Genomic DNA, 72089 nt, shown 5'->3' on the forward strand with positions numbered 1-72089 from the left:
ATCGCATTTCTTTATATATTCTGAATATAAGATTTTTCTTGATTATACATATTGTAAACTTCTTATTCAACTCTGAGGCTTGGTTTTTTACTCTTTTAATGGTGTAATTTGATGAAAGCAAATCTTAATGTAAGCAAGTTTATTCATTTTTTTGTCACAGTGCTTTTTGAATTAGCTTCAAAAAATTGTCCTCTACTTTTGAAGTCATAGATACATGCTTCCATATTATTTTTAAAAACAATAAAACAAAGCTTTGTTTTTGCCTTTCAAATTTGTCTATTATCTACCTGGAATTGATTTTTGTGTATAATGTGAAGAGTCCAATTTCATTTTATTTCTGATGTAGAACTATTTTTCCCCAATTAGTTATTAAAAATTGTTCTTTAGGCATTGCTCTCCATTGCCACTATGACAGTAAATCAAATCCCCATGTATGGGTGGGATTGTCTGGGTTCTCTATTCTGTCCCATTGGTATGTTCCCTTCCTTTCCATTTATATGTATATTTCAAGCCTATCAAGTTGCTGGGATTACAGGTGTGTGCCACAGTGCCCAGACTCATCCATTAAAATTTAAAATCCATTAACTTCGTTTAATTAATTTATTACTAAACATAATAAATTGGGGGGGGGCGGGGTTCCGACGATTTAACCCGAGAGCGTTTTATCACTGAGCTCCAGTCCTTTTTATTTTTTGAGACAGGGCCTCGCTAAGTCCCTGATGCTGGTCTGGAATTTAACAATCCTGCTTCAGCCTCCGCAGTCGCTGGGATTACAGGCTTGTGACACCACGCCTGACTTAACTGTAATAATTTATCTGCATATTCTTTTTGGATTGTCATACACATAATTCTATCCGTGAAAAGAGTAATTTTGTTTCTTCCTATTTAATCTTTCGTCCTCGCATTCTTTTTGTCTGGCTAAAGACCTTCGGTGGCAATAATGCGCACACTGGCACACTTATTCACTAGTAAGCCCGCCGGCCTCAAGTCAACAGCATCAGGAGAGAAGGTTGGTCGGGTAAGGGAAGGTCTGGAGACGACGGGCCCTCCTTCCTGCGCCGGCAACGAGTTGGGGCAGAGGGTATGCCCCTCACAAGCTACTCTTCCAATCCCGAAGAAGCAGCCAGCCGCCCCTCTCCCGTTGCCGCGCAACCGCGTCGCCCTGACCCAGAGCAGCTGCAGGGCTGCTAGGAGCACGTGCCGCCCGTTCCTAGGGCAGGGACTACATCCCCCATAAGGCCGCGCGCCGGGGGCGGCTGGTCGGGGAGTCGGGGAAGGGTTGGGCCCGGCCGGGAGGCGGAGCGGAAGCGGAGTGCTAGGGGAGAGGAGTAAAATCTCCACACGCCGGGAACCAACCTCGTCCTGACTTCCAACCCCCAGCCTCTCTCCATCCCGACGTGGAGGCTGCTCCTCCAGTGCGAGACGCAGCTGACGCCCGCTAATCCGCTTTGGCTGCGCCGCTCCGGCTCGGGAGCCCAGTGGCGGCGACGACCGTGACGAGAAGCCCACGGGCAAGGTAATGGGGAGGGGCGAGAGGGAAGCGCGGGGAGGTGGCGTCTCCGCAGACCCGCCCGGGCCGCCCCTCCCCCGCCGCGCCCCCGGCGGGGATCCAGCCCCCCGGGGCCTCTGCAGCGGCTACGGCGTCGGGACGGGCCGGCAGCCCCGCCGCGCCCGGGAAGGCTCTTTGTCCCTTCCTTCGGGCAGCGACCCTGCCCCCGGGATGTCACCGCCGCGACCCCGTCGGCCCGGGGCGGAGAAGCGAGAGTGGCTCTGGCTGCGTGAGCGGAGCGGGGCGGGCTCAGTCCCGAGCTGCGGGGATGGAGAGCCGGGGCAGCAGCCGCTCTCACTTCTTGTTCTGTTTTTGACAGCTCAGTTCTGTTCTACTTTGGGAGAGAGAGAGGAAGTCAGATGCCCTTTTTAAACTCGCTCTTCAAAACTCATCTCCTGGGTTACTGGTAAGGATGAACTTAAACGGCTGTGATATTGTTGAGCGTGGCATGAGAGGCTGGACCAGGGTTCGAACCCTGATTGTCTCGCTGCCTGCCTTTGTGATCTTGGTTAATTAGAAGGTTCCAAGCCCGAGTTTTCTCATCCAGCAGTCGGAGATAACACCTACCTTTAAGTTGTTAATATTAGGAAATGATATGCCTATTATACTACTGTTCTTCATTGGATGAAAAGAGCTTTTGAATCTAGTCCTTCAATTAACTACGACTGAGGTGGCCTCTGGACTTGTGAGTTTTGTGCTTTCTTTTGTTTAATCATTAGCATCCTAGGTGGTGTGTTTTTCACTTTATACTTTGTTCACCTTAAACCTAAGCAAAACAAAACAAAACAAAACAAAAAACAAACAAAACCTTAAAATATGCCGTCTTCTTAATTTCCGTCGTTTTAAAATGGCTGAGAATGTTCTTAGGAAATTGATGACTCTGCTTTTCTGGGGATCTGCTGTAGAGATTCTGTACAAGGACTTATTCACCTCCCCATCCTCCCCAGCTGCGTCCTGTGGAGATCCTTAGAAGAGCTTAAGTGTCCGTTTTGTCAGAGTCAGCATCTAGGTGTTCTGCAAACCTGCCAGGGGGGCTTTGCCGGTTTTACCCACTTGTCAACTTTTTTTCTACCTTCCTCTACACTTCTCACTGATTTCGTAATTTTAACCCCTTTTGGAATTGTGTTTCTAAGCTGTAGTTTTTGTTTTCAAGACCTGACCAATGCAATCTATTTGATAAGCAATGACCTGGAAAATTTCATGTTAATCCCTCTTCAGTTTCATTTGTTCTTGCATTGTTTTCTCCTTAATTTTTACTAAAATTGGTGGTGGGTTTTTGAAAGAAAAAATACTTGTGGTCCTTAATTGAAATTTTTCATTTAAATGCCTGCTCTGTATTAGTCTGAGTTCAGACACTTATTTTGCAATATGTGAAATAACATGTCTTAAGAAAATGTAGAATGGTAGGGGGGTGGGGAAAAGCAGTGATCTAGATGAATTGTCTGTAATGTCTTTAGTGACAGGTGATTTTTAAAGCAGTTTACATGAGGAAAAAAAATCTAATGAAGATGTTTTAGAGGGGTAACCAGAGAGCCAGAGTAAATAAGTGGAAAACTTATTTAAACTGGAAGAAGGCATATGGACATAAAAATTTCTGGTTCAGTTGAAAATGTTTGACAAAAATACTCACTTTGAGGAAAATGTTTCTATGTCGATGTTAATTTAGTGCAAAGTAGGATGAAGAGTAAGGACGGAAATAGGAGACCTTGGTTTTTGTCCTTAACTCAGTCACTATCTTTGTAACGTTAGGGTATTGTGTGTTCCTCCATTTCTTTATCTCTAATATACTGAACTGATAGGTTAGGTTTTCATTGCTAAGTGTTTTTAAAGGCTTTTTTTTTTTTTTTTTTTTTTTTTTTTTTTTGCGGTGCTGGGGGTCGAACCCAGGGCCTTGTGCATGCAAGGCAAGCACTCTACCGACTGAGCTATCTCCCCAGGCCTAAAGTTTCTTTTTAACATGAAAAACAATTAATATAGCTGGGCACAGTGGCTCTTGACTGTAATTTCAGGTGTTTGGGAGGCTGAGGCAGGAGGATCATGAATGCAAGGCCAAGGCCTGCCTCTGCATTTTAGGGAGACCTTGTCTCAAAATAAAAAGGGCTGGGGATGGGATGTGGCTCAGTAGTAGAGTACTCCCAAGATTAATCCCCAGTTAAAAACAAAAAAACTGCCAGAAATCAGAATCAATCTACCAGCCAGCTCATTCTTCTCTCTCATGAGCTGCATGTTTTTCTCTACATCCCCCCTTCCCGACACCCCTCCCCAGCTCTGTCACTGAGCTACATCCCCAGCCCTTATTTTTTTTTTTATTTTGAGTCAGGGTCTCACTAAATTGCCAAGGCTGACCTCTAACTTGTAGCCTTCTGCCTCAGCCTCCTAATTACTGGCATTACAAGTGTGTGCCACCTTGTTGTATTTATTGATGTATTTTAGATGAAACTTTTACCATATCACAGTATTAAGTAGTTTTCCTTTTGCTACATTATTTTCTGTTTTTCCCTTCCTTGCTTTTTTTACCCTATTTCCTCTATTTTTGTAATTTTCAGTACTATTCTCCCTTTCCCAAAGATGCCATCTAATATTGATCTAATATCTTGATACTGTATTTCTGTATCTTAGCTGGAGTTCTAGTGTAGCTTCTCTCGAGGCAGTGCATTTTGTTCTTTATTTTTACTTATTGTTTCTGGGAATTGAACCAAGCAACTATACCCTTAGCCCCAAGGCAGTTCATTTTAAATCTTAGACCTAATTATGGAGTGCATGGCTATGTCCTGTGTTAAAATTTCCCCCCTAGGTATTAGCTTCAGGGAATAGTTTGTAGACAAAATATTTCAGGAATGGACCTTTTCCCCAGAAATGACATTCCAGGGTCAAGTCTGCAGAGGGGTCATTTCTGGATCTTTGAAGAGAACTATCTGCACCTCTGAGCTCTGTTGAACATACCATGTCTTTTTGTAATAATGTATGCCTCTCTGGCTGTAATTCCTTTGAAGATTAATAAGCAGTGATTCTTCTAGCACCTTTGACTGAGTGAAAGCTGCTCTGCTTATTAGTTGCTGCTATTGTTGTTAGTAGTTACTTTTAGCTATAAGTCATAATATTACGAAAATCAGAGCACTGAATAAGTGCAAAGATGGGATTTGAATGAGATTTTAAGGTAGGATTAACCATTTGTTAATGTTTTAATGTAGTTGCAATGTTTGCATAAAAATGCAGGGAAGTACTTCATGCCAAGCAGTGTGAAATGAAGTGTTTTCAAAAACTTTTCAACTGCAGCTAATACCAAGCGATCTTTTTAATTCGAGACTTCATAGGTATATTACTGTGTGCACGTGTGTCTGGGCTTTTAAAAATAAATTGAGAAAAGTTTTATAAAATTGTAGCGTGTACAGTCAACTCTGATGGTTTCTATTTTATAATTTTTTTTAAAGTGATAGTTGCAAATTGTTAAGGTGATTTTTGTTCCCTGCTTTTGAAAAACAATGGAGTAGGCCTGGAGATGCTGGAGATGTAGCTCAGTGATAGTACAGTAGCTTGTGCCAGAGACCCTGGGTTTGATCCCCAGCACCAAAAAAAAAAAAAAGTAGTAGTTGGGTCCTGGGTTCAGAATTTGGATGCTTAATTTCTCCCCATTCGTTGGCATTGGATAATTATTAATCCTTTTTAAATTTTACTTTTCTTATCTTTGAAATTTTTTTTTTTTGTGTGTGTGGTGCTGGGGATTGAACCCAGGGCCTTGTCTCTATGAGGCAAGCGCTCTATCAACTGAGCTACATACACAGCCCCTTTCCTTATCTTTGTAAGGAAGGTTTTCTGGTTTAAGTGTCTGATGATTCTTTGCCTTTCCTTTTCTCTAGTAATGAAGTTGGACTAATGTATTTATCTTTAGGTTTCTGGCCAGACAGAAGCCACTGAAAAATTGCCTAAATATATGGTTGTTTACAAGGTGTACTATTTGGCAAGTGGCATAGTAGACTTTGAATACTACTTTTCTCCAAAGATCTTGTAAATTGGAGTGGAGACATAAAGGCTTGTAATAAATATAAAAATTTAGAAAGACATTTACTTGTGACTTGTTCCACTTTTGTGTTCTAAACAAAGAATATTTTAGAGTTTGAGAAGTTGTATGTAAAATGCTTAGTAACAATTTTAAGTTTATATGCCCGCAGATTGCTGCCCAGCCTTCCTTCCATGTCTCCCCTTGCCGCTGCCCGCTTCATTTTAGAACACCCTGAAGAATCTGTTTTTTCTATGTAGAGGCCCCCACATCAAATCATTACTGTTCCTTGTATATTACCAGACAATGAAACTGCTACTTTCCTAAGAAAGGGAAACTCAAGGCTTTATTTGCTTATGGTTTCCTTCTGTTCACTTTGGATGATTTCTCTAGCCCAGACTATTCCATTCTAGGGATTGAGAGTCCTTTCATTCTTATTTGTTTATACTGCAGATGATTAGGAATAAGGAATTTACTGCCTGCTCCCAAGATTCTGGTCAGAAAAGAATGCTAACGGTTTTAGTTGGAAGGAAATTGGAACCACATTTTTACTGCCTCAGATCAAATAATACCTTTTTAGAAGACCTTCCTTGACCCCATATCTCGTTTAGACTTCCCTGGATTTATCACCCAGTTTAGATATTCTTCAGAGCAATTTATCATAAGCTCAAATTAGGTTTCTTTTTACTTTATTAGTTGTCCCACTCCTTCTAAAGCTTAGAATCTAGGAGAATGGAATTCTGTCTATCTTATTTCACCTTTTTACTTCTCCAGTTCCCGGTACAGAGTAGGTGATTTAATAAGTATTTTGAATGAATGGATGAACAAATGAATGAATAAAACAAGTTCTTTCATGCTTTAAACAAAACTCTGTGTAGTAAGGCCTGGGCCTTTATGCATTTTCCTCCAAATTCTTATTTTGGGAATTAAAGAATAGTGTGTTTTTAGTGATCCTGGTGAAGGTCTCTCCCTCTAGAAGATTTTGTATTTATTTTTGTGTTACTTTATAATTTTTCCAATTCTAGTTTTTTACCTGTGTGAAAAATAATATAAAACTTACTTCTAAATCCTTTTCGTAGCTACTTTGTAATGCACTGATTTATGTGAATAAAGGGTATTTGAAACTTGATAAATTAATGAATATTCTAAGTTACACATCTTCAGGATTTTAGGATCACTGCCCTAAACTGCCTTTACTGTTTTTTATAGTCTTTTAAAGCTAAAAAGAACAAAATTTGGGGCTGGGGTTGTGGCTCATTGGTAGAGTACTTGCTAGCTTGTGTCAGGCACTGGGTTCAATCTTCAGCACTACATATAAATAAATGAATAAAATAAAGGTATTGTGTCCATTTACAACTAAAAAAATTTTTTTAAAAAGAACAAAGATTCATTTAATATTACAGTTCATTCAGTATTTAAACACAGCCTTTCTAGTGTAGGTAAAGAAGTCAGTGTGGTGAAGAATTGAGATAGTGAGTTAAGACCTATGTTCTGGACCAGTATGCTTTGTGCCACTTTGTTAGTCAACTTTTGTTGCTGACCAGAATACCCAACAGGAGCAACTTAGAGGAGATCAAGTTTATTTTGGCTCACAGTTCCAGAGGTTTAGTCCATGGTCGACTGAGTTCATTGCTCTGGGCCCAAGATGAGGCAGAACATCATGGTGGAAGGAGGTGTTGGAGGAGCACTGCGCCATTCATGGCAGCCAGGAAGCAAGGGCCACAGGAAAGATGAACCTTTCCAGGCCATGTTCTCAGTGACCCTCTTATAATCATGCCCCACCTGCCTATAATTACCACTAGTTATTCCATTTAAACTAGAATGAACTGATTAGGGTACAACTCTCAATCCAGTTATTTCACTTCCAAACATGTCTGCATTAGCATAGGAGCTTATCCAAATTATAACAGCCACTAACTGGTTATCTCATTTTAGATACTTCACATCTCTGTACTTCACTTCCTTTATCTGAAACGTGAGGGGATTAAATTGATTTCCTCTTGGGTACTTCCCGCTCAGAAATGGATAGTTGTAGATACTTTAATTTTACTTCCACATTTCCATCCTCTGTTGCTCTGCTCCCAAAAGAAATTGCAGTGAGGTCACATTGCTGCTTGAGAGAAGGTAGGGTTAGACTCAGGGACATGTTTAAAATAAAGTAAGGTGTTTCTTAATGATTACTGATTATTCACTAGGCTCTCTGGGAGATGTGGCAGCAGTCTTAAGGCTTTCTATCTTTCTTTTTTCTTTCTCCAAATTGAACCTAGGACCTTGTGCATGCTATGTAAACACTACCAGTGAGCTACACCCTCAGACCTTCACCCGCTGGCCCCTGACCCATGTTTTTGAGACAGGACTTAGTAAATTGCCAAGGCTGGCCTAGAACTTGTAATCCTTATGCCTTACCCTCTCCAGTAGCTGGGGTTATAGGTATGTGCCACTTCACCTGGCTTAATGCATTTTATTCTCTTAAGGAGCTGGGATTTAATCAAGGAGAGAAGACTGAGGCACATGAGTAGCAATACGATGTATAAAATTGATTGGTAAAAAGTGTGAGTTAGAAGAAGGTTAGTGTGGGCCAAAATAAAGTACTGAGGTTTTAAAATCCTCTAGCAGAAGTAGTATTGAAAAGAACTTTCTTACATGTTTTTGGGCTATTTGGAAGGTGAACTGTTGTGATCAACAATATGCTGTTATGTCATCTTTTAGAACTAGGTAATTTTTCAATAACTTAATGAAACATTCTCTGTCATCCACAAATTATGAGTAGAAACAGTCCATGAGTGCTAATCAGGAAATGTTAAAGTTTTTCTTCTGTTACCCAAGTTGCTCAGATTATCAAGAATTAGCATTGTTGCATAAGTGTCTGATGTTAATAACAGAGGTTAATATTTATTGAGTAATATGAGGTACCATTTAATCTTCACCAATATTAGGTAGGTACTGTTGTCCCCATTACATAAGTGAGGAAATCAGTGTTTAGTGATATAAAATATAGGGCATAGTTCAGTGGCAGACTGCTTACCTGACATGCATGAGGCCATGGGTTCCATCCCTAGCACTGAAAAAAAATTAAAGATAGAATATGTAATTTCATATGGAGAATGATAAAGAGTACCTTGTGGCAGGAGGTGGGACAGAAATGAGAATGCTCCTTTCTAAAGAGCTGACATTTGAGCCTAGTATTGAAGAATGAAAAGGAACAAGCCACAGGAAGAGCATTCCAAGCTGGGGATTAGCAATTGTAGAGAGCCTGGGGTCAGAGAATTTAGTTTTTTCTTGTGTAGCTACAGCACAGTGAGTAAGAAGGAAGTGGTACAAGTTGAGACACAGAGAGATGGGTGGAAGTTAGATTGTGTAGGACCTTGTTGACCTTTGTGGAGTTTGAATGTTCTAGGATCAGCAGGAAACTATTGAAGGGTTTTTAAACAGGGGAATGATACATTTGTGTGTGTGTGTGTGTGTGTGTGTGTGTGTGTGCAGTAAAAAAAATACATAACAAAATTTACCATTTGGACCATTTATAAATGACACAGTCACAGTAACATTAAGTAATACTCATTGTTATGCAACCATCACCACCATCCATTTCTAGAACATTTTTATCTTCCCAAACTGAAACTGTACCCTTTAAATCATAATTATCCCTTCTCTTTCCTTGGCCCCTGACAACTACCGTTCTACTTTCTGTCTTTATGAATTTGCTATTCTAGATCTTTTATATAAATAGAATAATAAAATAGTTGTCCTTTTGTGCCTGGCTTATTTAACTTTGCATGATATCTTTAAGGTTCATCTAAGTTGTAGCATGGTTCAGAGCACCTTTTCATTTTATGGCTGAATAATATTCCATTGTGTATATATACCACATTTTGTTTATCCATTCATCTGTTGATGAATATTTGGGTTATTTCCACCTTTGGGCTGTGAATAGGGCTGCAGTGAGCATTGACACACAAATATATTACTTCAGTCCCTCTTTTCAGTTCTTTGGTGTGTGTATGTGTGTATATATTCCACCCAGAAGTGGAATTTTTTTTTTTTTTCTTTTTAGGTACCGGGGATTGAACCCAGGGGTGCTCTACCACTAAGCCACACCCCCAGCCCTTTTTTCTTTTCACATTTTGAGACAGATTCTCACTAAGGTGTCCAGGATGCCCTATTTAGAAGGCTGCCCTCAACCTTTTAAATAGCTGGAATTAAACGGGTATGCTACTCACCATTCCTGTCTAGATACTTCATTTTACTTTTTTCTTTTTTTTTAGACATTTCATTTTGAATGTGTCTCCTCTCCTTAATTTTTCTACCTTGTGCCATAAAGACTTCATACCTTTTGTAATTTCTTCAATTGGAAATTCTAAAAATATTCAGGAGTTTATCGTAGGTCAAAATAATAATGATGGTGAAAGTGATGATTTTATCTTACTTTAAAATCTCTCTAGTCAGGGTGAATTTGGGATTTTTTTTTTTTTTTAAGTCATCAGCAGAAAATTGATATAGAGGCTTATAAGTTAAAGTTTAAAAGATTTTAGATTGTAGATCATTTTGGTGGAGGAGGGCTTTATAATCAAGAGTATGCTAGTTGGTAGTGATAAGCCCCCAGTAACAGTGTTGCCCTTTCAGCTTTCTAAGTAGTGACTCTTTCATGATCTAGTGGTCTTCAGGGGTGGGATCAGAACTTGAAACATGAAGAAAAATGGGGAGATTCAGAGTGCAAGTTCCTCTTTCATTTGCATCTTTGAATATTGCACGGAAAGAAGAGACATTGAATCTTCCCTTTTCTTTATTTTTCTTTCCTGAAGATTGAGGCTAAGAATTTTTTCCCTCTCTAATCCCTAATGTAAAAGTACACTAATAAATTACATTCAGTTGCTAAAGATTTAAACTTCTTGCCTCCCCCTCTCCTACTGTATGAAACCATTGGCATAACTCTCAGAGAACGGAACAGTGTATTCATATTGATTTTGGGGATTAAAGTAGTACCAGTGGAAATTACTTTCTCCTTACTTCACCTTCACAGTTGCCTCATCCACCTTGGCAGTAATGATTTCAGTTCCAGAAAAGACCACCTCTTTTCTACCTTACTACTTTCAAAGGTTGTTGTGGGTAGGTCCAAGTGGCAGGATTCCTGTTACACTGATGAAATGAATTATAGATTTGAATTTAGACACTCTTCCTGCAGCTGTTATTGTTGCTTTATAAGAAGTTTGAGGTTTGGTCAGTGATTCTCTAACTTTACTGCATAAAGAACTAGTGTTCTTTAAAAATACTGATGCCTGGCTCCCGTCTCCAGGCACATTAATGTAGCTGGGACTGGCTCTAGGTTTAAAAAAAAATCTAGGTGATTTTAATGTGAAGCATTTCCTTGGAAGAGACCAAAGACAGAATTGTATCCTTTAGAAAACTTACCTCTACTAGCTTTGTCTGGAATTTCTTGTGGAAATGAACCCTTAGAAAAAATAGTTTTCAGGCAGCCTTGGGTTGCTTTAGGGAAACCTCAAGGGCCTTTATTTCCTTTTTCTGAGGCATAAACAGACATCTTTTTTTTTTTTTTTTTTTTTTTTTTAACCCCCCTTCTGTACTGGGGATAGAACCCAGGACTCCCAGGTCCTGGACCTAGGCAAGGTCTCTACCACTGAACTACATCCCCAGCTCCCAGGCCATCTTTTCAACTTGGAGGCAGCTCTATGATATTCTTTCTTCCTGGAGGTCCTTTTGGAATTCCTTAGTGAGTGAGAGTAAGTGTTCCCAACTTCTCACATCTTTGCTAGTCCCAAAGATGAAACCTTTTCATGTTGAATATTTTACTTCTTATCACTATAGAAATCATGTAACAAACTTAACAAGTTGCAAAACATAAATTTCTTACTGTGATAGTTCCTGTAAAAATTCCTCACTTTCCCTAAGATGGGCATTTGCACTGCTTTCATTTTGTTCAGGGCAGTGCTGAGCGGACACAATCCATATGGAGTCCAGATTGGGAAGACCTTTCAGTTATGAAAGCCTCTTTTCTGAGTGTGATTGTACAGTCAGACTGTACAGTCATATGGAGCAATAGGAATCTCTATCTAAATTTTGTACCTGAGATCTTTGACCCCTTACATTGAGAATCACTAGGTTTAAATTAAACTAGTTTCCAGAGACTCTTCCCTTGGATTTATTTTTTGGGGATCATATGTTCACCAGCTGTTCCTGTGTCCTGTCTAGCACCTGTGTCTGGTGTTGGTTCTACTGTTTACTCTTTAAGACAGTGGTTAGAAGCTTGACATTAAGTTTGTTCCTCCTTGAAAGGATTTGCCTTATAGATGAGGCTCCCTGTGTTTGACTGTCCCATTACCTCCAACCTTGGCCTAGCAAATGTTCTTTTCTCTTCCCAATGCAATGTAGTCTTGGAATTTTCTACTTTAATGAGGCTTTGGAAAAACTATGAGTTCTAATAGGGCTAGTCTTAAGAAGTTTCTCTAAAGGAAAGGACAGAACCTGAATGGATATATAGATTCTATACTTTTGGACTTTTAGCTCTTACCAAGTTTAGGTAACTAAAGTCAGCCCAGACAAAAATCTTAGGCAGGTTAGTCTCTCTAAGCCTTAATTTGATCATCTTTAAGGGGAGAATAATAACAATAACATACTTCAAGACATAGAAGAGCCAATAAAGATTTATGAAGGAAGAATAATGTAAATATATAAAACATACATTCATTTGATTTTGCTAATAAAGCAAAGTTTAGTAACCCAATATTGATTTAATGGTATTGTTTTTATAAGATATAAAGGAATTTATTCTGTGTATGGTAACTAAAGAAAAAGAAGAAAATTTGAAAAGGAATTAATTCCTAATTTTTAATGCAGTTGTTGTTTTACTACAGCAATTATTATTATACCCATTAGTGGTATCATGTTTGTAGTGAGGTTTGGCAGGATACTATACTTCAACAAAAACAATGGGTGGTGTTCAAACTTGGAGCCCCAGAGTTTAGTGAAGGTATATTGGAGACTGTGGGGAGGCCAAGTGGACTGACTGGGAGTTTTCTGAGCAGGACAGGTGAATCCTCGGGGCAGAAAATGCCCCCTTTTACACATGCTTTAGCACACATATCTAATAGTGAGGTTGTTATTATTTTTGTACTGGGAATTGAACTAAGGATTACTCTACCACTGAGCTACATCCCCAGCCCTTTTAAAATTTTTTTTATTTTAAGACAGGGTCTTGCTAAGTTGCCAAGTTCTCCCATTGTTGCACAGGCTGGCCTCCACCTTGCAATCCTCCTGCCTCAGAATCTCAAATTGCTGGGATTACAGTGTGCCACTGTGCCCAACTGAGAAGTTTTGACTGTGTATTTTTTTTTGTGTGTGTGTATTTTGATATTTTGTATAAGATTTTAAAATATCTTCTTATTTTAAAAAGCATGTGTTCTAGGAAGCAAATTTCTAGAGTAGAACTATAGCATCCCTGATCCCCAGCCTGTGTGCTGTTCAGTAAATATTTGCTGAATAAAAGGGATAGAATGCTCTATAAGGTTTGTTACCTTTATATTGCATAGTGCTTATTTTTAGTCTCATCCTCAAACTAGGTTTTATTCAATTATGTGATAATTCCCTAGTAAGTGGATTAAAATTGAGATGTTTTGTTACATGAAGTTAAAAGGTTCTTAAAGATTATTTTTAGTAAGTTGTGAAATACCCTTGTAAAATGCACTGTTTTGACTCCAACCATTTCTGCTTAAAACATTTTGTTCCATTTGTTGTAATGAAAGCATTTTCTTCACTGGACATTTTGGTGATTCACATATGTTATTATTCTCCAGTTCTTTCTAGATTTAGCGATTGTTACAACCTTACCCTTTAAAAAAAAGAAAAATTGAAGTATAGTGCGTGGCATGTAGATCAGTGACAGAGCACTTACCTTGTACTTACCTGACTTCAATTCCTAGCAACACACACACACAAACACAAATAAAAAATTGATGTATAATCTTCTAGTTTTTCCTTAAATTATACAAATACCTACACAAATTCATACCTTTGTCATTTAAGTTGTGGAATTGTAAGGGTGAGGCACGAGGCTCTCAAGTTGGAGACCAGGCTAGAAAATGAGGAAGACCCTTAAAAGGGTCTGTGGATGTAGCTTGGTGGTAGAGTGCTTACCTAGCATGTGCAAGGCCCTGAGTTCAATCCCCAGGACTGCACCATAAGTAAATAAGTAAATAAATAAAAGACATTGTGAACTCTGAAATATGGGGAAATATTTTAAGAAATTTTAACAGCTTTCACCTTGGGTTGGATGCTTCCTAGGGTTATTTCCTTCCCATTAGTAATATCTTCTAGTAACATTTTTAAATGTTGGCATGCTTATATTGTGGAAATTTCTTATTAGATGGGCATTTTGATTTTATAATCTCTTTTACCTTATTTATAATTTTTACTTTGGCATTCATTTGTGTTTTCAATTTATTACTTTTTTAAAAGTATTGAGAAATAGCTTTTAGGTATTAGGTTGGTGACATGTATTTAAACAGATTTAGATCTCTTATGAGTCTTATTGTATATCCATGGTTTTAGTTACAAATGAGAGGAAACCATTCAAAGAGTTTTGTAATCATGGTGGCATTTTTTTCAGATATTTTCACTGAATTGACATTTATTTTTATTTAAATTTTGATAAGGTATGAAATGAAACTGATAAAATACCAGAAAGCTTACTTGGTGGGGAGAAAGTCGTCAAGGAAAATGGTATACTTCCAAATCAAAACTAGAGCATCTCTTTATCATTGTTTATTTTGTTACTTATATGACTAAGACTAATTGCCTTTCTTCTCAGTTTTACAGAGTGTATATGAGTGGAGGCAACCTTGCTGAAGATGAAGATTATACAATATTAGAAGAGTTTTTTTTCTTTAAAAAGTCTTGATTGGCGGCTTGTCTCCAGTTACTGCTTTTCAATCAAGTCTGTTTGCTTCATCAGAAATGTTTTTTACAATCTCAAGAAAAAATATGTCCCAGAAATTGAGTTTACTATTGCTTGTATTTGGACTCATTTGGGGATTGATGTTACTGCATTATACTTTTCAACAACCACGACATCAAAGCAGTGTCAAGTTACGTGAACAGATACTAGATTTAAGCAAAAGATATGTTAAAGCTCTAGCAGAGGAAAATAAGAACACAGTGGATGTTGAGAATGGTGCTTCCATGGCAGGATATGGTAAGATAACTCCCGAATATTTCTGGTTTTTTCCTCTTCAGTCTTTCCCCATTTAAAGATAGTCATGGAAATTGAACTCATATTTCATGTATAAGTCTTTACAAAGTAATTTTTTCTTGACTTTTTATTATAATTGTTTTCAAACATACTGAAAAGTAGAAATATACTCATATATTCATCACCCAAATTTAAGTTATTACAGTTTACAAAATTTGTTTTGAAGAATATTAAAAGTATTTATAGGACTGGGGCTGTAGCTCAGTGGTAGAGCACTGTCCTCGAACATGTGAGGCCCTGGGTTCCATCCTCAGCATCACATAAAAATAAATAAAGATGTAAGAAAAAGTACATTATAGAAATTGTGACATTTTACCACTAGGTTTTTATCTCTTTAAAAATATATATGTGGACTGGAGATATAGCTCAGTTGGTAGAGTGCTTGTCTTGGAAGTACAAGGCCCTGGGTTCCACCCCCAGCTCCGCAAATAAATAAATAAATAAATAAATAAATAAATAAATAAATACTATGTGTGTCAAAATGTTAGTGTGTATATGTAAAAGTATGTAATTATTTATTTATTTATTGCCATACTTGAGATTGAACCCAGGGACTTTGTTCCACCGCACTATGTCCCTAACCATTTTATTTATTTATTTATTTATTTATTTATTTTTTTCACATAAGGGAGATTATTAAGCACACACAGTGTCTCCCTGCAGGGTAAGAGAGAAAATGAGAGGAAAAGAGAAAGGGCGCATGCTAGAGAGAGTGGAAAAGCGAGGAGGAGAGAGAAAGTAAGTGAGTAGGAGAGAGAAAGCAAGAGAAAAGATGGTGGGGTGCTATCCCTAAGCAGTTGAATTCTGCCCAGGCTAACAGGGGACCAATAACGGAGAAGGATACTTGCAAGCTGACTGATGAACCAGTAGCTAGCTAGGATGTTCACAGACTGAAAAGTAGTTGGGAGGTGGGGAAATGGCTGCAGCGAAAGGGCGAGGAGAGCAGCTTTCAGACTGACAACTAGGTTATGATGCAGCATAAAGGGCAGGGGAGCAGCTTTGTATTACATTCCCCTGTTTCTGTTTTTATAAGAAAATCTTTGTTCTCCAGTTCTTTCCCACCTTATCTCTCCTTCCTGCCTAAGTACCTAGGGCTGGTGTTGCAGGTGAGATGTAAAAAGTCCATTCTCCCAGGGGCAATCTTCAACTTCCAGACTTCCAGAGGCAGATGGTTTTCATGGACTTCATTTACCATTTTATTTTTTTTTATATTGAGGCAGGGTCTCACTAAGTTGCACAGGTTGACCTGAAACTTGTGATCCTGCTAGCTCAGGATCCTGAGTAACTGGGATTACACGTGTGTTCCATCCCCGGCTTGTGTGTGTGTGTGTGTGTGTGTGTATGAAAAGGGCAGTTTTTCCCACTCCCAGCAGTCCTCAGATTTCCTCGTCCTTGGAGCCACCCATTTAAAATTCTTTCATTTATTTGGGGATTACCTATATATTTAAATAACACAATGTATGAGCCACCTGATTTTTTTTTTCAGTTATTGGCATTGTTTGCTAACTTTCTACTATGTGGGGTGAAGATTTACCTTTCTTTTTCATCCCAAAATAAATTCTACCCATCCCCGGGTTGCCTTCTCTGACACATGTCCTTTTTCTCCTGATACTTTACCTTGTAAATTTTGGTTAGGATAATACTCAACTGTTTGTACTCTATTAGTGGTATTCATTACTCAGCCATGTGGTACATTGTTTCCTTTCATGTACAACTTAATTTTCCCCTTAGAATTAATAACTATAGATTTTTGTTTCTTTGCCTATTTTTGTATTCCATCTCCCCAAAGTTACTTAAATATCTTCCTGATATGTTGAGACCCATTAGGTATTTTATTGCTTCCTTTATTTTGAAGGAATCTTTTCTGGCCAGGTTTGGTGGTAGTCCCAGCTACTCAGGAGGCAGACTGAGGAGGATTCCCAAGTTTGAGGCCAGCCTGAATAACTTAGACCCTGTCTCAAAATAAAAAATAAAATAAGGATTGGGGATATAACTCAGTGGTTTAGTGCCCCCTAATTCAATCTCCAGTATCGCCAGAACAAAATAAAGTCTTTCCTGGAATTTTCGGATCAGCTCAGCTTTGGTCTGAACTGCTTGCTCTCTAGGCTTACAGCATGATTTGTTCTAGGATCTCACTCTGCCATCATCATGGATATTCTCTTTACTCCTCTCTTAATTTATCTCCTATTTCCTAAAATTTTATAGCTTCTTCTTGATTTTAGGTTATTCCCTTTCTTGAGGAAAGCACAGGAAAGATAAAGTTTTGGGTTCCTTGTATATCTGGAAAGGTTGTTCCCCCTACAACCCTCATGCTTAATTGAAAATTTGGCTGGGTATAGATACTAGGTTGAAAATAATTTTCCTTGAGATTTTAAAGATTATTCTGTGTTCCACTCCATCTTCCATTTTTGAGAATCTAATCCTATTCTTATTCTTCAGTCTTTATATATAATGTATTTTTTGAAGCTTACTTATATATATATATTTTTTTTTTTTTTTTTTTTTTAGATGTTGGTGTACCTTTATTTTATTCATTTATTTATAGGCAGTGCTGAGAATTGATCCCAGTGTCTCACATATGCAAGGCAAGTGCTCTACCACTGATCCACAACCCCAGCCCATGAAGCTTACTTTTTCTAAAGTACGATCTTCGTTGTATATTGTTCTGAAATATCTCAATGATGTGTCTGGGTGGGGGTATCTTTGTATGTATCCTGGGACCTCAGTGTATATTTTAAAATCTGCAATTGATGTCATTCAATTCCAAGATATTTTCTTAGATTACTTATTTGATTTTTTCCTTTTTAAAAAATTTTTATTCTCTTTCTAGAGTTTTGTTACTTAGCATTTGGGTTCCCTGAACTTATCCTTTAATTTTCCAGGTTTTTATTTTGTTTGTTTGTTTGTTTTTTGTTTTTTTTTTGTTTTTTTTTTTGGTGCCGTACTGGGGATTTAACCCAGGGATGCTCTAGCACTGAGCTACACCATCTCAGCCCTTTTTAATTTCTATTTTTATTTTATTTTTGGGGTGTGATAGGGATCAAACCCAGGGCCTTGTACCTGCTAGGCAAGTGTTCTGCCATTGAGTTACATCCCCAGCAGCTCTTCTCTTTATCCTTTTTCTTTCTTTCTTCCTTCTTTCCTTTCCTTCTTTCCTTCCTTTCCTTTCTTCTTTCCTTCCTTTCCTTCCTTCCTTCCTTCCCTTCTTTCCTTCCTTCCCTTCTTTCCTTCCTTCCCTTCTTTCCCTTCCTTTCCTTCCCTTTCTTTCCCTTTCCTTCCCTTTCTTTCCCTTTCCTTCCCTTTCCTTCCTTTTCTCCCTCCCTCTCTCCCTCCTTCCCCCTCCTCCCCTGAAGATTGAACCCAGGGTGTTTAACCACTGAGCAACATCCCTACCCCTTTTTTATATTTTACTTAGAGATAGAACCTTGCCAAGTTGCTGAGACTGACTTTGAATTCAAAATCCTCCTGCCTTAGCTTCCTGAGCTGCTGGGATTATAGGTGTGCACCACTGTGCCCAGCCCTTTTGCTTTATTTTTGAGAGATTTATTTTCTAGCTCTTTATGGAGCTTTATTTTCAATTTATAAGAGCTCTGACTGTTTTTTAAATCTGAGATTATCAGTGGCAGCTTTTCTGGAGTGCTTTTGTGTTTCTTCCAGATGTGTCTGATGATCCCTAGCCTTTTGTCAATAATTAACCCCTTAAGTCCAAAGTTTTCAATTCTGTGCATATTTCAGCAAAATTGACACAAATGCATTAACATAGGTTAGAAATCATAATCTAGAGTTTATATATATATAGTTAATGTTATACTATAATTTTTAATAGTAAAATTATATAATTTTATAGTACATATTTATGAATTAAAGTTTTGCAGGGCGTGTGTAATGGTGCTGGGGGTTGAACCCAGGGCTTCACGCATGCTAGGCAAGCACTTTGCCACTGAGCTACACCCCCAGTCCTATTTAAATTTTTATAGGTGTTCCATTTCTGGAACAATGGGACAAAATTGGTTAAGAATGAGACATTAAGATTGATGGAAGTACTGAGTTGTTGGGTGGTATTTACTTCAGGATGATCTGGCAGGCACCTATCTTTGCTATAGCTTTAATGTTTAAATGACTTCTGATACCTGGAGTTAGCCAAACTTCACAGGTTAAGGGCATAGTCCTCCATATGACTGCCCTCACTTTAGACACCAGCCACTTTGCTGAATATCCCCAAGCCACCCTTACTCTAGACTATCTGACTACAAATTCAGGCTTTACCATTCCCTCATGTTTGATAGTTTGCTGGAACCACTCATAGAATTCAGTGAAGGTGCTATGCTGCTTTTTACAGTGTTATTAAGCAAAAGGGGACAACTCAGAACCAGCCAAAGGGAGATACACATAGGGTGAGATTTGGGAGGGTTCCAAATATGGTTTCTTTTGTCTTATCTTCGTGGAGTCAGTACACACAACCCTCCTGGCACATCAAGGCATATTAGGGTATGATAACATGCATAGTATTATTCAGCTGTAATCCTAGCTCCTTGGAAGACTGAAGCAGGAGGATCGTAAGTTCTGGGCCAATCCTGGCAACTTAGTGAGACCCTGTCTCAAAAACTAGAGGGCTGGGGATTTAGTTCAATATGGAGTGTCCATGGGTTCAGTACCTAGTCCTGGGAGAAGAATTAGAGTATTGCTGACTAAGGAAGCTTGCTCAAACTTCTCAGTGCAGGGGTTTATAGGGGTTTTATTGTATAGGCATGATTTATTGAATCATTGGCCACATGGCTGAACTCAGTCTCTAACCTTCCTCCCTTCCTGGAGGTCACCTGAAACCCCCAATTCTTCAATCACATTCTTGATTTTTCAGGAATGGCCAGCCACCATCCTGAGTTATCTCATTAGCACAAAAGATCTGGGGGCCTACTTTGAGTCATCTCATTAATATAAACTAACAGATGTTGTCCCAGGGACCTACCTTGACTAGCAAAGATGTTCATCATTCAGGAAATTCCAGGTACTTGGTGGCTACATCCAGGAACCAGATACAAGGACAAACTAAATTCTTTATTACATAACATTGTAATCTACCCTTTTCCATGTTTTCACTCTATGTAGTTTTAGTTACCTGTGGTCAAACATAGTTCAAAAATATTAAATGGAAAATTCCAGAAATACATCTTAAATTTTCAATTGCACATCATTCTGAGTAGCATGATGAAATCTCATGCCATCCCATTCCTTTCTTCCCAGGATGTGAATCATCCCTTTGTCCTGTGTATCCACTTTGTGTACACTACCTGCTTGTTATATAGCCATCTTGGTTATCAGTTGGACTGTTGCATTAACATTGTGCTTCTTTTGTTCAAGTAATGCTACTTTTTGTGAAGGTTTTTTGGTGTGTGAATGTGCTGTGCTGGGGATGAAACCCTGGGCCTTGTGTTCACTAGGCAAGTGCTCCACCGCTGAACTACATTCCCAGACCCAATTGGCTTCTATTCTTTTTAATAATAACTCCAAAGTGCAAGAGTAGTGATGCTGGCAATCCAGATTTGCCAAAGAGAAGTCATAAAGTGCTTCCTTTTAGTGAAAGGGTGAAAGATCTAGACTTCAGAAAAAAAAAAAAATCACATGCTGAGATTGCTAAGATCTGTGGTATGTTATTATCATTAAACTCTTACCTTACCTAATTTTTTTTTTTTTGCAGTGGTGGGGATCAAACCCAGGGCCTTATGCTTGCAAGGCATAAGGCCTTGCAACTGAGCTATATCCCCAGCCTACCTTACCTAATTTTAAATTAAACTTTATTGTATGTATAGGAAACTATATCGTATATGTACTGTTCAGTAGTTTCTGTAGTTTTAGGCATCCACTGGGGGTTTTGGAATATATTCCCTCAGAATAAGGGGAGCTATTATATCAGTAAATTTTTTAAAAATTTGGGATTATATCTAATATCAGTATATTTAAGTCTTTCCTTTTGAGCTAATCAGAAATCCCAGAGATTTCTTGCTGGGGAATTATAGGCCTATGAGTGCTCTGGGATCTGAGTAGAGAAAAAAGGCAGGATAAAGAAGATGGGTTCAGCACTTACTATGTAGACTTCCAGTTCTCCCCCAGTTTTCACTGTGGCACCCAGACCCTCAGCTGCTCTGCCCACATGAGAAAATGTACATCAGATCATCTTCAGCTGGGGAGGTTTGGGAGTGATGTAGAGAATTGAGGAAAATCAAATTGCTTTAACAAACAGATTTCACACTCCTTTTTTAAGTCTCTTCTTTACCCCTTTTCAGTAATACATGGTGTAAAATTCCTGAGCATTTTGGGGATGTGGTTCTGTGGGGAAAATTGGATTGCTTCTTGGCTTTTTCTGCTTTTTATTTAATTCATCCATTTCAGGTAAGCACTTTAGTATTTGGTGAGGCATCAGGAATTAGTGTAGGTTAAATGCATGTGTTTAGTTTATCATCTTTACCTGGAAATGTACTGGACATTCTCTATATATTCTTCTTTCCTTTATGATGATTTTCTTGAAGTGATGAGTATTGGTTTGTATATGCTTTTAAGAATCAAATATAGGGCTGGAGTTGTGACTCAGTGGTAGAGCACTTGCATAGCACTTGTGAGGAACTGGGTTTGATCCTCAGCACCACATAAAAATAAATAAATAAATAAAGGTATTTTGTCCATCTATAATTAAAAATACATTTAAAAAATAAGAATGAAACTTAGATGACTAGAGATGAAGGTGGGTGTAAACTGAGATGGAAGTCCTTGTCACATATACAGATACAGACATTGTTTTGCATTCTGTTTAGTTCAAGGACACAGATAGAAACAATGAATAAGCAGATTCTCACAGAACAGGAGAAATATTTGAAAGAAAATTCCTTCTAGTTGAGCACAATAATAGTTGTATTTTAAAAATCAGCCATCTATAGCTGGGTGAGGTAGAAAATGCCTGTAATCCCAGTGACTCAGGAGGCTGAGACAGGAGGATAGCAAGTTCAAGGCCAACTTCAGCAACTTAGTGAGATTCTTAGCAAATATTGAGACTTTGTCTCAAAAATAAAACAATCCTGGGTTCATTCCTCAGGATCACAAAAACAAAAACAAATCTCCCTCCCACAAACCAGCTATTTGTGCTGTGCTATCCAGCCGTGTATAATGGTCAGGTATCTTATGGATACCTCTATGGAGAAAAAAAAAAGTACCAAAAAGCAAAGAGATAAAACCTTTAAAAAAGCCTCCAGAACCGCTGCTCAAATCTTATCCCATTTTGTTTCTCTTTATTGGACTACTTATACATTCAGATCCATCTAGAATTCATTAAATTTTGCTTGTAGTAATGCTAGCTCCTCAAGAAAAGATGCTGATTGTACCTTGGTTTAAGGACATAGAGAAGTATATAGTCACAAAAAGTTTGTTTTGTAGTACTGGACATTGAACCCAGTGATGCTGTGCCACCGAGCTACATCTCCACATCCACAGGTTTTTTTTTTTTTTTTTTTTTTTTTTTTTTTTTTTTTTTTAAACAGGGTCTTGCTAAGTTACCAAGGTTGACCCAGAATTTGAAATTCTCTCTGCCTCAGTCTCTGTCACTGGGTTATAAGTGTGTATACTATGCCTGGCTATTTACAAAAAAAATTCTAACATTCATTTGTATTTTATAATTAATGAACTAATACATTTTATGTTCAAAAAAATTGACAGGTCAAAAATAAGCTGAATATCATTTGTAGTCCTACATAAGTATCATCACTGTTAATATACTTTGTGTGTAATTGTGCACATAAACTTGGTTTTAAAAGCAAAGATAAGACCATCTATGCATGGTAGTTATTTATTTATTGTTTGTTCTATTTAGTTATACATGATAGCAGAATGCATTTTGATTCATCGTACACAAATGGAGTACAGCTTTTTATTTCTCTGGTTGTATGTGACAGTCACACCATTCATGTAATTGAACATAGGGTAATGTTTGTCTCTTTCCACCATCTTCCCCCTCCCCATTTCCCTCTACACAATCCAACGTTCCTTCATTTTTCCCTTATCCCCACCCCCTACCCCATTATGTATCAGCATCCACTTATCAGAGAAAATATTTGGCCTTTGGTTTTTTTGGATTGGTTTATTTCACTTAGCATGATATTCTCCAGCTCCATCCATTTACCAACAAATGCCATAATTTTATCATTCTTTATGGCGGAGTAATATTCCATTGTATATATATACCACAATTTCTTTATCCATTCATCAACTGAAGGGCATCTAGGTTGGTTCCACAATCTGGCTATGGTGAATTGAGCAGCAATGAACATTGATGTGGCTGTATCTCTATAGTATGCTGATTTTAAGTCCTTTGGGTATAGGCCAAGGAGTAGGATAGCTGGGTCAAATGGTGGGTCCATTCCAAGCTTTCTGAGGAATCTCCATACTGCTTTCCAGAGTGGCTGCACCAATTTGCAATCCCACTACCAATGTATGAGTGTACCTTTTTCCCCATATTCTTGCCAACATCTATTTTTGCTTGTATTCTTGATAATAGCCATTCTAATTGGAGTGAGATGAAATCTTAGGGTAATTTTGATTTGTATTTCTCTAATTACTAGAGATGTTGAACATTTTTCCATGTATCTGTTGATCACTTGTCTATGTTCTATGAAGTGTCTACCCAGTTCCTTAATCCATTTATTGATTGGGTTATTTGTATTTTTGGTGTTAAGTTTTTTGAGTTCTTTATAAATTCTGGAGATTAGTGCATGTGGTAAAGATTTTCCCCCACTCTGTAGGCTCTCTTTTCACATTATTGATTGTTTCCTTTGCTGAGAAGTTTTTTAGTTTACATCTATTCCATTAATTGATTGTTGCTTTTATTTCTTGTGTTTTGGGAGTCATGTTAAGGAAGTCTGGTCCTAAGACAACATGATGAAGATTTGGGCCTACTTTTTCTTCTGTTTGCTGCAGGGTCTTGGTCTAATTCCTAGGTCCTTGATCCATTTTGAGTTGAGTTTTGTATGTATGGGTATTTAAAAACAGTATATGGTAGAGATATTTCTGTGTCAGTTAATATATTCCTACATCATTTAATAGTCACATATTTAAGCAATTCCACAAAGAATTTTAATCATATTTGTTTATAAAAATATTATTGTAAGTATTCAAATATTGTATAAATATATATTTATAATAGGGGAGCAGAAAGAATCTAAGTTAATTTGGCATAAGTTAATCTAAGTTGATTAGCATACTTTTTATTAAGGGTAAATAGTAACTTCAGCTTTGTTGGTCATATAGTGTCTGTTGCAATAAATGAGCATGACTGTGTTCTAAAATTTTATTTACAAAGATAGGCAGCCAGCCAGCCATAGTTGGCTAAAATATGGTGTATATGCATAATTCTCTAATCCATTGCTTTATTTTGAACCAATGGATTGTACTGTGCATACTGGTTTGTAACTTCCTTGTTTTGATTTAATTACTATGGCTATGTTTCCATGTTATTATATATAGGTCATGTTTTTTAATGACAATATCGTTTCATTTTATAAATGTACCTTTCATTTAGTCTCTAATGATGAGTAATTTGGTTATGGTCACCCCCCCTTTTTGAGTGTTTTAATCAGTTCTGTAGCTATTAGGGAAATTGAATATATAATTAACACCCCCCCCCCCCGCCCCCAAAGAATCTCTAGGCCTAGACGGTTTTGCTGGAGAATTCTGTCTGTACTTTAAAGAATAATTGACATAATTCTATATAGTCCCTCCAGAAAATAGAAGGAGGAAGCTTCCCAGTTTGTTTTATGAAACTGGTATTACTCTTAAACCAAAACCAAATTCAATATAATAAAAACTACAGATCAATGTCTTTTCTGAATATAGGTGAGAAACTCATTAAGAAAATATTAACAGTTCAACGTTGTATCTCTTTCATCCTACCTTTTCCTTTAATTGCTATCTGTAACCTTTATTCTTAATCAATGATTAGACCATACCTTCATAATTCATGTTAAAACTCAGCTTGGTGCCAAAACTCTTAGGTATTTAGCTTCGTTTTATGTTAATTTTCTAGGAGTCCTCTACCACCACTCCATGATTCTCTTTACACCACTTTGTCCTAGGTTGCTATTTCAAATGTTATTAAAAAGGTGACTGCCTGAGAAACCAGAGATCCAGTATTTATCTTTTAGTCTTATTGCTGAAGGGTTTAAAAATACATGTAATTATCTCTTTATTTGCCAGATCCTATTATATTTTTAAAATAATTTTTATTGGTGCATAATTATATATAATAGTGGGATCCATTGTGACATGCTCATATGTGCACATAATATAACCTTTTCAGTTTCATTTCCCAGTACCACCTCTTTCCCTTCCCACTGCTGCAATTCCTGATTGAAAGGTCTTTTAAAAAGGAAAAAAAAAAAAAGCTGTCTTTTTTTATTTTGAAAAATTTTAAATCTTCAGAAAAAAATTAAAATTTTCTGGTAAGGGCTGGGGTTGTGGCTCAGTGGCAGAGCACTTGTCTAGCACGTGTGAGGCACTAGGTTTTATCTTCAGCCCCACATAAAAAAATAAAGTTTTAAAAAAATTGTATAGTAAAGACTAGGAGTATAGCTCATTGGTAGTGAGCTTAGCATGTACAAGACCCAGGTTCAATCTCCACTCCCATCCCCAAACTGTATATATACTTTATCTGGTCTCACCATTACCTTACAGTTTTTTCTGTATAGGTTGAGTATCTCTTAACTGAAATTTTTGGAACCAGAAATTTTTAAATTTCAGATTTTTTTAGATTTTGGAATATTCCTATGTATATAATGAGATTACTTAGGGATGGAACCCAAGTCTAAACAGGAAATTCATTAGTGTTTCATATACACCTTATATACATAGCCTGAAGGTAATTTTATATAGTATTTTTAGCTTACTTAAATTTTGACAGGAACCTGTTACATGAAGTCAGGTGTGAGGCTTTCCATTTGTGGCATCCAGAAACTTTTGGATTTTTTGGATTTGCTTTTTTTGTGGTGCTGGGGATTAAGCCCAGGGCCTTGTGCATTCGAGGAAAGCACTCTACCAATTGAGTTATATCCCCAGCCTTGCTTTTCCTTTCTATAGGTGAATATATATGCTGTTGTTTTGGTCCATTTGAAAGAAGTTGTGTATATTATGATATTTCATCCCTAAATACTTTTTGCCAGAGGATTTTCCCTATACAATTTTTTCTTGTACATTCCCCACTGAACTAGAATATTTAGGTGCTCCTGATGAATGATGACAAAGATGCACTGTTTGGAAAGTCTCATTCTTCTATAACTAGGCTTCCTCCACATAAATTTCTCACTCAATTCATATTACATTGTTTTTTTTTATTGTTTGCTAAAAATTTTCTGATCATCCTCTACTATCATCCACCAACATTACTCTCCCTCCTCCTTTCTGATATCTCTTATTTATTCATTTTAAAATTTTCTGGTAAAATACTTAAAACATTTGTCATTTAACTGTTGTGTATTTGTGTATTTGTGTATGTGGGTTGTCCTGGGGATTGAACCCAGATACTCTACCACTAACTGTATCCCCAGCCCTTTTTATTTTAAAATTTGAGACAGGGTCTCTAAGTTGCTGAGGCTGATCTTGAACTAGTGATCCTCCTGCATCAGCCTCCTAAGTACTTGGTATTACAGGTGTGCATCACTGTGCCTGGTGCCACTTAACCATTTTTAAGTGTACAATTCATTGGTACTCTATTCACAGTGTTGTACAACTATCACCATGCTTTTTAAAAACTTTTAAAACTTGCACTACTGCAAACAAGAAACTCTGTAATTAGTAAGCAGTAAATTTTTTTGGCATCCCTGGTTGGACCGAAACAGTAATAACTTTTTATTCCTTCCCTTCCCTTGGCCCTGGGTAATGTGTATTTTCTGACTCTCTGGATTTGCCTGTTTGGGATATTCCATGTAAGTGGAATCATAAAATGTTTGACCTTTTGTCTCTGGCTAATTTCACTTTGCATAATACCTGCAAGGTTTATTCATGTTGTAACATGGATCAGAACATCATTCTTTTATGACTGAATAAATATTCCTTTGTGTGTGTTTCACCACATTTTGTTTATCCATTCATCCGTTGATAGATACTTGGGTTGTTTCCACCTTTTGGCTGTTGTGAATAAAGCTGCAGTGAACCTTGGTATACAGCATCTCTTTGAGTCCTTGCTTTTAATTCATGGGGATTTATACCTAGGAGTGGAATTCCTGGGTCATGTGCCAATTTTATGTTTAACTTTTCAAGTAACTGATAAAGTGTTTTTCATGCAGTCGCACCACATTTCATATTCCCACTAATGTGAAATTTTCAATTCCCCTGCATCTGACCAGCTCCTCTTCCCTTCTCTTTGAGGAGAGCCATCCTAGTAGAAGTGGTATCTCATTGTGTGTGTGTGTGTGTGTGTGTGTAATATATTTTTTAGTTGTTGGTGGACACAATACCTTTTATTTTTATGTGGTGCAGAGGATCGAACCCAGGGCCTCATGCATGCTGGAGGGTGCTCTGCCACTGAGCCACAACTCCAGCCCCAATGATGTGGTTTTGATTTGCATTTCCCTAATAGATGTTGGACATCCGTATTTTCTTTGAAGAAATGCCTCTTCAAGTCCTTACTCATTTTTTTTTAAAGAAAATATAATTTCCCCTCGCAAGTACAAGACCCTGAGTTCAATCCCCAGCACTGCAAAAAAAAAAAAAAAAAAAAAAAAAAAAAAGGTATAATTTCCACTTCATTTTTTTCTCACAGAGGGTAGTTTTTCTAAAGTCCTTAAGGAAGGACTTAGCTTCTTATATGGGCTTTGTTGGAGCTTGTGGGGCCATACCAGCAAGTCTAAATTAGGGTGGGGTATTGTGTCCTGGTCTTCATGTGATCAAGATTAAGTGACCATCTTGCTGCAAATGGCATAGCTCATGTAATAATAGAGCTTCACATGCAGTTTGGGAAGCACATAGGCATTGAGGACACTTAAGACATGCCCCTGATGGCTGCTGCATCTGCTGTGTTTCAGACTTCTTAAAGCTTTGTTCAGGCTGGGGATATAGCTCAGTTGGTAGAGTGCTTGCCTTGTGTGCACAAGGCCCTGGGTTCAATCCCCAGCGCCACAAAAAAAAGAAAAGAAAAAAAAAAAACTTAAAGGAATGGTTCTTGGTCACAAGATCTAGTGCAGTTCTCTGAATAGTCTGCACTTGGCTGTGGCTCTTTGGTACAACCTTGTTCCTTCTGTTTATTTGTTTATTGAAAGTGAGAACCTAAGACCTTTGCTCATATTTTAAATTGGGTTATCTTTTAAAAAATTACATAGATATATATTAGATGTTGATAGACCTTTATTTTATTCATTTATTTATATGTGGTGCTGAGAATCGAACCCAGTGCCTCACATATGCTAAGCAATTGCTGTACTGCTGAGCCACAACCCCAGTCCTATCTTTTTGTTCTTAAGTTGCAGAACACATGTATATGTTCTGCATAGTAGATGTTTATCAGCTATATGGTTTACAGATATTTTCTTACATTCTGTAGCTTGTCTTTTTGCTTTCTTGATAATGCCCTTTGATGCCACAAAGTTTTAAATTTTGATGAAATCTGATTTATCTCTTTCTTTTTTGGCTTCTTCTTTTTTTTCTTTTTCTTTTTTTCTTTTTATTTTTTGCAGTACTGGGGATTGAATCCAGGGCCTCAGCTCAGCCTTTGGCTCATGCTCTTTCTATCTTTGTAACAGAACCATCTGCAAATATCTGCTCTATTGCCCTAGAAAAGTGAGAGTTTCTCTCATGTTTATAACTCTGACACTGCTTTTGGAAACTCTATGTGATGCTATTGATTGAAATAATTAGGCTTTCTCTATTTGTGGTATGAATGCATTCTTTCTGGTATATTTTCTCTTAGATACCCTAATCATTGTTCACCCTTTTCTCTTAAACTATGAAAACACAAATATCAAGTGCTCTATCAATGTTTAATATGGTTTATTCTGATTTTTCCTCCTAGCGGATCTGAAAAGAACAATTGCTGTCCTTTTGGATGATATTTTGCAACGCTTGGTGAAGCTGGAGAACAAAGTCGACTATATTGTTGTGAATGGCTCTGCCACCAACGCAACCAATGGTACTAGTGGGAATTTGGTGCCAGTAACCACAAATAAAAGGATAAATGCATCAGGCAGCATTAGATAGCAGTTGAAGATCACCCTGTGCTGCTTCATCCACTGTGGATTATATCCTGTTGCAGAAAAGCTTTTTAATTCTGGCTAGGACAAAATAATACTTTATAAAAACTCCATGTATTTTCAAGGAGTGTGCTAGATTCATGAAACTCTTAATTCTGTATATAAAATTTTAAAATGTTATTAGTTTGCTGTCAAGCAAGTCTCTTCAATGCTGTATTATATCCTTAAAGGGAATTCGATAACATGGTTAATGTAGTAATAAGCAGGTAGGTGATCTTGTATAAATCTTTTGTGTTTGAGATCAAGCTGAAACAAAAACACTAAAGACATATTCATTTCTATAAAATATTTAAGTATATAACGTTTTTTCAGACAAGTGGAGAATATTGTTGTTGAATCATTCTGTCACTTGTTCTCAGTAGATGTAACTGTTGGACTAAGGCTATTAGAAAATGTGCTTTACTTCCAGTACTATATTTTGTAACTAAGCTTGTGAGCAGAGAAAGGAAGTATAATGTTGAAAATAATGTTTTGAAATCATGACCCAAAGAATGTCTTCATTTGCACTATCCTTCAAAATAACTGAAGGTTAATTATTGTATATTTTAAAAATTACATTTGTAAGAATATAATCTTGAAATGGGTAGCAGTCACTGTCCATAAGCTATTCTTAACATTGGGGGCAATTTAATAATAACATTAAAATAGTATTCTTTAATCTCATACTTAAAATTTTCTTACATATAGTTTAAAGAATAAGAGATATTTTTATGATGAAATTAAAAATAACTATTCATGATATTTCACATATTTGAGTGTTGCTTTAAAAGTTCAACCCCTTAGCTGGGTGCAGTGTCCCTTAACTGTAGTCCCAGCTGCTTAGGAGGCTCTGGAGGATCAAGAGTATAAGGCCAGCCTGGGCAACATAGTGAGACCCTGTCTACACAAAACAAACAAACAAAAAGCATTTAACCCCTTGAGTATTTATGTGATCCAGAATGCACATTATTTCCACATTTGGGTGATTTTTGCTTTTGTTATGTTGGTGGGGAGAAGGGGACTCTTGAGGATTTTTAACCAGATATGTATAATAAAGGTGTTTGTGCTGCATAAAATTGCTTAGAAAATGTTAATATTACTTGATGTTATATAAGAGTATTGTGCTTTATGAAACTTTTTAATTAGGTTTTCATTTTATATAATGACCACTTAAAATAATTAAGAACATTTAATTTAAATTATAAAGATTGGCTATCCTTTCAGTGAAACAGCTACTGTATACAGCACAAGAAATCTCAATCTTGGGTAATTCTAGTATAGAATGAAGTACACCTTTATTTAAATTTCCCTTGTAGCAAATCTAATTGCTATATGGTGCCCTATATGTCATAGTATTTATTCTCTGTAAAACCTGCTAAAGTGCAGCTAGCTTCTAGATTTAGGCTATATGGAATTTAGTTTTAGATATTGTATTCATTATTATAATATGCTACCACAAATAGTAACAATAATTATAATATTTTGTTAAAATAAATGTGAGAAAGTATTGTTTCAAAGATGATTTCCAGACTGTCTTTTCCGTACCTTTTTATGAAGAGATTAATTATATACCATCGCCAGGTGAAGTTTGGAATAATTCTCTCTCTGATGAGATGTGGACATTTTTGTTTCTTGTTTTTTTTTCAGGGATGAAATAAAATATATTGTTTGTACTTAAAAGTGTTATACATTTTTAAAGTAGTGGTTATGCACTTAATAAGTAGTAAAAAATAATTAAATTTTAACATAACTTTGGGTTTGTTTCATCAACTCTGCATAATTTTTCAGAAGAGAAAAATCGAAGGTTATCCAGTAGTACCTCTCATTTGATGCCTAGATGGAACATCGGGGAACAAGTCTGGATTGAGATTGGGGGTAGATTCTAAGTTTGTACCCTTAAGTTGAAATTTACTGTTGATTTTTTTTAAGAGTCAAGCCTTCATATTTATACTTTTGGTTAATTGTGCCAGGCCAGGCACTGTTGAGATGCCCATGACTCCATCAGAGAAAACCAGATATACTATTTAATGTTGGGTGTATCAAAACTATGAAGAGAGTAAAAAGGATAAGAGAGCTAGAGGAATACTATTTAGGAAAGTTGTCAGAGGTGACTTCCCTTACACAGTAACATTTGAGTTAACTCACCTGAATTATGTTTGGTACACAACTATGAAACTATCTGGGGATGTGAGAATCCCAGAGGACTATCAGATTCAAATTTGCTGAGGCAAAACCCAGATTGATATGGCCACAAAGATTCAGGTAAGAAATGCAGCGTGGGGCAATTCAGAATTGAGTTTAAAGTTCACTTGAGAACTTCAAATTTTAAGTGGAAATGAGAAGTCAGTAGAGAATGGAGCCATGAGACATTAGATTAACTTGTGTTTGTTCTCTTCTCGGTGTTGACACCCAGGGCCTTGCATATGCTACGCAGTTGTTCTCCCACTGAGCTACATCTCCAGCCCAGAGATTCCCATTTGTATACTAAAATGTCAATAGTATATCTCCCTGAGCAGAGATATTTCAGATTTTCTTCCCATTTTGCTTCTCTGGTTTTTTAAAAAATTTATTCTCATCTCAATGAGTCCTTTCATTCTCTTAACTAAAGTTCTTAACAAAGTTGATCTTTTATGTACAACATAAATTCCTTTCCGAGTCAGTAAGTATAATGGTTAATCAGTTATCTGGCTAATATTACATTATATATCTTTTACTCAGTTTTTAAGCATTTTGGTTGTAGATGAAATATTTAGCTCTATATGTGGGACACACCTAAAACCCGATCACTTTCCATGCTGTTATTATTTTAGATGCTGGAGGGTAACATAATGAAATGTGATAGATTACCCATTTGGGGGAGACAAAGTGACAAAATGTCACCACTTGTATAGAAAAGAAGGGCAGGCCTGGCATGTGGCACTTACCTGTAATCCCAGCATTTTAGGAGGCTGAGGTAGGAGGATTTTAAGTTCGAGGACAATCTCAGCACTTTAGTAAGACCCTGTCTCAAGATGAGATGAATAAATAAAAAGATTTGTATGTTGCAGTTTTTATTTTTTTGGTCATTCTCAGTATTTTTCAGACTTTTTTTTTTTTTTTTTTTGTGGTGCTAGGGATTGAACCCAGGCCCTATACATATGAGGCAAGCACTCTACCAACTGAGCTATATCTCCAACCCCTTTAAACACCTGTTGAGAGTGAGTTTAGCACCTTCATTAAATCCTAGGTAGGTCAAGTGTAACTTCACAGTGCTTTTAAATGTGTATTAGCAGCATCCATTCATTTTAATAAATCACTTTTTTTTTTTTATTCCTTTCTGTACTGCTTTTTTTTCTTTTGCAGTATTAGGAAGTGAACCTGGGGGTGCTCTACTACTAAGCTATGTTCCCAGCCCTTTTTTATTTTGAGAGTGGGTCTCACTAAGTTGTTTAGGCTGGCCTAGAACTCATGATTCTCCTGCTTCAGCCTTCCAGATAACTGGAATTACAGATGTGCACCACCATGCCTGGCTCTAGTGCTTAATTTTATCTACCCACCCTTTCTTTAATATCTAATTTTTCAGGCAAAGAAATGGGATGTGTCTGAGGACTGTTAGGGAAGTAGGAGAATTATTGATATCAAGGCTTGGGGGGAAAAGAAACATTTTGAATCACTGGTATGAGAATTTACACATAAATTATATTCAGTTTTGAGACATTTTTGTTTGTCTTCAAATGACATTTAATGAATATTTGGAACTATCATGATAAATGGGAATTGAACATTCCTCAAAGGCTCAGGTATTGAAGGCTTGGTCCCCAGTACAGCAGTATTCAGAGGTGGGGCTTTTGGGAAGTGATTGGATCATGAGGAATCTGATCTCATCAGTGGATTAATCTATTGAGGAATTAATAATTTGATGGCATTATTGGTAGCTGGTAGAGACCATAGGAGATGGGGCCTATTTGGAGGAAGTGGGTCCTGGGGCATGCCCTGGATAGGATATTTTGTCCCTAGCCCCTTGCTTGCCCACTCCTTGCTCGGCTTCTTGTCTGCATCATGAGCTGAGCAGTTTTTTTCCACCATACCCTTCTGCCATGATGTTTTGCCTCACCTCAGGCCCAAAGCAATGGAGCCAACCAACTAGTGACCTCTGAAATCTTCAACCAACCTAAGTCTTTCCTCCTTTAAGTTGTTTTTCTCAGGTGTGTGTCAGCAGTGAGAAGTTGACTAACATATAACTTTATTAAACTTTTTAACTTTTCTATGCAAAATGTAGAAAAATATTAAAATGATACAGAAAATAAAGTTGATTGTTTTGAAAAACTTTAGATTTTAGAGTTAGCTTGGGTTTTAAAGTTTCATGCTGTTATCAGTATGACTTTGAGCAAATATGTTTTCTAATTCAGGACTTCCAATTCCAAAGCATTGATAATGCTTATCCTATGGGACTCCATTTTTTTTTTTTTTTAAGTTGTAGATGGACACAATACCTTTATTTTATTTACTTTTATGTGGTGCTGAGGATCGAACCCAGTGCCTGCCATGTACTAATAAGCAAGTGCTCTGCCACTGATCTACAACCCCAGTCTTCCATGGGGTTTTTGAAAAATTAAGCATGATATGTCTAAAACCCTTTGAGGTCTTAAGAAGAAAATATGTAAAAGAAGAACTATCAGATTATTGTCTGAAGTTTCTAACAAGGCTTTGCTGAAAGAATGTGTTCAATACATACTTGTTAATTTAACATGGAAAAAGGAGTCTGTGTAGTAGCATATATAAAACAAAAGTGTTTCTTAGTTCCACAATTCTCAGACTGTTATCACCTTACAATCTATATAACCATAAGTACCACACAGTATACTGTTTCAAATGGTGAGTTATGATCCATTGGATGTAAAGTCTGACAGCCATTTAAATGTTGCCATATTCTATTGATAAAAGCAAGTCACACAGGGATGGTTTTGGTTTTAAAGAAAAAGAAGTGGGACTTTGGGATCGTCTTAAGGGCTGTTTACCACAACCACATGCATCTGCTACCAGTTACTTCTTGTCCTCCATTTCACTCTTGAAGTTCATTATAAATATCACCAGTCTACTGCCACAACTCTTGTCAAGATTGCCAGTGACTTCATATTGCCAAATCCAACGGCCAATACTCAGTCTACTCTCTTGAACTATTTGTATTATAGCACAGCTGCTATTTTTTTAATTCATGAAAATTTCCAAACATAAAAGTAGGAAGCGTACTTTAACAAACTCCCATGTGTCCATCATCACCTACTTTCAACAGTTGTCAATACTTTACTATATTCAGTTCTAAGTGTGGGCTGCTTTGATTGCTGAAAAAAATCAACGAGCCAGGTGCAGTGATGCACACCTGTAATCCCATCTACTGGGAAGCAGGAGAATCATAAATTTGAAGCCAGTCTGCAATTAAGCAAGACCCTAGCTCAAAATTTTAAAAAGGGCTGGGCATGGGGATAAAGCTCAGTGGTAGAGCATCCTGGATTCAATCCTCAGAACCTCCTAAATAAATAAACAAAAAAACAAACAAATAAATAAATAAATAAATACACTTGTGCCTCTTACATCCTGAAATTCTTTTCTTGGTGAACATCAAGAACCTGGTTGTTCTGAGTTGAGATCCCCTCCCTCTGGGGACCTCCTTGGATCTCTTTCCCAAGGACAATTTGGTTATATGGCAATATTAGTTTTTTGTTTTTGTTTTTTCCTGGTACCAGGGATTGAACTCAGAGGTGCATAACCACTGAGCAACATCCCCAGTCCTATCTTTTTGTTCTTAAGTTGCAGAACACATGTATCTGTTCTCGATAGTAGATGTTTATCAGATAACATGGTTTACAGATATATTTGAGGCAGGTCCTCACTAAGTTGTTTAGGCTGGCTTTGAACTTGCTATCCTGAGCCACTAGGATTACTAGCATGCACCATCAAGCCCAGCTCTTTGTCTTTCTAGTACTAGCCAATCTAACAGGTCTGAGGTGATATTGTGGTTTTAATTGGGCAATATTAGTTTTTGATTGCTGCTTTGCTTTTTTTGGCACAATAAGATGTCCCAAGTACAACTGGTACATTTGCTGGAATTGGTTGTTTATCCAAAAAGTCTTTAGTCCTTTTAGTCTGAAATGGTGTTTAAAGATCACAGAACAGAATTCTGGTTGCTATTGGACTATCATTACTTCTTGACCTCCATGGACAGAGGTAATAAATACACAGCTATTAGAAATGAGCTGTGTGTGGTGGTGCACACCTGTAATCCCAGCAGTTCGGGAGGCTGAGGCAGGAGAGTGGAAAGTTCAAAGCAAGCCTCAGCAATTTAGTGGGTCTTGGGCAACTTAGCAAGACACATTTTTTTTTTTTTTTTTTTTTTTTTTTTTTTGGTGCTGGGGATCGAACCCAGAGCCTTGTGCTTACAAGGTAAGCACTCTACCAACTGAGCTATCTCCCTAGCCCCGCAAGACACATTTTTATGTCTCAAAATGAAACACAAAAAAGGCTAGGGTTGTGGCTCAGTGATTAAATGCTCCTGGGTTCAATCCCTGCCAAACAAACAAATAAAACTAGAAAATTATGATTTTATACTGGGATTTATAACTACAGTTTATAAATATATTTTTCTTCAGTGCTTGTGGATTGAACCTAGGGCCTTATGCATGCTAGGCAAGCATTTTACCACTCAGCTACATCTTCAGCTCCATTCTAAGGTTTTTTTGTTTTGTTTTTGTTTTTAACTGATCTTTTTTATACTGAACATCATGACTTTAACAGTGTCTTAGTTGTATTATAATATGCATGTTTCAAAATAATAACAATATCGTTATTAACAATAAGACCACTAAATGAAACTAGGTAATTTGAGATATCTGCCCTTTATTTTTTGTTCCGAGTATTCCACTAAGAAATGTACAGTTAAAATATTTTGTTACAAGGTGAGTTGGAATAATTCTTTTTTTTTTTTTTTTTTTTTTTGGGTGCTGGGGATTGAACCCAGGGCCTTGTGCTTACAAGGCAAGCACTCTACCGACTGAGCTATCTCCCCAGCCCCGGAATAATTCTTTTCTCTCTGGGATTTCATCAACAAACTGATACTCCATCATATTGATTTGTTTCCATTCTAGGCATTAGTTTTTCCTTTCTTTTTGTAAAATTTTTTTAGTTGTAGATGGGTACATATCTTTATTTATTTTTATGTGTGCAGAGGATCAAACCAAGTACCCCATACATGCAAGGCAAGCGCTCTACCATTGAGACCCAGCCCCAGTCCTGGTTTTTCCTTTCTTAACTTAGTTTTTTGCTTTGCTTGCTATCTCCTCCTTGAAATACTTTTTTCTTGTCTTCTATGACATTACTTTTTCTTGTGTTGTATTTTAATTTTTTTGACTGGGAGCTCCTCAGTTGTACTCTTACCACCACCACCACCCCGGACTCCCCCTACAGCCCGGTTGTACCAGGGATTGAATACAGGGCACTTCACCACTTGGCTACATCTCCAACCCTTTTTAAAAAATTTAAGACACAATCTGACTCAGTTTCCCAGGCTGGCCTTGATCCTCCTACCTCTACCTCCACAGTGTATGGGATTATAGGATTATGTGTGCCATCCAGCCTCCTTTCCTGGTTCTTCCTGGTTCTTCTTGCTCTAATTTTAGGAATATCCAGGGATGTCTATTCTCCCTTATGTGCATTCATTCCCTTCCTAATAAACTCATCTTGTCCGGTAGTATTAATACCACTTGTTTTCTGACTACTCTCAAACATATGTCTCCTTTACCTGTACTTCATCCCTGAATTGCAGATCTAGGTATCCAACTATTTATTCACTATCTCCACTTGGGTATTTTATTGGTAGTTTAAACTTATCAAGAGAAGAATCAAGGTCTGAGTAAAAGAATAAAGTTGCTATTTGCTGAACCAATCCCTCAGTGTCTTGTCAGCTTTTACCTTTGAACTATGCCAGGGAACCAACGACTCTGGTCCACTTGTCTCCAACTCCACTGCCATCACTCCAGATGAAGGTGCTGTCAGTTTGACTGGATCGTTGAAACAGGTCTTTTTTTTTTTTTTTTTTTGGGGGGGGGGTGCTGGGGATTGAACCCAGGGCCTTGTGCTTACAGGGCAAGCACTCTACCAACTGAGCTATCTCCCCAGCCGAAACAGGTCTTTCTGTTTCCATCCATGCTTCTTCACAAGTTATTCTCCACTTGGCAGAGTGAGCTCTTAAAAGCACTCCTTTGTTTAAAATTTGCCAATATGTTTCTTCAAAATAATCTTGGTTTTGGGAGAGTGGGTGGAGGTATAGATGAATCAAGATTTGCCATGTAGGGCTGGGGCTGTAGCTCAGTAGTAGCATGTGTGAGGCGCTGGGTTGGATCCTCAGCACCACATTAAAAAAAATAAAGGTATTGTGTCTATAACTAAAAATAAAAATCTTTAAAGAGATTCGCTTTGTATTGCTAATTGTTGAAACTGGGCGATGACAACACTGAGTTTATTATACTGTTCTTTTTGGTTTTATATTTTTGAAAAATGAACCAAAACCAAAACCTTTCAAAAACTTTATAGTTTTTTGTTACTTCTAGTTGAATATGGTGGCTACTAGCTATATGTGGCTGTTGCATACTTGAAATGTGGCTAGTCTGAATTTAGATGTGTTATGAGTATAAAATATATGCTGGACTTTAAAAATTTAGTAAAAAAGAAAAAATATCTTGCATTTTGTTATATTGGTTACATGTTGAAATAATTCTATTTTGGTTATATAGAGTAAAATAAAATATATCATTAAAATTTCACTTTTTACCAAGAGAAAATTATACGTATGATTCATGTCATCTTTCTATTGGATTTATCAGGCCCTGTGTGAAATGGATCCTTCTTGCCCTCTGACCTCATCTCCTATTGTTCTCCTCTTTGTTCATAACATTCCAACCACTCTAATCTCTTTGCTGAGAACCAGCAAAATACATTTCTGCTTCAGGACCATGCACTTGCTAATCTATCTGCCTAAAGCTCTCTTTCTTAGTGTCTGTAGCTCATTCTCTTGTTTCCTTCAGGATTGCACTCAAACCACTATCTTGTCAGATATATCTGATTTATATAAATTCAGCATTTTCACTCTTATTCCCTTAATTTGTTCTTTTTCTTCTTTATAACACTTATTACTGTATTAATCCATTTTCCATTGCTATAACAAAATACTGAAGTCTGGACTCTTTATAAAGAAAAGAAGCTGGGTATGGTGGCACACACCTGTAATCCCAACAACTTGGAGGCTGAGGCAGGAGGATCGAAAGTTCAAAGCCAGCCTCAGCAAAAGTGAGGTGCTAAGCAATTCAGTGAGACCCTGTCTCTAAATAAAATACAAAATAGGACTGGGGATGTGTCTCAGTGGTTGAGTGCCCCTGAGTTCAATCCCTGATACCCAACCCCTTCCCCACATACACACACACACAAAGAAGTTTATTTAGTTCAAAGTTTTGGAAGTTCAAGAGCATGGTGCTGACATCTGTTTGATGAGTGTTCCCTAGGTCTATATCACATCATGACAGGTAACATCATACAACAGTGTGTGCAAGAGGAAGAGATCACATGGCAAGACAGGAAGCTAGTGAGGGGGCAGGAGTCAGGCTTGCTATTTTATAACAACTCACTCTCTCAGGGTCCCATGAGAACTACTTTAATCTCTTCTGAGGGCAACACTCCCAATGGTCTAATTACCTACCACTAGGTTCTCCTCTTAAGGATTCTACCACCTCTGTGCTGTCACACGGAGGGCACATGAACCCCTCAGAGGGCATACTCAAACCAAAGCAACCACTGACATTTCTGTTTTGTTTATCTTTCTATATCCTGAGAACCTAGTGTAATACTTGATGTGGAATAGGTAGATGGTACTATTTGTAGGATGAATGGCATTATGTTGTAGAAATAATGATCTCAAGTTAAGTGTTGACTACATCTGCAATAAGGTTCTGGTTCCCTAAATGTATAAAGTGTAAGAAAACCACCTGGACTTGGGAAATCACATAAGGGAGTTTATTAAGCAAACAGAGTGTCTCCCTGCAGGGTACGATAGAAAATGAGAGGAAAAGAAAGGGAAAGAGAAAGGGTAGGTGCTAGAGAGAGTGGAAAAGCGAGGAGGAGAGAGAAAGCAAGTGAGTAGGAGAGAAAAGCAAGCAAAAAAGATGGTGGGGTGGCTCCCCCTAAGCAGTTGAATTCTGCTGGGTTAACAGGGAACCAATAACGGAGAAGGATACTTGCAAGCTGACTGATTAACCAACAACTAGCTAGGATGTTCACAGACTGACAAGTAGTTGGGAGGCGGGGATATGGGTGCAGCGGAAAGGGCGGGAGAGCAGCTTTCAGACTGACAAGCCAGGTTGTGATCCAGTGGAAAGGCGGGGAGCAGCTTTGTATTACATAAAGAGTAAAAATTGCTAGAGTAAAATAGTATAACCCCTGCTGTGGTTTATATATGAGGCACCCCCCAAAAGTTCATATGTGAGATAATAATACAAGAATGTTTAGAGATGAAATGATTAGGTTATGAGAGCCTTGACCTAATCAGTGGGTTAATCTGATATGGTTTAACTGGGTGGTAAGTATAGGCAGGTAGTGACTGGAGGAAGTAGGTCATGGGGGCACAACTTTAGGGTTTATATTTTGTCGCTGGTGAGTGGAACTTTCTGTTTTCTAGTTGTCATGTCCTGAGCTGCTTTCCTCCACCACACCTATCTGCCTTGGTGTTCTGCCTCACCTTGGGCCCAGTACAATGGAGTTGGCTATCTCAGGACTGAGACCTCTGAAACCATGAGCCCAAATGAACTTTTCCTCCTCTATGTTGTTCTTGTTAGGTACTTTGGTCACAGAGATGAAAAAGTTGACCAAAACAACCCCATGCTAATCAACTTTTACGTATTTGTTTGATTAGTAAGACAGGGAGTTTGAGAGAGACTTATGAGGAATTCAAGAAAGTAAATTAAAATACAGATCAAGACTCACTTTAAGAGTCGGAAATGTCTTTTATCTAATAAATAAAATTCCATTTCTCAAAGGAATTTTGCACATTCTTTTGTTGTTCTATCATTTGTATTGTATTGATAGTAATCCAGTTAATTGGGCCATGGTAAGGAGCTTAGAAATTTTTTGGATACACTAAAATTTTTGTCATGTGGGTAATTACAACAAAACCCACCAGATCTGTTTATGAAATAAGTTTGAAAGCAGTCATTATTCTTTTTTTAGATAACTAAAACTATTAAGCAAGGAAAGGAACCCAAAAACAAAAGGGAAAAAGGATTATTTTTAATTTATTGTCTTAATTTTAAAATGTAAGATGATGAAAACATACTAATGAAATAAAACCAAGGAGATCTTTTCTGCATCTGAATGTATTTACTTTTCTATTTTAATTTTAAAATCTCAAATGCAGGGTTTCCCTTCAAATTTAAAATGACACCAACCTGGTATATGACAATTTGAACCATGAAATTTCAATAGACAATATTGACAAATCAGGGTTAACACTGTATTAAAGACCTTTAATACTTTTAAAGTCTATCCCCAGTAGGATTTTTTCCCAATAACTTTATTTATTTATTTATTTATTTAATGTGTTGCTGAGAATCGAACCCAGTGCCTCACATATGCTAGACAAATGCTCTACCACTGAACTACAAACCCAGCAACCCAGTAGGTTTTTTTTGGATATTATTTTGTACTCATTTAACAAACTTTTATTAAATGTCTATTGTATCTCAACACTGTGGCAATACCCAAGGTTATGCAATTATACTTTTATTGTAGCTGTCCTTTACTGAGAGCTGACTAAATATGGAGCAAGTGCTTTACAGGAATTATCTCAGTTAATTCTCATGGGAGAGATGCTTTTATTATTTTCAACATACAAATGGGGGCAGAAGCTTTCCAGAGTTCTGCTTTCAAAAAATTCCCCTGGAGGGATGAGAATAACAGCAAACAAAGTACTAAGTGCTCCAGCAGAGAATGCCTAAGAAGAATTGTCTTTAGCCAGTGGCAATGAGGGAAATTCTTCCAGAGGACAAGATGCTGGCCTGAATTTGAAAGGCAGAGAGGAATTTGCAGAGTAGAGTGGAAAATATAGCATATCCAAAGACACTGAATTATGACATGATTTGAGCATTAGTGAGACCTTTTCTATAAGCATTTGACTTATTCATCACATACCACGCATTGTATATTTCTTTGTTTAAATAAAGGTCTGACTTGGGCCAGGAGGGAACAACTGTTTGAGTTGCCATGGAGTAGGGGAGGGGAATTGGAGTGCTGTAGAGATTGTAGGATCAGCATATTGGCTAGAACTTTGTCATTCATTTGTCTGACTATTGAACACTTTTTGGCCTTTAAAAGTCTCTATAAAATGTATAAATGTCCAGGAGACTTCATAACATTAGTTTATGGCTGAGTAATTACATTTTGGTTAATAAAAAGTAGGAAGTCAGGAGAGGGAATGGGACCTGCCTGAACAGAAGGATGACTTCATAAAGGGACAAAGGGTGCTGATAAGGGAGGGGGCCACCCAAACAAGTTGTCTACATAATATTTTACTTGTTGGATGTGAAAAATGTAAGAAAGTATTTTTTAAATCAAGCATTGTAGTTCGATTTTTTTTTATTATTTACCTATTCTTTCTGTCAGATAACTTGAACAGGCATACCTTGGAGATATGGTGGATTTGGTTCAAGACCATTGCAATAAAGTAAGCATTGCAATAAAGGGAGTCACATGAATTTTTTGGGGGGGTGGTTTCCAGGACACAAAAAAGTTGTTTCTATTATACTTGTATCTATTAAGTGTACAAGAGCATCATGTTTTAAAAAGTGTAAATTTTAATTCAAAACACTTTATTGCTAAAATAATGCTATCAATCATCTGAACCTTCAGAGAATGGTAATCTTTTTGCTGTTTGAGTGTCTTGTCTTGATGTTGATGGTTGTTGACTGATCAAGATGATAGTTCCTAAAAATTGGGGTGACTAACAATTTCTTTGTTTCTTTTTTTTTGAAGTTTGCTGCATTGGTCAACTCTTCCTTTCATGGAAGATTTCTCTGTAGCATACAATACTATTTCATAGCATTTTATCCGCAGTAGAGCTGCTTTTGCATTTGGAATCAATTATTTTAAAACCTGCCACTACTGTATCAGTTATATTTATGTAATATTTTACATCCTTTCTGGTCATTTCTATAGAGGTCACAGCATCTTCACCAGGAGTAGATTCCATGTCAGGAAACCACTTTCTTTGCATATTCACGAGAAGCAACTCCTCAGCCATTACGATTTTATCATGAATTAGCAGGAATTCTGTGACATCTCCAGGTTCTACTTCTAATTTTAGTTCTTTTGCTGTTTTTTAACCATATCACATTACCTCCTCCATTGAAGTCTAGAGCCACTCAATGTCATCCATGAGGGTTGGAACCAACTTCTTCCAAAATCCCGTTAATATTATTTTGATCTCCTATGAAGCATTAATGTTCTTAATAATGTTAAAAGACAAAATTTCAACAAATCTAGTTTTGCAGATCTTAATTAGCTTCATTTGTTGTTCTAGAATCAGGCATCAATCTGGACCAGAAATAATTCAGAATGCCCTCTTCTACCAAATGGACAGGGTTATATTTATATCCAGAGAATAGAAATGATGTACGGAAAATGAAAGCGAGGCACAGAAATAGCTCAACTGATTATAGCTCACATCTGTGTTATTTCAAAATGGTCGAACACTAGGCACTTGTGATTGGCTGAGATCAGCTGCTTGTTATAAGTGTAGTTACCAAAAAAAAAAAAAAAAAAAAAAGAATAGGTTATAGTCTGTTTATGTATCAAATTAGGTAATATTTCACTATGTACAGAGAAACCTTCAAGTCTTTTGGTTAAAAATGTACAGAGAGGGCTGAGGTTGGTAGAGCACTTGCCTTGCATGTGTGAGGCACTGGGTTCAATCCTAAGCACCGCGTACAAAGAAATGTATAAAATAAAGGTCCCCCAACAACTAAAAATAAAGCATATATTAAAAAAAAAGTCCATTGCAGTTAAAAAAAAAATGTACGGAGACAGATTTAGCTAAACTTAATGGCAACTAGAATGGTGAAACCTTTCCAGAAGGCTTCAATTACTTTGCCCAGCTCCATCAGAGAAATCACTATCTGTAGTAGCTATAGCTTTTCTAAAGTATTTCTAAAATAGTAAGACTTGAAGGTTGAAATGACTTCTTACTTCATGGGCTGCAAAATGAATATCATGTTAGCAGGTGTTATGGTTTGGGTGTGAGGTGTCCCCCAAAAGCTCACATGTGAGACATTGCAAGAAGGTTCAGAGGAGAAATGACCGGGTTATAAAAATCTTAACCAGGGCTCAGCTGGTAGAGTGCTTGCCTCACAAGGCCCTGGGTTTAATCCCCAGTACCGCAAAAAAAAAAAAAAAAAAAAATCTTAACCCAATCAGTATTTAATCCCCTGATAGGGATTAACCCAGTGGTAACTGAAGTGGTAGGGTGTGGCTGGAGGAGACAGGAATTGGCTTTGGGGTATATATTTGTGTCTGGTCAGTGGAGCCTCTCTCTTTGCTTTCTGATCACAATGTGAACTGCTTCCCTCCACCATACTCTTCTGCCATGATATTCAGCCTCACCTCCTGCGCAGACTAATTGAGCCGGTCTTCTATGGACTAAGACTTCTGAAACGGTGAACCCTCAAATAAACTTTTCCATCCCTAAAATTGTTCTGATTAGATCCTTTAGTCACAGCAGCAAAAAAGTTGACTAAAACAGCAGGCATGAAATCAACATTAATTTCATTCCTTTTTCTCTTAATTTCATTCTCTATTAACCTCTGTCAGAGCTCTTGGGTGACCAGGTGCATTGTCAATGACAGAAATGTTTCAAAAGAAATATATATATTTTTTCCTCCTGAGCAATGGGTCTCAACAGTAAGCTCAAAACAGTAAACTATGCAGTTGCCCAGGCTTTGTTGTTCCATTTGGAGAGTGCAGGCAGAGTAGATTTAGTGTAATTCTTAATGGCCTTAGGATTTTTGGAATGATAAATAATCACTGGCTTATTTTAAAGTCACTAACTGCATTAGCTCCTAATAACTGAGTCAGTTTGTCCTTTGAAGCTTTGAAGCCAAGTACTGACTTCTCTCCATCTGACAGTCCTAGATGACATCTTCATCGAGTACAAGACTGTTTTATCTGCATTAAAGATCTGGTTTTTAGTGTAATCACCCTCTTCAATTATTTTAGCTAGAACTTCTGGATAACTTGCCGTAGCTTCTACATCAGCACTTCTTGCTTTGCTTTGCATTTTTATGTTATGAAGATGGCCTTTTCCTTAAATCTCATGAACCAACCCCTCCAACTAGATTTTTCTTCAGCTTCTTCACCTCTCTCAGCCTTCCCTGAGTTGAAGAAAGTTAGGGTCTTGTTCTGAATAAGGCTTTGGTTTAAAATGTTTGGGACTGATTTGACTTTTCATGCATATCACTAAAATTTTCTTCACAAAACCTTTTGTCTTGTCCCAGATTTCTCATTAAACCTAAACATTTCTAGCTCTGGATTTATTATTATTATTTTTTAAATATTTCTTTTAGTTCTCAATGGACCTTTATTTTATTTATTTATAAGAAAATTGAACTCAGTACCTCACACATGCTAGGCAAATGCTCTACCACTGACCCCAGCCCTCTAGTTTTGAATTTAAAGTGAGAGATTTGAGACTCTTCCTTTCACTTGAACTCTTAGAGGCCATGGTCAGGACATTGCCTAATTTTGATGATCAGGGAATAGGGAGGCCTGAGGAAGTGGAAACAGATGTGGGAATGGCAGGTGGGTGGAACAGTCAGAACACCACAAACATTTATTGGTCAAGTTTATTGTTTTAGAACTGGGGTTTTGACTGAGTAGTACAGCATCTGCCTAGCATGGACAAAGCTATTGGTTGGAACCTCAGCACTACCAAAACCAAAAAACAGTTTATTGTCTTATATGCTGTAGTTCGTGGTGCTCTCAAAACAATTACAATAGTAACATCAAAGATCTTTGATCACAGAAGATATAATAATAATAAAAGCTTTAAAACATCATGGTTGCCACAGACCTTCAATTTGTAAAAACAAAACAAAAAAATTAATGACATCTAAAAAGCACAATAAAGTGATGGGCAATAAAACTGAGTTATGCCTATAATTTACAGAGGTGCTACTGGCGGAGAAACAGGAGGTTTCAGAGTTTAAGGATTCCTACCTCCTGAATAATAGTGGATTTCCTATTCCTCTGACATGGTAATTCAACTTAAGGCACATTTTGTGAAAGTATTTCCAAAGGTTACAAAAACATGGGGCTGGGGAGGTAGTTCACTGGCAGAACACTTGTCTACCATGTGCAAGGCCCTGGGGTCCATTTCCAGCACCACAAAATATAAAACAAAACAAAAAACGAAAAAACAACAAAAAATAGACTCCCAAACAAAACAAATCACCAAATGCTTCAATTATTTTCCCTTAAACTTATTTCCTTTCTTTGAGGAACATGTTTTCTTGTCAAATACGTTTTCGTGCGGACACACATGGCTATTTTATATCAATTGTGTAAAATTTTTTATTTTTTAGTGGTGCTGAGGATGGAACCCAGGGCCTCTTGCTTGCTGAACACATGCTCTACCACTGACACCTTCAGTCCCTGTTAACAGTGTTGTAAACAACAATATGGAAAACAGGGCTGCCGATTGTGGTGAGGCCGACTTCACACCAACAAGGACCTTCGCAAATCACTTGTTTCAAGAGTCGGACTAAGTGAACAGAGCTATTTTCTGTGAATCCAGTACATACAGGGCATTGTACTCCCTACTTTACAAGGACACTGGCGGGAAAGGAGTGAGGACAGGGGAAACGTTGATGGCGGGCTACACACTGCCGCGCGCGGCCCGGGCCTGTGCCAGAGCACAGAGGTTCACCCGACTCCGCGTGGGCGACCAGGTACAGCGCGCGCCACCTGCGCGGGTTCCGCGCCCGCCCGCCCGCGGGGATGGAGCGCCCGGCCAATCGGCAGGGCGTCCCGCGGCTCCGCAGGGTGCTCGCGCGCAGGCGAGCCGGGCCGCGCGGCGCAGGCTCCTTTTGCCTCCCCTCTGGCCATGGAGCGGCTGACGTTGCCTCCTGGCGGCGCGGCGGCGGTGGACGAGTACCTGGAGTACCGGAGGTGAGGCGGCGGCAGCCCGGGGCTCACGTCCCGCCCCTCCTCGGGGCGAGAACTCCTGGGGGCCGGCTCGAGGGGGAGGACTGGTGGCGCTGGCCGAGAGCTGCCTGCCGGGCGAGCGCTGGGGATCGGGAATCTGCTCCCAGGCTGTTGAGGGAGGCCTAGATTAATTTCAAGTTTCATCTTTCTGTAATTGAATATGCGGACACGCAGTTCTATTCGGTAATGAGTGTCTTCCGTGGCAATTTTGACTCCCCTTCCAAGAGGGATAGTTAACCGTATTTACGCCAGAGTCCTGTTGTAGGGCCTTCGAAGAATTATTACACATGAGCACACGTTGAGTTAGCAGACCTCAAGCTTGCACATTATTTCAGTGTTAGGGCAAGTCGTGAACTTCGAACGTGCTCCCAACCCCGAGGTGTTGGTGTTAGGACAAACACCCCAACGGGTGTAGTTTTGGAGAGTCTTCTATCCCAAACAGGAAACACAGCCTCTCCTTTGGCTTGAAGATGTAATTCAATGTCAAGGCTCTGACAAAGGCTGATGCACTTGTATCGAAATATTTTTACCCATCCCCCATCTTCTAACAAAAATGTTTGACAGTTGAGAGACTAGGCGAGGACTGGGCTGGCAGGAGGATGAGAAGTCGAGGGGGAAAGGCTGTGGGTGTACCGATGATAGGTGACACAATCCTGGCTCGATTTAGGAGACCTTAAGCAGAGAGGCTGCTCCAAATCATGATGCAGGGTTGGGGGTAACGGGAGGGGCTCCTGGGCAGATGCGTTCCCCAGCTGACTGCCCAGCTAGTTTAGTTTTGCGCAATGCTTAAACGTGTCTGAAAAGTCCGAGTCGGAATAGTGAGATTGAGGAAGGAACTTGATGGGTCAGTCTCCATGTCATCCTGTTTTGGTGGTTCTAAGTAAGGCAGGAAATATAAATGACACCCAGGCCTTACCCAGGGCAAAACGGCTCCTTTTAACCTTCTTGTTTTTTTGTGGTTTTTCCCTCAGAGCAAGTTGCTGAGCCCTGGTGTTGACTGATGTTAGAAATACAGAAGGGCAAGCACACTTGGGGGTTGGGGGGAATCGACCTGCTTTTATCCCTAAGGCAGAACTGTTTCTTGTCCTGATAGGAGGAGCTCAGGGTTATAATCTACGTGATTGGCTAACTTTAAAAACAAAATTTTTTTTATAGGTGGACACATACCTTAATTTATTTATTTATACGTGGTGCTGAGGATCCAATCCAATGCCTCACACATGCTAAGCAAGCACTGCATTGCTGAGCCACAACCCCAGCCTCATGATAGGCTAATTTTAAAATTAGGGTGGGCAAAGGGAAGGGCTATAATTAAAATGGTTATAATTGGACTTACATCCCAATTAAGGCTAAAGAGTGTGTTTTGAAAATGGACCACTGAACTTTGTATTTCTCACACGTGAGAATTTAGGTATTTAGATGTGCGGATTGTGGGCCCCCATTTGTCTTTTGCCCAGAAGATGCCAGGGGTAGACCTGGTGGGAAATTATTTTTGCAAGCATAAATAGCATGGAACATTTCTCTTTAAAAGGGATTATCAGGTCCCTTATTTAACATCAAGGACTTGAGGAAGGTGGGGAAGACTAGACTTGGGTGCCTAGATATGAAAGGGGATCCGTGGGAAGGGTCAAAAAGATGAGTCTCCATCAGAAATAAACTTCTCTTCCTCAGTTTTCCATGGTTTGGTCTTGCCTACTGCTTTGGTGGGAGGCAGTTTGAGAGGGGAAAGTGTAGAATCTTGCTACTCAAAGTGCTGGAAGCAGGGAACAGTGACATAGGTGTCACTTGGGAGCTTGCTGGAAAAGTAGAATCTCAGGCCCACTCTCAGATCTAAGAATTTTAATCTACATTTGAACAAGATCTCCTGGGATCTGGAAACAAAATAAAATTTGAGAGGTACTCCTTTAAAATTTGAAAAACAATCTCTTTCTTAAAAGATCTGCACTTAGGCATGGGAACTGTATGGCAAGTTCCAGCCAGCCTAGACAATTGAGTGAGACTCTGTCTCAAAATAAAATTTTTAAAAAGGGCCAGAAATGTAGCTCAGATTTAGGGTGCTTGTCCAACATATGTAAGGCCGTGAGTTCAATCCTCAGCACTGGGAATAAACATGGTTTATTTTAAGATCTTACATTTATCTGTAGATATTCTTCTTGATAGCCATAATAGGGTGTAATGACCCCAAATTTTTCTTGGAGTAAAATGTCCTTTGGATAGGTGTGGCGATGCCTGCCTCGAATCTCAGCAAATTGGGAGGCTGAGGCAGGATGAGCACAAGTTCAAGACTGGCCTGGACAATTTAATGAGACCCTATCTCAAAATAAAACATAAAAAGGGCTGGGGATGTAGTTCAGTGGCAGAGTGCCCTGGGTTCTGCAAAAACAAACAACAAAAACAAAACCAAAAAACTGTTTTTTTTTACTATTGTGTATCTAGATTGCTTAAGTAAGGAAGAAGGTTGAAGAATTTCATAGCTTATAAATTGTTTTTTATTTTCTACCTCAACTGACAGTTTCAAAGTATAGAAAAAATATGTATTGCACAAAAAATTTATGTTGCATTTTACAAAAAACACTTTTCATGATTTTTAGAGGGTAGGGGACATTTTCATGTAGAAATTTCCACTTTGAAGACCTTTTCCTCCATAGAGGCAAACTTTTTAATTTTTTTCCCATAGAAATGGTGATGGCTTGATTTTTCCTATAAAATTTTTGAATCTGAAATTAAACAATGAAACACCTAATTATCCAATACACAGAGGTGCGTATGAGCCTGTGCAAATCCAAGCATGTTTTTAGAGCCTACATAAGTTTAAACTCCTGGCCAGGGCTTGGGGTCAGGTATGGAATTAGTCATGTTGGCTTCTTCATTGATTTTTTTTTGTTGTTGTTGTTGGTAGTATTTTTAAAAAGACAAAAGCATTAGAAGTTTTAGAAATTTAGGCTGTAGCTTTTAATAAGAATGAACGTGTTTGATTCAGAATCACAGGAGAAATTGAGATAAATGTGTAGTAATCTTCCATTGATAAACCTTGATCAGTAAAGTCAGATGTTATGAAATCATTGACTTTTAATTTATAATTCTCTTTTATAAGGGAGGAGTAGGGACGATAGAGGGAAATCATCACTAGGTTCATGACTGAGGAACCTATAATAAAAGACAGATTAACAAGAGAAAAGTTTGCAAATTTATTTAAGTTTTATATGACATGGGAGCCTTCAGAAGTGAAGACCCACAGAAACAGGAGAACTTGTGCGTTTTTATGCTTCAGCTTGATGACGAGTGAATAGTCATGGAAAAGTATGACCAGAGGACAAAAGGATATGTCCTAATGGTAACATATCGGCAGGCACTTTGGAAGGTGTGTTTGTTCAGATTCTTCTCTCTGTCACGGTATCTTCCTCTAGCATGTTCTTTTCCTCCAGGCATAGGGAGGGTACTTCTGGAATGAATGATGTATGACCTACTTCATGGAGGAAGAACACAGGGAAGGTGAGAGTGGCCTTACTGCTTCTGTCAATTTCTCAAATGTCGAGGTGTCATGTTTTGGGTAGCATAGCCTGAATGCCATCAGAAGCAAAAGTTTTATTGTCGTTGTTTGTAATTTGGTTCTTAACAGGGGTCTAAAATAAAAATTCAAATATAAAGCAACCTTTCCTTTATGCAAGTATAGTTTTAGAGTTTAGTATGTTTATCTAGAAAATACTCAAGTGTTAATACAAATATTTTTTGTTGTAGAATTGTTGGTGAGGACGATGGAGGAAAACTTTTTACTCCTGAAGAATATGAAGAATACAAAAAAAAAGTTTTACCTATGCGCTTACAGAATAGGTTATTTGTGAGCTGGCGGTCACCAACAGGAATGGATTGTAAACTTGTTGGCCCGGAGACACTGTGTTTTTGTACACATAGGTAACATTTTATTGCTATTTTCTGATGACTAGATAATAAGAACAATAGCAAAACATATGCTCCTTCCATAAATACTACTGTGATGATTAAGAAACATTTAAGGGCTGGGGAGATAGCTCAGTTGATAGAGTGCTTGCCTCACAAGCACGAAGGCCCTGGGTTCAATCCCCAGCACTGCAAAAAAAAAAAAAAAAAGAAAGAAACATTTAAAAATAGGCCTTTATATAAAACAGTAGAACTATTTAAAAGTTTTTAAAGCTGTAATTTAAAAATTTTTTGTTATATTTGTTTAGACTCAGAGACTCCTGGCTAGGAAGCAGTGTCCACCTGTCCCACTGTTGGACAAAGTAGAGTATGGACAGTCAGACTGCAGAATTGCTGTAATAGTTGCTTAATTTGATCCACATTGATCATGCTTACCCAATGATAAACAAGCATTCCTCCTCAAATTTACTAATCACCCTTCCCATCTTAAAGAACTGCTGTGTTGATACTTTCCTTTAATCAACCTTTCTTTTAACAAACAAAAACACAAGCACTCCCTGCTTTTGGTTACAAATGGTCATGTTCCAAGAAAATCATATGGGCAAGGGAGGTATATGAGGCTCCAGTCATTGATGCAGGCTGCCTGTGTCTGAGGTTTGCATTTTGCTATGTACTTGCTCTATTTCAGATTTTTACTACTGTCTCACAGTTGTAAAGACCAAAATGATCAAACTGCCTCACAGTAAAACCATGGAACCTATTACATGTTTTCAGGCAACAACTTCAATTTTTTGTTCTCAGGAAACCACTGAAGGGTTAAATTCCTTGTTTCAATAGCAATTTCTGGGACTCATTTATGAGAGACTTTTTGTATAGTTGCTATTTACAGTAGCAGTTTGCCAGAGGTTGTTTTAGGCAGTTGCTAGGATGAGTAATGTGTTTATAGATTGACTTTAAACTTATCTAACAACCTTAGTTAAAAATACTGTGGACAGGGCTGGGATTGTGGCTCAATGGTAGAGCACATGCCTGGCACATGTGAGGCACTGGGTTCGATCCTTAGCACCACATAAAAATAAATGAATAAAAGTATTGTGCCCATCTACAACTAAAGAAAGAAAGAAACGACTGGAGGAATGGAGGATAGGGATGTGTTGATATCTTTTAGAACTGAAGAGGGGTTTGGTAAATTTATGATAGTTTTATAATTTATTTTTGTAAAGATTTAATGCTGGTTTCTTTTCTAGCTATCATTTATATAGCATGGATTTGACCCTCAAAAGCCCGGTACTTCAATGGACAAACAGACTTGTAGTACTGAGATCTCTATTCAAATTATTTTTTTCCTTGTTATAAAAGTGATAATTGTTATTAAGGAAAATGGGTAGGTGTATAGAAAAGTAGAACACACCACCCAACAGCCAGTTGCTGTTAATACTAATAGCTTTATCTATGTAATTTTTTTGCATAGTTCATTTAGTTGTTGGTTTTATGTATGTATAAAATATTGAGCTATTTTTTCATGATAGAATCACAGAAATATGTTTCTATATGGTTATAGTAATTTTTAAATACCTGGTTGATAGTCTAACTAGCCCAGTGGTATTCATCATGTGTTCCCTGAGCTCTGAGCAAGTCTCAGGGGTGCCCCAGTTGGAAGGGTAGGTTAAAGGAAGGGAAGGAGAGTTCCAATTCCTGCGCTTTAACCAAATCTGCTTGTATCTATTTTATATACAGTATTATGATTCTTTGAAAGGTTTTATTTGAAGAAAGGGTTAAAAAGTTTGAAAACTGTCTTTTATTAATTTACTTATCTGTTCCCATATATGTGTGTATATGTATATGTACATGTGTATACATATGTATATATTTGCTACTATAGATACTCTTGCTAATATTGTCTTTATGCACAAAGCTTTTTCATTATTTGTAATTATTTTCTTAGGGTATATTTTCCAAAATGAACTTTCTGGGTTAAAGGATGGCCTTATTTAATTTCTTGGAGCATTATTAAATGAAATTGTTTCTTCTTTAACACTCTTGACAGCCCCTATTTGTAATTGTCAATTTCATAATTATAAACTACATGTAGTTTTTAAAAAGTTTGACTCTTTTTGCTAAGTGAAAAATAGCATGTCATTGTTTAACTTACATTTCTTAGATCAATATTAAGAATAAGACAAATTTAATAGTACTTTACTAAGTAGCTTCTTATGAGAAGGAAGCAAGTGACCTGTTTAAAAAAATTACTAACAATGTTTTAACAACACTTTAACTTTAAAAATATCTGTAATTTCAAAATTAAAGTTAAAATTATATTAAAATAAGTTGCATTAGTACGTGTTTATTGAACTTATTTTTAAATATCAAGCCACAAAAATAAATTTAAGTAATGCAACTTTGATAAAAAGCATTTTTATTAAGAACCCTTTTTTTTTTTTTTTTTTGCTGTGCTGGGGATTGAACCCAGGGCCTTGCGCTTATGAGGCAATATAAAGAACCTTTTTAATGCTCTTAAGATATGCATGTGTGTTAAAGTATCTGCAATGGCAAGTATTTTAAGGGAATGATTTTTCTTGGTATTGCTGTGAAACTTCTTAAAAATCTAAAAGTCTGAAGATTCCCTCTACCAAAGCTGACACAATACTGCATGCAGGGGAGTTTATTTTCCTTATTAACAAGAATAACAAAACCAAGCCAAAAAAGAATTATATTTGCATTTAAATAGAATAGAAATTGTAACTTTTGGCAATACCTGATTTTGTTTATATTTCTCCCCCATCCCCTCCTTTTTTTTTTTTTTTTTTTTTTTTTAGGTATAAGCAACATAAAACTGACTTTGAAACAATTCCACAGCAGCGCCCCATTGATCTGCCTTGCCGAGTGACTGGCTGCCAGTGCAGGGCTTACCTTTACGTTCCTTTGAATGGCACCCAGCCCATTCGCTGTAGGTGCAAGCACTTTGCTGATCAACACAGTGCTGCACCTGGTTTTACATGTAATGCATGTAAGTTACATTATTATACATAGCCACAGATTGTTTTAATTTCTTTATTGAATATTGAATGTGTCTTTGTACTGGTTTAATCAGGTACAGAGTCAATATTAAATAACAAACTGGAATAGAGCACAGGAGGGAGGTTGTCTATGTGGGGATGAAGTGACTTTGGTTAAAAGAGAGGTGAAATATGGATAAGAAATTCAAGGAGGACCCTCATTAACTCACATATATTGTCCAAACTATTCATGGTCCCTGATTATTTCTTATGATCATCTTATTTTATAACAGCTTCACCCGTGAAATTACATCATATGTGGATTTACTTACACAAAATATCTTTATTTTATTTACTTCCATAAAATATCTTTATTAATGATCCAATCCTGACAAAATGAAGTCTTCCTTTTCTTCTTTTCAACAAAACCTAAGACAGGAGGAGTTAAAATGGGCATTCAAGTCACATCAGTTCACTCGGCAAACAAATCAGAGCACCTACTCTGCTCTAGGCACTACCATTCCAGACACTGAAATACAGGGGTGGGCAAGAGCATGACCTCCGTTACTTGCAGACACAATTCAGCCTCTTGGCATCTTACTTGGCAATTATCTCATCTATTCATTTTGAATTTTATCTTATCTGTAATTAAAAAAAAAACTAAGCAAAATTCAATTGATAGATACATAGAGTTATTGGTATGCTTAATAATCTCATATAATTTAATGGGAATAGATTTTAGAGAATTACTAGACATGATCTAATCTGATTGAAAAATTTAAATAGTGGGAGTTTAATCAACTAAATTCTTATTCTTCTCTTTCTTCTGCTCCTCCTCCTCTTCCTTCTTGTTTTGGGGATCAAATCCAGGGCCTTGTGCCTGCTAGGCAAGTGCTCTACCACTGAGCCACACCCCAACTCTCAACTAAATTCTTTTCAGATTTTTAAAAAGAATTTTATAGGGGCTGGGGAGATAGCTCAGTCGGTAGAGTGCTTGCCTTGTAACAAGGCCCTGAGTTCGATCCCCAGCACCCAAAAAAAAAAGGAATTTTATACCTTAAAAATGTGAACTGAGGACTGGAGTTGTAGCTCAGTGGTAGAGCGCTTGTCTAACGTGTGAAGCACTGGGTTCAGTTCTCAGCACCACATATAGATAAATAAATAAAGGTTCAACAACAAAAAATAAGTTAAAAATATTTGATCTGATATGATACTTAAAAATTTTCAGATTTTCAGATTGGAGATACTCAAATAGTAGTATATGTAAATATTCCAAAATCCAAAGTCTAAAATCTGAAACACTTCCAGTCCCAAGAACTTTTGATAAAGGAAACTTAACCTCTAAAACCTTTTAGTTGATAGTAGCAGGAATAAATGTGTTTCAGAAAGACTTCATAGAAGTGGTTGGATAAAACAAATTTATGTGCCTTGGTTCTACGTTTTTGAGAGGTGTGAGTGAGTAATGATTCTGCTAATTATATATTCTGGCCTCCATTCCAATATGGCTTGTTTTCTATATAAAAACTTCATTTAGATATAACTCACCTCTTTAAAGCATACAATGTAATGGCTTTAAATATATTCATCAAAATGAATCTTGTGCAGGTAACAGCATAGTATATTTTAGAACATTTTCATTTCCTTAAAAATCATTACCTTAAAAAGAAACTCCCTATTTGTTAGTAGTCATTTCTTATTCATGCCTTTCTTCAGCCCTAGGCAACCACCAATCTACTTTCTATTCCTATGGATTTGCCTATTTTGGACATTTCATGTAAATTGAATCATAGAATATGTGGTCTTTTGTGACTGGCTTCTTTGATTTAGCATAATGTTTTTATGACTCATCTGTGTTGTAGCATGCATCAGTACTGCCCTCTGGATCTTTTTTGGTTCTATGGGTTGGTTTTCCAATATGGCTTTTATAGGAGTTGATCTGCAGGGTATTCCACATCATCTCTTCACCTGAACCTGGCCACTGGGCTGTCCCCATCATATGTACATTTAACTTGGTTTTTGAGGACAGGGCCTGCATTTCCTGGCACTCCAGTCTTTAACCTAGTTTCTTTTAGTCTCACCTGTTTTTTTTTTTTTTTTTTAAGATGGTTTCCTTCTATGTACCTCCTTACCACCTCAACTTCTTTCAGAAGTAAGAACAGTGGCTGGAGAACGAGGTCAGGGTCACCTAGGATAAAGGGTCAGAGGCTCTAGAATCAGCCAGCTTTGGCCAAACCATATCTTTTGAGTGGACAGAATGGTACTTTAAACATGTAACTTCCTTTATGTCTTTATTCAGGTTCCAAGTGTTCAGGATTCCATAGCTCTTTCACGTGTGCTTGTGGTCAGCCCGCATATGCCCATGACACAGTCGTGGAAACAAAGCAAGAAAGAATGGCGCAGGGAAAACCAGTGGGACAGGATGTTCCTTATGCAGCCATGGGAGGATTAACTGGTTTCAGCTCACTGGCAGAAGGCTACATGCGATTAGACGACAGTGGGATCGGTAAGTGATGATAAGTGAGCTTGTCATATGATTTTTGTGTGTGCTAACAGTAGCAAAGTCTTGGTTGAGCAATTTATGTTCATCATGTTTATTTTTTCAGAAAATATTCCCTTACTTGATTTTTAATTTTTAGAAGATTTTTTTGCCACTATATGATTTATTGTCATTATAGAAAATTTAGAAAACACAAGGAAAAAGATCATTCCTCTTTCAGTACTTGTACCTAAATCCTAATTCATATCCTCACTGTTTGTGATAACCGAATAGTGTTTATTTTGTTCCACTGATACAGTTTACTTGTTACCCTATGTTGTCCTGTTTTTACTATTATAATCATCTCATTTGGAAACCTGTAGGCCTGTGCTCATTTGTGTATGTGTACATTCACCTGTATACATGTAATCACATGTATATAAAACTTGTTTATATGTGCATGTAGACACATATATCTTCTTGTGTACATGTAAGTCTTATATAATACAGGGAAAAGTTTAATAGGATGTATTCTAAACTATTGAAGGTAGCTATAAACCTGTGAGAGTTGAGTGGGATTGGGGAGGTGGATATGTCCCCTGTCTACTTTAAATACTTCTATGTGAGAATTTTGTTTTCTTTTTATAACAAAGATGAATTTTATTTTTTCATTAAAAATTATGTAAATGCACATGTCTATTTTCTTGTAAAAGATTCAAACAATAGAGATGAAATGTAAAAGCCCATTGTACACTTTTCTTTACTCCAGATTCTTTCCCAGAGAGTAATTTGCTGTCATCAACTTGTTTTTCTCTTTAGCATACATTTTTACAGTTTACCTCTTTTTCTTAGAAAAAATTTGAAGACCTATTATGTCAGGAAGCACGAATCTATTTCATTCTTTTTAATTTCACACTATAGTTTATCATTTAACTATTTCCTGGTTCATAGCATTTAGGTTTCCAGCTTTTTTTGCCATTACATACAATCTTGCCCAAAAAAATACTTGAGTTTGCCTCCTTGTGTCCTTGTATGACCTTGACTTTAAAGTAGGTAGAATTGCTGGGGTGAAGTGTGTGCTCATGTAAAATTTCAATGCATGCTGCATACAAATTGTCCTCCCAATATGCAGAACTTGTTTTTAACTCCTCTAGTGGTAACTTATCTTACCTACTTTCTCACATTTGGGCTTATCATTGATATTATGAAACTTAATTTTTTGCCAGTCTGTCATATAAAATTGTTTATTGCTTCAATTTGATTTCCCTAGTTATTAGTGAGATGAGGATCTTTTCATATTTATTGGCTATTTTACTTTATGTGAATTGCCTGTTCATATCTTTTGCTTGTTTTTCTATTTTTATCTTTTCTCATTGACTTATGCAGTCTTTTTTATATATTCTGTAAACTAATCCTTTCTTTCTTTTTGTATTTTGCAGATATTTTCTCCCAGTCTGTCACTTTTTTGTAATCTCTTTCCTCCCTCCCTCCCCCATCTCTCCTTCTTTCTTTCTTTCTTTCCCTTTCTTTTTTTTCTTTTTCCTTTCTTCCCTCTCTCCCTTCCTCCCTTCCTTCCTTCCTTCCTTCCTTTTTCTTTATCCAGTGCTGGGGATCAAACCTAGGGCCTTGTACATGCTAGGCAAATGCTGTATGGCTAAGCTATATCCCTATATTCCTAGGTCCATCTTTTAATCTTAAGGGAAAAAAATTGTAGTTTTTAAATTTTGGAGACAGGTCTTCCCAATTCCAATTTATTTCTACTCTAATTTTATAAATATACTTTTCTTCATTTTATCTTTTTTTTAAAAATATTTTTAGTTGTAGTTGGACACAATGCCTTTATGTGGTGCTGAGTATCGAACCCAGTGCTTCATACATGCTAGGCAAGCGTCCTACCACTGAGCAACAACCCCAGCCCTCCTTTATTTTCTTAATATGTAATTAAAGGAAATTTTTAGCTTTTTCAGGCATCTGGGATTTTTTTCTTTTTTGTGCAACTGTGAGGTAGTTATGTCTAACTTCAGTTTTTGTCCAAATTGGTAGATAGTTATCCAAACACCATTAATAAAAGGAACTTTATCACACTCTATCATACTTATTATTTTGATTGCTGCCTATTTGTCTATTGTGTGCCAGTATCACATATTTAAAATTTTGATGGCTTCATGGTGTATTTTGATATTTGTTGTTCCTCCTGTTTATGTTCATCTTCTAAGATTGTCTTAATATTTTATGCATTTTTCTCTTCTAGGTAGTTAGACATCTGACTTGTTAAATTCTATAAATTAAGTATTTTGCAGTTTTAATAGGTATATGTTTGTAATAGACTCATGTATCAGCTACAAAAAACCCAAATGCAAGTACAAAGATAATGACGATGATGGAGGCTTTGTGCCAGAAATTGTTCCAACCATTTCCTGTGTATTTACTCATTTAATTCTCACAACTCTATGAGTTGGGCTACTCTTATTTTACATTCTATGAAACTTAGCACGGAGAAGTGAACTACTTCCTTTTTATTAGAGTTTTATGGTTACACATAGTAGTTGGGTTCATCCAGACATATTCATATATGCATAGAAATTTATTTCAGCAATTTCAGTTCATGATTCCCCTGTTTCCTTTCTCTTTTCCCTCCAGTTCCCCCACCTTTTCCTTCCTCCACTCTCCTAGACTTCCTTTTGCTTGTCTATTGATTTGTTTTTGATTGGTTCTTTTTGTGATGTTATTCTCCCTCCCGCTTTCCTTTATCTTACTCTAGCTTCAGCATTTGAGAGAAAACATCTGACCTTAGAGTTTCTGAGTTTGGATGATTTCACTTAGCATGATGTTCTCCATTTCCATCCATTTTTGAGCAAATACCATAATTTCATTCTTTTTTTTTTTTTTTTTTTTTTTTTGGTACCAGGAATTGAACTCAGGTGCACTTAACCACTTTAGCCACATCCTCAGCCCATTTTTGTATTTTATTTAGAGTCAGGGTCTCACTGAGTTCTTAGGGCCTCGATGAGTTGCTGAGGCTGGCTTTGAACTCTCAATCTGTCTCCTGAGCTGCTGGGATTATAGGCATGTGCCACCGTGCCCAGCAATTTCATTCTTTTTAATGATTGAGTAGAACTCCATTTTGTGTGTATGTGTGTGTGTGTGTGTATGTGTGTGTATACACATACACATATTTACACATACCACAATTTCTTAATCCATCCATCTATTGAGAAGTAAACAACTTGATCTGGGTTCTTCAGCTAGCATGCTTGGTTTTCAACTTTAGTTGACCTCATTATTTCTGTACAACTACCATGTTGTTTTCATGAGTACAGTTTTATAGTAAGTAAATTAATTGATTTATGCCTTAATTTTATTACTTCAGAATTTTCCTGAATAATTCTTACCTTTTAATTCTTTCAGAACTTATGTGTAGATTGATTGTAGTAAGAATTGATCCTTTTGAAATGCTGTTCTTTGTCTTCTTCTGTGAAGATAAGTGGAATTCTGAAATTATTTTTCTATAAGTCCTGCACAGTTCTTATTATGTTTATTTCTAGGTATTTAATCTCTCTCTCTTTTTTTTTTTTGCCTGTACTGAGCTATCTCCCCAACCTCTAATCTCTTCTTAAAATAGGTATCATGCATGTTTTTTTCTTCCATTATGTTTTCTGTTTGTTTATAAAAAAGCAAGTGTTTTCTGCTATTTTTATTATCAGTCTTATTACTTAATTTTAGAGTTTTTAAACAGATTTTTAGTTTATTTTGAAAATGATGATTTTTTTGTTTGTTTATTGTTGTAACATTGTTTTGAATATCAAACACTGCACCAAAATATGAGCCATTCATCTTAAGATGTCTTTACCATAACTAAAGAGTTCTGTACTAATGTTTACAATTAATTCCAGAAAACTGAAAACTTATTAGTGATATTGCTGTCTAATAATCAAATCCTTCATCATTGGTTTTCAGCTGAACATAGTTATTAAATTAAAAGAGCAAGTTTCCCCTCCCTTTCTTACCCTCAAATCAAACAAATGATATTTTTGCCTCTTTCCAATATTTATGACTCTTCTTACTTTTGGTTAATTTAATGGCTACTACTTTCAGAAAAATGCTAAATAGCAGTGATAGTAGCTGGCATCTTTGCCTTTTTGTGATTTTGAGTATTTTATCACTCAAGTATCTTTATAGTATTAAGAAAGAAAAACCTCTCCTCTTGGCCCCTGAGAATAGAGGGAGAAGGTGCAGAGAGGAAAGAATGAGAGGAGATATATGCTTTCATACTTTGTTTTTTGTCTTAAAACCCAGGGGCAGAGGGGCTTCTGCTCTATTGGCCATGTAGAACCCTAAAATAGAGGTGACCTCTGGCTGGAATGCAGTTCATTTATGGTACAGAAGGACCATAATTCCTAGCTCTTGGGGAATGCTTGGCAGGTAGCTAAAATGTGAGATAATGGCAATGCCATGGCATCTGTCACTGGGGGGCAAGGTGACCCCAGAGCAGAACTGAAGGTGGGTCTCCAGAGCCAAGGGATTCAATAGAGGAAGTGGCAGGCACTGAGGGAGTCTGTACTTCTAATGAGAGCAAGTATGAAGCCACCAGGTCCTAGCACACTGAGAAACCAAATTACAAGTTAGGCCATCCTTGAGCATCTGAGATCAGTAACACATGCATCAACTAGAGGACAGCACAGGGCCCGAATGGACCGGAACCTTCCCTCCCACCCTGTATTCTCATGTGCCACATGAGAGAGTAGCTGGGGATGGAAATGGGGCCAGGAATTGGAAGGGCTGAACAATTGTTGCATACTGTTCACATTACAAGATAGGACTAACTTGTAAACCATTTAGGGCTAAAAGTTCATTTCCTTTCCTGTGCCCATATGTGGGGCTAGGGCTGTGGGGAGGTGGTGGTTTTGGAGGAAGATAGAGCAGTTTTGCATTTTCTCTGCACTTCACTTTTTTTTTTTTCTTTTTTGCAGTGCTGGGGATCGAACCCAGGGCCTTGTGCTTTCGAGGAAAGTACTCTGCCGACTGAGCTATATCCCCAGCCCTGCACTTCACTTCTTTTTGGTCTGGAAGTCAATGCACTTAGCAGTTGGTCTTTGTAATTTGTGGTTTGTCGTGGTGGATATTTTCTCATTTCATTGGAGAAGGAGCTTTCTTCTTTACTTTTCGTACTTATTTTTAGATCCATTCCTAGTAAGGAATAGATTAAAAATACACTTATTCTATCCTTGTCAACCAGAGGTTCCTTACAGTGAATGTCTTGCTTTAGATAGTGTATTGTAACCATATTAGGGTTTAGTACTTTGCTGACATGGCTACATTATACATAATGTACAATATAAATATACATAATACATATATTTTTCCTGTAAAAAATGTTCTGGGAGAAAGGTGCTGAGAAATGCAAAAGTACTTTTAAAATTATTTTCCTTTATGTTGCAGAATAAAATTGAAATAAAAATTCCTGGTTTTTTTCTTTTCTTTTCTTTTTTGAGATAGGATCTTATGTTGTCCAGACTGGTCTTGAACTCCTGGGTTCAAGTGATCCTCTCACCTCAGCCTCCTGAGTTGCTGAAATTATAGGCATGCATCACTGTACCCAGCTAATAAACTTTTCTTTTTTATAGAAAGGAGTTTTCTGCTGGGCAGTATGGCACATGCCTGTAGTCCCAATGACCTGGGAGGCTGAGGCAGGAGGATTGCAAATTTGAGGTCAGCCTAGGCAACTCACTGAGAGACTCTGTCTCAAAAAAAAAAAGTTCATCAAATTCTTCTGAGATTCTAATTTACTTCACATGAGATATAACAACTTGTTTGTATCCCTATAAATAGAGATATTCATTCTCCATGTATTTTTGTTCTCAGGTGCACCTTCAGTTGAATTTTTAAATTCTCCAGTTACGGCCATGGACCACCCATTTCTAAAAGCATTGCAAGGACCATCTAGTTCTTCTCCAGAAACACTAACAAATGGTAATGAAATTAGATTGAGAAATATTTTTGGATGTATTAAGAATATTGAGCTTTGGTTTGCTTTTAAGCTTCTTCTTTTTTTTCTATTATTACCACAATTTGACTTCAGAGTTAACCTTTCGTTTTCCTTTCTTTCTTTCTTTCTTTTTTTTTTTTTAAATGAAGCATGGTTTTATTTGGGTGCACAAGAGATTTGCAAATTGGGACAACAAAGGTTAACTAGACACTAAGCCTACCCTCTGCAGAGGATGAGCAGGACCCAGGCTTCATTGCAAAAAGAAGCCGTTCTTTGCAAAATATGAACAGGAGCCAGGTAAATCCAGTGGTTGGAGACTGATTGGAATAAAAAAAAAAAAAAAAAAAAAAAAAAAAAAAGGATGTCAAATTCTGCAAGTCCATTGGAGTGTCCATGTCAAGAGGCAACCCAGCCACACTAGTTTTTCTCAAAACTGCAAAGTATCATTAGATTCTGGAACAGCATTCCCTCTGGAGCCTCTCTGCTCTCCGCACCAGCTCTGCATGGCCAACTGCTTGTCAGGAGAGCCTCTAAGGCTCAGGAAGAATTTCTGCTCTTTAGACCATGCTGCAGCCATTCTTACTTTTGTTACCAATATCTTAACAACACCCCCCTCACCCCCTTCACCCACACACCCCCCCAAGAAATCAGGCGTTTAACTTTTGTAAGTCAAATTCTTTTTTGTTTGTTTTTGGTCCTGGGGATTGAACCCAGGGGCACTTACCACTGAGCTACCTCCCCGGGCCTTTTTTAAAATTTTGAGACGGGTCTAAGTTGCCAGGCTGGCCTTGAACTTGGGATCTTCCTACCTCAGCCTCCTGGGTCACTGGAATGACAGGCGTGACCGCCGCGCGGCTCTTTTTAAAAAACTTCATGCTATAATCTCAGACGCAGAGGAGGACCGTGAGGTCAGCACCAGCCTCCCTGTGCGGCCTCCGTCCAGTGGTCTCGCGCCACCCTCTGCATGTTGCGGGGTCAGCAAGAAAACCTGGTCCCAGGCCTCCGCAGGCCCAGACCCAGGCCCACATCCGGCCGCTGCCGGTGGCCCCGACCCACTTCCTGAGGACGCGCCGGCCCGAAGAGCCCCCGCCCCGCGCACAGGCAAGCCTCATTTTACTTTCTTTCATTTTTTATTTTTATTTTTTTAGTACCAGGGATTGAACTCAGGGGCACTCCGACCACTGAGCCATATCCCCAGGCCTATTTTGTGTTTTATTTAGAGACAGGGCCTCACTGAGTTACTTAGTACCTCGCTTTTGCTGAAGCTGGCTCTGAACTCGAGATCCTCCTGCCTCAGCCTCCCAATCCACTGGGATTACAGGCGTGCACCACCATGTTCAGCTTCATTTTACTTTCTTTTATATTGGCACATAGTGCAAGAAAACAAACTTCATTTTTTTACTGGTGTTTGAACTCTTATAAGAGGGCCCTCTAGTGAACTGATCCTCTGGAATCTCCTCAAGGGGATGTAATCCAGTGTAACCCTAGGTTAGGAGGATTTTGCCATCTATAATTAAGAGCAAATAAATTCATTTTTAAGAACTAGTGTTCTGTATTTCATTTATTGAAAAAAAGAATAAAAACATTGAAGATAGAAATCAAAAGACTTTTTTGATTTTTGTTTTTGACTGTACTGGGGGTTCAACCTAGGCCTTCATGCATGCTAGGAAAGTGCTCTGGAAATTGTATGGTTTATTTTAGGTTCTTGATATTTTAAAATGAGAACTTTCTTTGATTTTATTTGCATTTTCATGCACCCTGACATTCTCCACAAGGAATTTTAAGTCTACTTACAAAATCGACATTCAATGAAGCAATAATTGAATGTAAAAAATGAAAAACAACAACAACAAAACACAATTGTGGCAACTTTCAAGATTGATATCATTGCTGCATTCAACCTCAGTTTAGACTGAGTGTACTGACAGCCAGGGCACAGAGCAGGTGACGTCAGTTAAGTTCTTTTCCTATGGATAGGAGAAAACACAAGTGCCCCAGTACCAACACTGAATTTTAAATGGCCAAGGGCCTCAGAAGAGAGCTTTTGAGAGCTATTTTTCAGGAAGTATGGAGTATGTATGCTTGTTTTTTGTAGTCACCTCTGGTAAGAGTGATAATGTACCATTAAAATGCAACTCTGGGAAAGTGAGTCTGCAAGGGCATAGCTTAAATGGTCCAACCTGATTCAGGAAGAGACCCAGAGTTTCCAGAGGTGTGGCTATTCTTTTCATATTCTAAGCAATCTTATTTTTCTCAACAAAGTTTTTGTTAAAGATAGTTGACAATGTGGTGGTTCTCTCTCGCAATTAACTGGGCTTAGTTGCCGGTTGAGGGTGAATTCATATACTTTAGAAACAGAATAGGTGTTTAGGTTGCTATTTTGTTTTGGAAATGAAAGGACCCAATGAAAACATTCACTTGTACTGAAGGTGAACTTTTCTTTATAGACTTTTAGAGGTCTATAAAGAAAACTAGATTTTCCTTACTGAAGCAATTTTAAATTTCTTTTAGCCTACAAACTAGTACTTGATTAATTTTATAAAGTAAATACTGTGAGTGATGGTTAAATTCAGATAGTATCATCATGTGATTGCCTATACAAGGCTTCAGTAAAGCCTCAGTAATGCAGACAGCAATGTGTTATATCTTGAATTTATCATACTTTTATATTAACCTTCATGTATAAAGCATAACATGGATTTCTAGTTATAATGTCAAAAGTTCGACATCTAAGTGTACTCATATGGAATAGCTATGTAGTGTTAATACAAGCCAGTTGAATATTTGGAGAATGTTTATCACTGAAGGTTTACTTTTGTCTTGTGATGCCATTCTTTCTTAGAAAGAATTAGGTATTTGGACCACTTGGACCATTTCTGGTTTGGAAAATAAAATATGACCTGGCAGGAAGAAATTTTTCATGGCACATTTTTTTCAACTGCAGGGAACTATGTGTTATAAATATGTCATTGGTTTTTTTTCCGTGTCAGTAGGTACAAGTAGTCAAGTTTCTTCCTTAAGGAGGCCTGAAGAGGATGACATGGCTTTCTTTGAAAGACGATACCAGGAAAGGGTAGGTTTTTAAAGAAATTCTTTGGTATTAAGTATTTAGTTATAACAGATACACTATAGAACGATTATACATTGAATGTAGAATATCGTAAAAAAAATTGTAAAGTCTATTTATAGTTGGTGTTAGGCCTGGAGGTTTGCTTAGAATAATTCAAAAAGAAGCAGGACTAACGAATTATATGATATATAATATAATCATAAAAGTCATAAACTTTGATTTAGTAATACAAATAAAATATCAACTATTAGCATATTTGTAAATTATATGTACTCCCCTCTCCCCTGCTGCTGGGAATTAAGCCAGGGCCTCACACATGCTAGGCAAGTTTTGTACCACTGAGCTATAACCCCATCCCCTATATGTATCTTGAATTCTTGTTTTTTAAAAATACATGTATATTTATTTTTAAAATTTGAACTATGAAGTTGCCAGGGAGAAGGGATAGAGAGATAGGATCATTAACAGGTACAGGGGTGTAGTTGAGTAGAAGGAATAACTTCCAATGTTCTAATATAGAAGGGTTACTATGGTTGACAACAATGAATCGTACATTTCAACATAGCTGGTAGGAGTTTAAATGTTCTCAACACCTAGAAAACATAAATGTTTGAGGTGTTAGATATGCCAGTTATCCTGATGTCATTACACATTATATACATGTGTTGAAATATCACACTGTACCTTATGAATATATACAATTGTTATGTGCTTATTAAAAATAAAAAGTATGTATTATAAAAACTAATAAATTGTCAAATGAAGATTGAATATACATTGAATTCATAATATGTACTATTTCTTTTTAGAGGTTTTTTTCATATATCTAGATTCAAGTTAAAAATTACCTGATAGCTTTAAAAAAGAGACCACTAAACAAACATTTTAACAACTAGAACTCAACAAATGTAGTGCTGATGTTTTCCCAGCTTTTAATAATGGTCAGTTTCATCAGTTCTCCACCAGAGTGTGAACAGCTTGAGAATAAGCACAGTATTTTACTAACCCTTGTATTTTTCCTAGTATCTAGGGCACACTGCCTTATATATACTAAGTTTTCAATAAATAAGTATATATAGGAAATTGAAAAACTTAACACATAATTGACATTTGCTTTCATAGATGTCAACTATTTATACTTTTTACACTTTCAGTAAGTTTCCTGTCAATGTTTGTATATGAGAGGTCTGTCTTTGCTTTTTGCTATATGAAAGTTGTTGGCATAAGGAGGTATGGGGGAATGGTACTTCAGCTGTATGGCAGAAACTGCTTTCTTCAGGATTGTTTTATAGTTATGCATATTATCATCTCTCCGACTGAGCAGCAAACTCCACAAAAGTAAAGACATTCCTGTCATCTTTTTTTTTTTTTTTTTTCCTTTTTGGTGCTGGGGATCAAACCCAGGGCCTCATTCCTGCTAAGTAAGCATTCTGCCACTGAACTACACCCCCTGCTCTCTTATCACTTTTATTGTGTCATCTATGACTCCTAGATAAGAGCTCATTGAATAACCGAGCATATGGAAAAAGAGCACTAAATAAATTTACCATTCAAGAGCAAAGGAAATGAGTAGGAGATAGATTAGCTTGGTTTTCCTGATGAAGAATTTTGAAACAAATGGGGAAAGTCCTGGTCACTGTTTAATGCCGAACCTGACAGTAGAACTTTTTGCAAGATAGAAACCATATGTAGCTTTGTGAGTCTAAATTTAAATGACTTAAAATTAAAAGTTTATTATTACCTCAGTCACACTACCCACATTTCAAGTGTTCAGAAGCTGCATGTGGATAGAGGCTGCCTTAATGGACAGCACAGATATTAAACCTTTTTATCTTTACAGAAAATTCTTTTGGGCAGCTCTGGCCAAAGGTTGTCTGTTTGTTTGGACTGCTATTACAAAATCCCCTAAACTGAGTGGTTTATGAACAATTTTATTTCTTAGTTTGGGAGGTTGGAACGTCTTAGATCTAGGTGTGTGCAATTTCAGCGTCTGGTGAGGGCTGCCTTCTGGTCCGTAGATGGCACCTTCTCATGTCCTGGTAGAAAAGGCAAGACTTTTCTCTTATAAAATAGGCTCTCTGGGACCTATTTTATAAGAGCACTAATCCCATTCATGAGGTGCTAGCTCTCATAACCTAACCATTGTCCATAGGTCTTACCTCCTAAGTTTCAGTATATGAATTTTGGGGGTGGAGGGCAGAAACATTTAGACCATAACAAAGAGAAAAGAGCTACTAGTCGGAGGACCTCAGGGAGGGACATGAAATGGTCAGAGTGATTAAAAAAAAAAGACTTTTTGCAGCCTCATTAAGGGTAGGGCTTATAATGAAATTGGTCTTCATTCTTGAAACACACACATTCACAGTTTAATTTCAATTTTTCTTGGTTCTGGAACTCTTTATGTCCTCCAGAGGCGTGGGTAGTATGACTACATTGAAAACATGCCAGTGGTATCTGCTTGTGGGAAGATAATGAAAGGAGTTCTTATTTATGGATGTTTAAAAGGATATTTCAGGCCCATCCAGATTGCAGTAAACCTGGAATTTACGGATTTATGAGATGTAGTTCATAACTCTCCAGCCTGTGTGATTTATGGATTTATGAGACAATTTATAAACTGTCTAGCCTGTGTGATTAATGGTGTGTAAAAACGCAGAAGCCCCAACATCAATGATTTCCTCTGAGTTAACATGTATCGTACACATCCTTAGTCCTTGTCTTTTACTTCAAAACTATTGAGAGAAAAGGGACCTTAGAAAACTGTGTCTCATCATTCAGGGTCCCTCTCAAGAGCAGTGCTATGTGGGTATCTGGGTTTTACTTCTATCCTTTGCCAATCACAGGTAACATCTGGTGTGAGAAGAATCTTATGATTACTGTAACTTGACTTGGACAATTATAGCCTTTGTGGTAACATGGTTTACCAGCTACTTTCAGAGGTTATTGAAAAGTTGCTTCTTTTATATATCAAGTCAATTTTTTTTTTTCTGCTGTGAAGATGCTTGTTCTCGTTTCCCCAAGAAAGGAGATTTTGTTAAGGAAGTAAGTATGAAAGATCTAGTAGGTGCAAGGCACTCTATGCAGGAAATAAATTTTTGGGGAAAAGTAGGAGAAGGTGCTACTTAGAACTCTAGATGAATGTATTTAGTACTATTTAAGTGAACAAACACTGCTTTTGTTTGTTGTTTAGCATGTTTGCTGCATTTAAGAAAAAAAGTTAATATAGTTGGGCATGGTGGTACACACCTGTAATTCCAGCCACTTGGGAGGCTGAAGAAGGGAGATTGAAAATTTGAGCTCAGCCTCAGCAACTGAGTGAGACCTTGTCTCAAAAAAAAAAAAAAAAAAAAAAAAAAGGACTGGGGATGTGACTCAGAAGTAAAGTGACACTGGGTTCAATTCCTAGTATTCCTCCCCACCAAATGTTACTGCAAATCTAACATTTGGCTTTAAATGAGAGGGAAAAGGGAGCAGCAATTGTTGACTATGTATTAAGTGCCTCTATCTTTATATATATCATCTTCCTTATGCCTTCAGAATAACTTTGAGAAGTAGCTATTACTGTGTCTTTTTTTTTAAACAAATGAGAAACTGTTGGTTAAATTACTTGCCTCAAATTCTTAATAAATGGAAGAGGTAGAACTCAAATACTGTTCTTTTGTAATTTTCCTTAGAGTAGAGTGTCCTTTGGAGGTCCTTCATATGACCTGTTGACTGATAACTGTGTGAAAGTGATATGAATGCATGGTTCCTGAATGAGGTTGGTCTCAAAGATGAGAGAAAAAATGAGGAAGAGCTGGAGATTAGATTTATTACTTTAAAACATTTTTTTTATTTTTACAGACTGCATTTTGATTCATTGTACACAAATGGGGTACATCTTTTCCTTTCTATAGTTGTGCTCAATGTTTATTACTTTTATTATTGGGAATTTATTACTTTGATTTGATAGGATTGGATAGACTAGTTTTACCAGGTCCCTCCTGGTTTCTTCATACTATCCCTCCCAGTTTGGAAACTAGGAAGCCCTGTTTCCACTTGCCATGCCCTTTATTTTCTGTCCCCTTCTCTTGACTATGGAAATTGGGATATGTGAATATGAGTGATGGTAAGGAGCATGTGGACTTTGTGTTCTTTGGTGTCTTTGATCCCATAGAAAAGGTTTATATGTGTTTAAATGTCACTGGCTCTTTGCGGTGCCAAATCCATGGGTATTTGTCATCGCCTGCAGCAACAATTTGTGTGGGTCTTTATAGGTGGTGGACTGGAAACTGAGCTACTTCTATTTCTGAGCTGCTTCCTTACTTGCTTGTCTATAGAGGATAGAGGAAATGAGGCTTACTTGCTTTGAGAGGAGAGAGAGAGAGGCTTTGCATAAGAGAGAAAGAGAGACTTTGCTTAGAGAGAAAGTTTTAGAGAAAGAGAGGCTTCTATGCTTATCAGAGATCTATATCTTCTTAGTTCTGCGCTTCTTAAAGGTGCGTCCTGCATCCTGTGAACTAAGGGTGCGTCTATCATGAGGTGCTTCTTAGTGATGCTTCCCGCATACTGCGATCTACCTATCTGTGATCTAGAGGTGTGTTCTCAATTCTCTGCTCTGTGATCTGCCTTTCCCCGCTGACTGCTGCTTCTCTCTGCTAGCTGCTTCTATCTGCTTGCCGCTTCTTCTTCTTCCTTTCTGCTAGTGGCTTCTCTCCACCTCTTGCTGCTAGCTGCCGCTGCTTACTGTCGTGCCCCCACCCACCGCCCGCTTATATTCCCTCCAGGAGGCGGAGGGTGGGGCCACGCCAGTTGCGATCAGGCGAGGAGCCAGCTGCCCTATCACGGCAAGGGTTAAAACGAGCAGGCCCAAGCAGGCGCACTGCGGAACACCTGTGTAGCGTTGTGCGGGTGGACTTAACTGAATACGGCCAGTGATAAATCACCTGAGTGTGCTTATGTTAATTAACCTCCTCACTGCCGATGTGAGCATGGCACAGCCCCCAACATTTAAATGTTAGAAGGCCACTTTGGGAATGTATGCTGCTTCATTGCTTTAACTCCACTGGAGGCGGACAAGGTCTTCAGGAAGAACACTGTGGGAATATGGAACCAGAATTATGGGAAAGCATCCTTAAAGGGGTCCTAGTTTCAGAGATAGTCCAGCTGGCTTAGGCACATTCTCTTAACTGTAGGGAATGTGCACAGGCTAGATGTATAGTTAGGCTTTTAAGTATTAAAAAAATTAGTAACAATTCAAATTAATTTATCCTCTTTTCTAAAGCAATATTTATTTATATATTTTTATTAAAATGCTTCTTTAAAGTTAAAAATCAAACTTTTTAAAATTATGCAATCATGTCCCTTTAATGATCAGATTTTGACTTTAGTATATGGCAGCTTATTAACTGTGTGGTGTGGCTGTGATAAATAAGGCATGGATCCAAATGAGGTATGTGCAGTCTTTTGCTCTTAGAATGGTCTACAAATTGCTATATAAATAAATGTTTTAAATTTACAGATAAAAATGGAAAAGACTGCTAAGATGAAAGGAAAATCTCCATTGCCATCAACTACAAAACCTTCATGAAGGCTATTGGACAAGTTAAAACCATTAGGCAAATATGTCTTTTTGTTTATTTAAATGTAAGAATAAAATTTATATTCTTTCAAATCATTTACTTTTTTATTGTGTGAATTTTTTTGAATGTTTTCTTAATTTGTTGAAAGGAGAAATTCCTTATATTATTTTGACACAATTAATGATTTACTACTATATATACACTTTTTTTCTGTCTTAGGAAGGGAAGTTAGATTGTTCTGACATAAGTCAAATCCTGAAAATGCAGTAGTTTTAGTCTATTATAATTTAACTTTTCCTGCCTATTTAAAAAATTAAAGATGTTATCAAGGTTTTTAACAAATGTGTCACTTTCTCATTCAAAATTATAGGTCAAAACCATTAATTTTTTTCTTTTTCAAGTTTCAGAATGTTGATTTATGTTTTTAAGTAAAAAATTTTAGAAGTATGCAATAATTTTCTAGAGATAACCACTGATTTTTTTTTACGTTGTTAACTACCCAATGTATAAAGCTACATTGGATATTACTTGTGTGGCACTTCAAATCCTCTTGACCTCACTTCATACTCCACTTCCAGTAGCCTTCTGACAACTGCACATGGAAGCCATTTGATGACACCTTGTCTTATGGCTCTCCTGCTTTCTTCCACAGGGATCCTCTGACACTGGCTTGGGATGTCCACTGGAACCCCTCTGCATCATCCATGTGCAGTCCAAAGACATGGGGGAGCCAATAACCTTCCCTTGACTAAATGGGAGGTAGAAGGCTAATATGTAAATGGAACTGATAGGAGGCAGGGGACCACTCTTATGCCCCACTTCTGCCTCTTTCATCTGCTGGTTAGGCATTTCTGAGATGCATTTCATAAGCTTCTTCAGAAATTCTGTTGGGCAATTACCCATAGCACTGCCCAACTCAGTAATACATTTTTATGTTAGCTTTCTCTTTTTCCTTTTTCTACTTCCCCATCCCTACCTTGGGCTCCCTGAGATCAATTTCCAAATAAATTATCTGTGTGTGGACATTTGTCTTAGGCTTTGCTTTTGGGTTGGGGATAAACTTGGGTCAAGATAGATGGTACCAAGAACGGCTTTAGAAAACAAACACTTTATCTGAGGAAGTTGCATTACAGTCAGGTTGGAATTCTGTGACTGGATCAGTTACTGCAGTGGATGTGGATCAAGTGTGGGTAGAAACTGAAGTGTAAGATTATACAGTGGCTGTGTCATTACAGTGGAATGGTATCGGGGGGAATTATAAAAATGGAGGTGTTTGTTAGCTATTGTTAACTGCTTTGGAAACCTCAAATAAAGAAAATGACATAGGCTTACGTTAGCCACTTAATTCCAGGCATGCTATGAAAGTCATGGTCCTGCTATAGCATTGTTTAAGGAAAATCTCATCTTCTGCTGATATAAGGCAGACTGCTGACGATCAGGTCCAAATATAACTGTAAAGGCAGTAAAACAGCAAAGGAAATTGAATGCCCAGCTTTGATAGTCTTCTCTAACAAAGTAAGCATGCTGAAAGGAAGGGAATGAATCTCAATTTTGGGATGAGAAACTGGGGAACCTGAGAATCTTGGACCCTCAGGTTCTTCTGAACTGGCAGGAGTGGCATCCTTCAGTTTGGTAGAGAGCATCCTGCCTTGACATCCTGCAAAGACTTTATCTGAGGAAGTTGCATTACAAAGTAACACCTGTCCTACTCAACACCCACCCTGTTACCTCTCATTGACTCCAAACTAATAGGGTGGGGACTCAGCATA

At 37.5% G+C, this 72089-nt stretch overlaps 2 protein-coding genes across 7 annotated transcripts; both read left to right on the plus strand.

Moving 5' to 3' along the window:
- The first annotated feature begins 1303 nt into the window (after nt 1–1303).
- On the plus strand, nt 1304–30732 carry Ccdc126 (coiled-coil domain containing 126). Its single transcript, XM_047561513.1, has 4 exons — nt 1304–1516; nt 1869–1955; nt 14368–14751; nt 28847–30732. The coding sequence occupies exons 3-4, from the start codon at nt 14514–14516 to the stop codon at nt 29029–29031; spliced, it is 423 nt and encodes a 140-aa protein (XP_047417469.1). The 5' UTR covers nt 1304–1516; nt 1869–1955; nt 14368–14513; the 3' UTR covers nt 29032–30732.
- Nucleotides 30733–46139: 15407 nt separating this feature from the next.
- Nucleotides 46140–71305, plus strand: Fam221a (family with sequence similarity 221 member A). Of its 6 annotated transcripts, none has more exons than XR_007109861.1 (8): nt 46140–46298; nt 50073–50246; nt 53048–53238; nt 55524–55730; nt 61566–61673; nt 64680–64762; nt 70260–70384; nt 70973–71305. XR_007109861.1 is itself a non-coding variant. In XM_047561640.1 (8 exons), the coding sequence occupies exons 2-8, from the start codon at nt 49786–49788 to the stop codon at nt 71066–71068; spliced, it is 900 nt and encodes a 299-aa protein (XP_047417596.1). In that variant the 5' UTR covers nt 46283–46298; nt 49760–49785; the 3' UTR covers nt 71069–71305. The 6 variants fall into 6 exon arrangements, 4 of the variants coding, with proteins under 4 accessions (XP_047417594.1, XP_047417595.1, XP_047417597.1 ...); XR_007109862.1 differs by having other exon boundaries at nt 64683–64762; XM_047561640.1 differs by lacking the exon at nt 70260–70384 and adding an exon at nt 49760–49826 and having other exon boundaries at nt 46283–46298.
- Nucleotides 71306–72089: the final 784 nt, after the last annotated feature.

The sequence above is a fragment of the Sciurus carolinensis genome, chromosome 8, assembly GCF_902686445.1.
Source record: "Sciurus carolinensis chromosome 8, mSciCar1.2, whole genome shotgun sequence".
In the NCBI taxonomy this organism is placed as follows: domain Eukaryota; kingdom Metazoa; phylum Chordata; class Mammalia; order Rodentia; family Sciuridae; genus Sciurus; species Sciurus carolinensis.

Coding starts and splice junctions, on each gene's coding strand:
- Fam221a (XM_047561638.1), top strand. CDS start 46,234: ATGGAGCGGCTGACGTTGCCTCCTGGCGGCGCGGCGGCGGTGGACGAG. Junction 46,299..50,072: donor GAGTACCTGGAGTACCGGAG/GTGAGGCGGCGG, acceptor TTTTTGTTGTAG/AATTGTTGGTGAGGACGATG. Junction 61,674..64,679: donor TCCAGAAACACTAACAAATG/GTAATGAAATTA, acceptor TTTCCGTGTCAG/TAGGTACAAGTAGTCAAGTT.
- Ccdc126 (XM_047561513.1), top strand. CDS start 14,514: ATGTTTTTTACAATCTCAAGAAAAAATATGTCCCAGAAATTGAGTTTA. Junction 14,752..28,846: donor TGCTTCCATGGCAGGATATG/GTAAGATAACTC, acceptor TTTTCCTCCTAG/CGGATCTGAAAAGAACAATT.